Source organism: Rutidosis leptorrhynchoides, chromosome 11 (assembly GCF_046630445.1).
Source record: "Rutidosis leptorrhynchoides isolate AG116_Rl617_1_P2 chromosome 11, CSIRO_AGI_Rlap_v1, whole genome shotgun sequence".
Classification (NCBI taxonomy): domain Eukaryota; kingdom Viridiplantae; phylum Streptophyta; class Magnoliopsida; order Asterales; family Asteraceae; genus Rutidosis; species Rutidosis leptorrhynchoides.
In genome coordinates this window covers 191,794,390-191,866,478 of record NC_092343.1, presented here as the reverse complement: position 1 = coordinate 191,866,478, position 72,089 = coordinate 191,794,390, and the positions used below count along the sequence as shown (strand labels likewise).

The following is a 72,089-nucleotide window of genomic DNA, read 5'->3' as shown; positions in this document are numbered from 1 at the left end:
TTACACTAAGTAGAATTACATTGTAAACTTTATGCTTATCATTTGTATCTTTAAGTTTACTTTGTGAGATACTTCCTTAGGGGGTCAAGGAAGTTAAATAGTTCTTGTGATAGGAAACACCATCTTACTTAGTGATTCAACTTCCTTAAAGGAATCTAGGAAGTTGATTATTTCCATTGGAAATAATACTTGTCCAAGGTGAAGACAAGTTTGATCTAAGTAAGGTTGGTGTGACCTATTGAAGAACTATGAGAGATTGAGTTAGTAGAATTGATCTTATGATAAGAACATCTTCTTATCTAGTGATCCTTCTTCCTTAAAGGTGTGTTAAGAAGTTGTTTCCATTAGGAAATTGATGCTTGTCCAAGGTGAAGACGAGTGTGATCTAGGAATAGTGTGAGTGTGGCTTATTGAAGATTATTTGGTGTAAACGGATCTCTACTGGATTTGGAGAAATGCTTAGTGAAGCTAACTCCCGATTAATGAATCAGGGAGTGGATTAAGGAGGATTAGTTAACATCCTCACGAACGACTATAAATCCCCGTGTTTGTGCACTTACATTCATTACATACTTGCATTAATAAACACGAACACTTCCACACTTAAAACTTATGTTTTGATTCTAAAAGATTTCGAAAAAGTTTTAAGAAACCATTAATTAACTATTCACCCCCTTTAGTTACTTACAAACTTATTTCGGGGGACTTTTAGTATAAAGGGTGAGTCTTAACATAATTGTTGCTTTATTATCCCATCTAAAAACTGCTATTTTCAAATATGTTGTTTTATCACAGTGATTTTTAAGGATGTGATGGTGAACATGTGGTATTAGGTTAACCATTGAGAAAAAAATGGGTACGTATTTTGGCGCGGCATCCTACAGACTGCAGCCATGGAGACTCATGTTCTGTTGCTTGATTTCAGAAATGCATCTGAGCCTTATTTTTTATTTTGATATGTTTACAAATTCCCGGCTCCTGCTCCCTCTGATTGCTTCTGATTAATCTGCTCCGTCGGCTATGAAAATATTGTCCCGGTAAGCCAGTTCAAATGTGGAAGGTACATTATTTTGCCGATTTAATTTCATTTATCTTTTGATAAGTTATCGTGACACCGCTATTTTTTTTATAAATACGATCAAAAAATCATAATTGGGCACACGTTATCCGCAGAATGTAGAGAAAAATTATACAACATTTTGACAACAAATTTAGACGTTTTTGCATGGCAACCGTCTGATATGACCGGTGTTCCAAGGGAAGTTGCTTAGCATACGTTAAACGTGAATCCCAACATACATCATGTTTGTCAGAAGAAGCGAGGCATGGCGCCAGAAAGAAGCAAATTCCTCCGTGATGAAGTACGCAGTTTGGTGGATGCTCGAATCTTACGAGAGGTCAAATATCAGACTTGGGTGGCCAATCCAGTCATGGTTAGGAAGCCGGAAAATTCATGGCGGATGTGTGTGGATTTCAAGGATATCAATAAAGCATGTCCAAAGGATAATTATCCTTTACCTGAAATTGATTGGAAGGTTGAATCATTGACAGGATATCGATTCAAATGTTTCTTAGATGCAGCTAAGGGGTATCATCAAATACCTATGGCCTTAAAAGATGAAGACAAAATAGCTTTTCACACGACGGAAGGCATATTCTGTTACATGAAAATGCCTTTTGGTTTGAAGAATGCAGGTGCAACATATCAACGACTTATTGATATGGCGTTTAAGGATCAAATTGGACGTAATTTAGAAGCTTATGTTGATGACATTGTCATCAAAAGTCATACTGAAGAAAAGATGTTACGAGATATACAGGAGACTTTTGCATCTCTACGAAAAATCAATATGAAATTAAATCCCAAGAAGTGCACGTTTGGTGTGGAAGAGGGAAAATTCTTAAGTCATATTGTCACCGAACGTGGTATTAAAGCTAATCCTAAGAAAATTTAAGCAATTGAAGACATGAAGTCGCCAACTAGCAAGAAAGATGTTCAACGGTTGCATGGATGTCTAGCAGCATTAACAAGATTCTTGTCCAGAGCAGCTGAAAAGTCGCTTCCATTCATGCAGGTGTTAAAAGGCTGTTTAAATAAAAAAGATTTTGTATGGATGGTGGAAGCCGAAAATGCATTCCAAGAGGTCAAGCAGTTGCTAAAAACGTTGCCTACATTAACAGCACCAAAAGAAGGGGAAACCTTAATTTTGTACTTAGCTGTCTCAAAAGAAGCGATAAGTTCTGTCTTAATCGCAGAACGGAACGGCGTGCAAATGCCCATATATTTTGTTAGCAAAGTGTTGCAGCTTAGTGAAACAAATTATCCACCACTTCACCGCATGGTTTATGCCCTTGTGCATACTGCACGGCGTTTACGAAGATATTTTCAAGGTCATCCAATCTTAGTGTTAACAGATCAGCCGTTGAAGCAAATACTCCGGCGTCCGGAATCATCTGGTCGTTTAGCAAAATGGGCCATCTAGTTGGGGGAGTATGAAATCAATTTTGCTCCCTGGAATGCAGTTAAAGGACAAATTTTGGCAGATTTCCTCTTGGAAACAAATGAAAAAGTAGAGTATGACAGCAAAATGACACCACAACAGCATGTGTGGGAGTTACACACTGATGGAGCATCCAGTGAAGAGGGAACAGGTGCAGGACTAGTTTTAACAAGTCCAGACGGAGAAGAGTATACTTATGCATTGAAATTTTGTTTTTATGCTTCAAAGAATGAAGCAGAATATGAGGCAATACTCTCCGGCCTCCGCATAGCGGCATAAATGGGCATAACAAATTTACGAGCATATGTTGATTCTCAAATCGTTGCCCAGCAGGTTAATGGAACATTTGATGCAAGGGATACATCCATGAGGCAATATGTAAAGTTGGTGGAGGCAATTTCTAAGAAATTTGATAACCTTGAAGTCGTGCAAATTCCTCGAAATAAGAATAAAAAGGCTGATGTCTTGAGCAAATTAGCTACTTTAACCTTTGATCATTTGCACAAACGAGTGTTGGTTGAAGAGCTTAAGGAGAAATCAATACATGAAAAACCAATTATGGCAATAGTTGAAGGTGCTAAGGAAACTTGGATGACTCCATATTTGAGATATTTGCATGACGAATGGTTACCTGTTGATAAGGCAGAAGCAAGAAGAATAAGAGTGACAGCACCAATGAATGAAATTGTTAATGGTGTCCTTTATAAAAAATCTTACAATGGTCCGTTGTTAAGATGTTTAACCGAAGATGAAGCATTAAAGGTGGTCAAAGAAATGCATGAAGGAGTTTGTTCTCAACACTCCGGCTTCCGTACTGTGGCATCACGGATCATGCGACAAGGGTATTTTTGGCCTTCCCTTTATCGAGATGTTGCAGAAATCATAAAAACATGCGAGAATTGTCAGAGGCATGGTACAATTCAGCGTCTCCCAATGAAACAACCCAACCCGTATTCCATACGATAATTTTTTTTATACAATACACATTTACGCGTCAATTAAATATGTAAACCATTCCACAAGTTCCATTTAAACGTACAACCATTTAAATGTTTACAAAAGGCTCGAAGGCCATTAGTTAAGTTTAGTACAAGTTTGACCCACTACAATAATAGTTTATAATCCAAACGACACTCGAGCATAGTTTGGGGCTAAACTACCCAAAACGTTAGGCCACTTCAAAAGCTATCCCAAAAGCACCCCATGTCAACACAAACGGGAGACAACTAATCCAACCGTATGCCCTTACCCTTGTCCAAGCCGGAACCTATAAAAATGGTAAACAATGAGAGGGTAAGCAATGCTTAGTGAATGCAATAGTTATACATACATATATATAACCCATCTATTTGCAATCACAAATACCAAATACGTTGCACGAACATGTAACTCACATAGCAAGTCAATCATACCCGAAATACCAACAAGTCATACATTGACACCAAATCTCATTAGCATATACTCAACACCATGTATATATATAATGCTAAACGATCACAATATAATATGGTTAACCATGACGCTATGGTGCTACCGGCACGTGGTTCACACCATACGCATTTGAGTCTCACTCTTTTATAGTGCTACTGGCACATGGTTCACACTTTAACGCTACCGGCACGTAGTTCACGCCTCACTTTATAGTGCTACTGGCACGTGGTTCACACTCGATGCTACTGGCACGTGGTTCACATCCTATATCCGTCACATACATGTTATGGCACTACCGGCACATGGTTCATACCATAACATTCACAAATAAATATGCTATATACATGAACGTATAATTATTCCACTCACCTTGTCACAAAGATGATGATTTAGCACTTCCAAGCTTCAACGCAATGTACCTAAATCATTAAGTGCACATTCAATTTCACAACTAGTGGGATTAACCACAATACTCCCACTTGAGCATTTAATGACCCAATTTGCATTAAATGACTCAACTACTCACAACCGCCCATAAATGGCCAAGACTCGACTTTAATCACTAAGACTAGTGAATTAAAGTCTATTAACTTCAATTAACACAAAACTTAGGGCAATCCATACCCATTTCATCTAATTAGGTCAACTAGTACATTTTGACCCATTTTATATTTCTTAAATTCACAATCAAGTCAAACTTACCCATTTACACTTCTTTCATAAATCTTAAAGTGCATTAGTGACTAACAACACCATTTGGCACTTACAACTCCAAATCACAAGGCCAAAACCGTAGATTGTGGCTATTAGGGTTTCATTACAACAACATAACCCAAACTCACCCATTTTACTCTCAAATGGGTCATACAAATCTCTAGTAACCCAAACCCTAGCCTTTAACCAATTAAAACTTAAAACATAAAGTTAGAACTTACCAAGACTATCTTCTCGTAGCTAGTAACAAGGAGAACAACTTTAAATCTCGCTCCTAGGTTTGATTCACAAATCTCCAACTCCAAATCTCAAGATTAAACTAAGTGGGTTTTGTGTTTTGGAAGAGAAATTGGAAAGAAAATGGAAAAGGAAATGAAATAAATGAATATGTGGTGGAGAGTTAATGCTCCCATCAGATCCACATGTCAATTTACTATTTTGCCCCTTAAAATCCCTTAATTTGAGCTAAGTCCGACACCAGTTCAGCAGAACTATCGCGGCGCTACACATAAAGGGAAAATAGGCCCTCCTTAACCCACTTCCTGATCCTGGTTCGCTTGATATGCCGCGGCGCGGACCCATTTTCCGCGGCGCGGCGTTTGCCTGAGCCTGGTCACTTCGACCATTTAACACAAAACGATGGTTCAAACAACTGGCACACCTCATTCACACTTCCTATGCACACCTAGCTTCAACCTTAAGTCTCGCACGACTCAACTCCATCTCGACACATTATAAATACTCATACGCACGCATTCACGTATATAAATATAATTATACATTTACTCAAAAACTAACACTTTGGCTCATTTAATCACATAAACGAACATGTATAATCGTGCTAATAATTTAGTTTGTACCTTTAAATATGTACGGGAAAAACGGGATGTTACAACTCTCCCCCACTTGAATCGGAGCGCGTCCTCGCGATCCAAGCCGCATGACAAGAAGGAAGATAAACCAACACAAACTCTTCGGGCTCCCAAGTGAACTCGGAACCCTTACTACGACGCCATTGAACTTTAAAAGTCCTTACCTCTTTATGTCTCAATCTTTTAACCTTCTCATCAAGTATGGTAATCGGTTCCTCGATACACTCTAATTTATTATTTAGCTCAATCTCGTGTAATGTCATACCCCGTCCTAATCCATCTGGACGAAGTCCATATCGATTATAAACGATTCACAACAGTTGATTACATCACGAGGTACTTGACCTCTATATAATACATTTTACAAACATTGCATTCATTTTCGAAAAGACAATCTTTCGTTACATCGAAAGTTGACGACATGCATACCAAATCATAATATATCTAACTATAATTGTCTTAATAATAATCTTGATGAACTCAACGACTCGAATGCAACGTCTTTTGAAATATGTCATGAATGACTCCAAGTAATTTCTTTAAAATGAGCAATTGCACAGTGGAAGATTTCTTTAACACCTGAGAATAAACATGCTTTAAAGTGTCAACCAAAAGGTTGGTGAGTTCATTAGTTTAACATAAATAATCATTTCATAATTTTAATAGACCACAAGATTTCATATTTCCATTTCTCATAAATATACGTCCCGTGCATAGAGACAAAAATATCATTCATATGGATTGAACACCTGGTAACCGACATTCACAATATGCATATAAGAATATCCCCATCATTCTGGGATCCTCCATCGGACATGATATAAATTTTTAAGTACTAAAGCATCCGATACTTTGGATGGGGCTTGTTGGGCCCGATAGATCTATCTTTAGAGTTCGCGTCAATTAGGGTTTCTGTTCCCTAATTCTTAGATTACCAGACTTAATAAAAAGGGGCATATTCAATTTCTATCATTCAACAATATAATGTAGTTTCGATTACTTGTGTCTATTTCGTAAAACATTTATAAAAGCGCATGCATTCTCAGTCCCAAAAATATATATTACAAAAGCATTTAAAAAGGGAGTAATGAAACTCACCGTAATGTATTTTGTAGTAAAAATACATATAACTATATTGATCACTGAACAATGAAGGGTTTGCCTCGGATTCACGAACCTATATCATTTGTATATATATTAAAACATATAGTCGTAATCGAATAGGTATTTATATATATAATTTATTAATTATATCATTTTTATATTAAATATATATTTATATTTCGTGTATATCATTTTATATTAAATATATATATATATATATATATATATATATATATATATATATATATATATATATATATATATATATATATATATATATATAAAACATATATATATATATATATTAAATATATATATATCATTTTATATTAAATATATATATATATATATATATATGTCTCGTATATTCATTTCGTGTATATCGCTAATAATGTTGTTATGTTATATGTATTAAGTATATTTTTATATATGTATATATCATTCGTTTGTTAAAATAATAATTTTAGTAATACTATGATTATATTAATATTGATAAAAATAATAATAATCATAATACTTTATATTAAAAAAATAAGGTATTATTGTTAATAATTATATTAATACTAAATATAATGATATTTATAATAATAACTGTAAAATATTAATTTTTCAGTTAACGATACTTATAATAATGATTTTTAGTAATTACATATTAGTAATACTCATTATAATATAAATAATCATATTTATAATGATAATAATAATAATTATTATTATGATACTTATAAAGATATTTATAATACTGATAATAATTATAATACTAGTAATAATAATAATAATGCTTAGATTAATAATAAACTGAATAAATTAATAATAATGATAATAACAATATTAATAATACTTAATGATATTACAAATAATAATAACTATGATAATGATAATATTACTTATATTAATGATAATAATATTCATAATATTAATGATGGTAATAACAATAATTAGCATATCAATTACTAATAATAATAATAATAATAATAATAATAATAATAACAACAACAACAACAATAATAATAATAATAATAATAATAATAATAATAATAATAATAATAATAATAATAATAATAATAATAATAATAATAATAATAATAATAATAATGATAATGAAAATTGAGGCTACCTTTAAAAGAAATTGGCGCAAAAACAAATCTGCCCCTTCAGGGGCTCGAACCCTCGACCACAGGCTCACTCGACACCCACTCTAACCATTCCTCCGTTCATTATTTTTCTAATTTAAAACACCTTCCAATATAATTAACCCGAAAATTAAATGTTCTTCTTCTTCCTTTCCAATTCAGTCAACTGACCCCGAATCACCATAAGTATAACACTAGATAATAGTTTTGATTTAGGATGTTATAATGAATTAGAATCAATTAACAAATATGAATTGTTGGATTAATAAAACAAAAAAAAAATTTATACAGCTCCTGCCCGTCGCTGTTTTGGTTTAAAAAAAAAAATATTGATTTCAAATTAGTGATCATTTTAGACAAAGATTATAACACAAAGTAGGTTTCAATTCACACCTAAAAACTTTATAAATCAACAATTTAACCTTAATTGTAACAGACATCTCGAATTCGATGGAAAAATAAAGTTTGACTTTTTATTTAGAAAACTTTGACTTCAAAATTCTCACTTGATATTAGAGATTAAGATATGAAACTTTCCAGATAGTTGAAGCACGAGATTCCTAAAAATACTGCATTTTTCTTTTTTGAAATTGGATTCGAATTCGAGGATTGGCTAAAAAGGTGAATAACAGAGGTGTCATGAAGTTCTTTGGAACTTTTAATCTAATTTTTCTGTTTTATTCGAATTGCTGTGTGGAAGGGAGATATATAAAGATGATAGACAAATAATTAAAGTTATATAAGATGATTTGATCAATTTAGATTTACCTGTAAAAATCTGCAGTCAATAATTTAAATCGTGTAAAAGGAAAAAAAAAATTAAACAGATAGTGACTTGCAACTGAATTTGGCTGGATCTGTGAATTGGAAGTCGACAGATAACAAGTTGGACAGACAAAAACCAAAATCAAATACAGTTTGATTTGGATGTCAAACTGAATCATGCAATTTTATTTGATTTTTATGGTTTATATAAATAATACTAATAATTAATAAATCTATTAATAATAATAATAATAATTATTATTATATTAATAATAATAAATAATGATACAATAATTACTAGAAATTATAATAATTTCATTATTACTGACAATAATAAATTTTATTGATTTTTAATAATAGTATCTATAAATATAATAGTAATGATATTAATAATAATAATAATTTTAATAAAGGTAATAATAATAATCAATAATAATTACAATTGTAATCTTACTACCAATTATGACATGAAATAATAATATTAATAATAATCATAATGAGATAACAAATTAATTGTATCAAATTTCATATTTATGTATCTTACATAATAAAAACAATAACACTGATATTTTTATTAAATATATATTCTAATAATGGTAATGAGGGTAATAATAATATTAGTAAAGATAACAAATTAAATGCATTAAATTTTATATCCACATATTATCTATAACAATATAACTAATACTGATATTAATGAAAGTAATAATAATATTACTATAACAACTATATTTTTAACTTGCTTTATCATTTAATTAATAATATTATATTTTATATGAATACATATGTTGAATATTTAATATTCATACATATCATATATATTATCATATAATTATATTTGTAATTATTAATAAGAACCATATATTTTTACTCTTCTTAATAATACTTAATTATTCCATTTATTATTTTACATTTTTTAATTCAAGTGAATAAAGTATATTTTATTAACTCAAAATATAATATACACTTACATTTATACATACATATATATTTACAAACAATTCTTCGTGAATCCTCGAGAACAGTCGAAGGTCAATTGAATAAATGAAACAGTTCTAAATTATTGAGACTCAACCTAAAATATCTTGCTTATCGTATTGAAATCATATAAAGATTAGGTTTAAATTTGGTCGGAAATTCCCGGGTCACTACAGTACCTACCCGTTAAAGAAATTTCGTCCCAAAATTTGAGTGAGGTTGTCATGGCTAACAATAAAAATGTTTTCATGGCAAATATGAGTTGATAAATAGAATTTTATCACATGGTGTAACTTGAATAAAATAATTCAATTATTCGAAGCGTACGAGTGAAGCTATCACCAAAGAGTGAAATAGGAAAGTAAAGATTCATCTTAACTTTTGACGTATGGGGCTGAATTTAGAAAAATAAGATGCGTCTTAGCTTTTGACGTTGTTTTGCTTGAATTCCGGAATTCAAGGGATTTAAAGAAAATCTTCGAAATCTAAAAGATTTGATTCTTCGGCGAGTAAGGAAATTAAGATCTCTATAATTAATGCGGAAATCTGCCTTGATTTCTTTGTCTGGTATTTTTACTATAAATGAACTTCTTCCGTTCCATTACTTTCACCATTCTTATACTTTCTTCCTCTATTTCTACTTCTAAAATATTTTGGAAATGCTCCATCCAGTTCTGATTCTTGATATTTTCCTATTTATGTATTTGTCATCCTTCTTTTCAATCTTCCACCAGAAAATCTGTTTACTTCTACTATTGTCTTGGGGGATACTATTCTTACTTATACCGTGTGTTTATATTACTATTCGTATTAATATCCATGGTTTGTAACTTCTGTGTTGTTATTGGGTTTTATATCTTCCTTTATATTTCAATGTCCCTGCTTCTGTCTCCTATAATTATTGACATCCACAGTTAATGCGCTCTCTTATTTGCTGCGATTTATACTCCCTTTCTATTTCGGAGCTTCATGCTTTTGTTTACTTTTCGCAAGTAATGGTCCAGAATTCATAGGTATGGAGTTTCGAATTATCATAATATACAAGGTAGAAAGGAAAGGTAGTAGCACGATTTGTTTTGTCAAATTACCTGAATCACTGAGAATAGAACTATCAAGAATATATTTTCTTGATATGTTTAGAAGTTAAGCAGAATGAAAGAGTTATGTAACATGGCACATGATGACGTTATAATCTGTGAATCATCCTGTTCCATTTAGAAACTCAGCATGACTTACTGTAATATAATCACGTTGATCAAGTGTCATTATATTATACTAATTCATGCATCAGTTCCCAACATTACTTCAATAACATTCATATTTTAAGCTCGAAAGTTTACAGAATATAGAAACTAACAGTTTCTATATGATGTAACACTGATATCAGGAAGAGATTAATGATTTCAGATAAGAATAGTTATGAAAATATCTCTAGAAGTATGGAGGATATTTATAATGAAAGATATGATGATATCTTGGAATTTCTAATATCGATGGATGATGAAGAAGATTTATCCGTAAGGGTTTAGATTCGGAAGCAAGGTATTCGCTAAAGATTTCATCAGAAACAGAATCATTTGGATTCTTTGAAGTCAAACTTATTCTTTGTGATTTGTCCACGACTTCCTTTATAGTTTCGCATAATATGCTTTTCAGTACTAAATTTTCTATTGAATGTTTCCAATATAATGATACACAGGAAGCACGAAGAGGTATATAATTTTGGACGAGAATATTTATGAAAATATCCTCAGAAATATCGAAGATATTGATGATGATATTTTAGAATTTCTAAGTTTGAAGGTTGATGAAGAAAAATTTTCCGCAAGATTTTAACATGACTTCGGAGCAAGATATTCTCTAAAGATTTTAACGGATCCAGAATTACCTGGATTCTTTAAATATAGGGTATGGTCCTTGTATTTATCCTTGGTCTCCTTAGTGGTTAGCTCAATCCGTTTTCCAGTTCCAACTTTTCTGAGCTTTTCCAACATACTATTCTTTATCATCAAACTTCTGATGATTAAGGTCGTTTATGGTTGTCAACGGTTTCCGCTACATCATTCAGCTTTTTCAAAATTCAGAGTGTTGATTTGTAGACTGAGTGTTTTTCAGAATTTCAGAATGAAAGATCATAATTTTAAGAGATAAATGTTATACATATAACTGTTGATGTAGATATGCTGTGAGTTTTCAAAGTACTGATTGCTGATTCCCGATAGTTGGTATGGCAGTTCTCGTTACAAGATGCAGATGAGTATATGATAAGAATTCAATAGATAAATATAGTGATTTATCGGAGAGATTTAAGCCAAGGAGCAACGAGGTTGTTGGTACGTCTACTGATAATATGGTGGGAGATAAAAGGTTCCCCGGTAACAACAAAAGAGCACGCATATATATCAAGATTATAATAAGGTTAATCCGAATGAAAATCGAAGTTGACTTGCTGGAGCTGTGACAAAATTGACTAATTTTGGAAAAGGATTGCAAAGTTATTTTCGGTAATAACAACGCCAAAAGAGCTAGCACCGATACGTGTTAAACGTTTACTCAGGTTCCGAGTGTTTTTAAGTGTATAACTATATGTATCAATATCTTCTTATGTAGATGAAGTGCGGTTGGTTCATCTTCTCGATTGAGGTGTTTTCAAGAATCACAAAAGGCTTGAATGCAGATTGTAATCGTCGAGATACAATGAGGTTTAAGATGAAATCAAGTGGAAAACTTGAAGATTTGTTTAGTTTCATATGTTATAATTAATATTTTAATTCATTTTAATTGTCCAATGTTGGTAGTCCTCGTTTGATAGTCCACAGTTAGCAATTTAACAATTCATATATAATTTAATATATAATATTTGAATTTATTAATACGTATCGTGACCCGTATTCATCTCAGACTCGATCACAACTCAATCTATATATATTATTGTAGAATCAACCTCAACCATGTATAGAGAACTCGATCATTACTGCATATAGAGTGTCTATGGTGATTCCAAATAATATATATAGATGCATCTATATGATATGTCAAAACCTTGTATACGTGTCCCGATATTTAAAGTGCGTAAAATAAATAACAGAAAATAAATGACGATAAATAAAGTGCGTAAAGTAAATAACAGAAATTAAATGACGATAAATAAAATTGCGAGAATTTAAATTGCGATAAATAAATTGTGATAAATAAAATGTAATATGGAATTAACAGTTAGCTAGGAACAGTTAGCTAGGATTTTGTTAGCGTGATTTCTTAACAAAATTTCATATTGTCAATTAGTCTGTTTCTAATCAATTTTTATTGTGTCCATTATTTCTTCATTATGCCACTTGTTGGATTCTGATAGGTCAAAATCCAAATATAAAATTGAATGAAAATGGTTATTTTGTGGTGAACGGATTCGTATAGTTGTGGTTGTAAGTAGGATAGTAAATAACAGTTGAATCAGATTCGTAGAATGTACAGTGTAACTTATTAATGCGAAATCTAAATATTCCTCAGGTATTACCTACCCGTTAAAATATTTTCACCATTAACAGTTTGTACAATAAAAATTTTAATTACAATCTTTATGAAAACATATATACATATATATTTTCTTCAGACGTAATCATGGATTTAATAAGTCAATGTGATATTAAACTCATCAGATTTACAGCTAGAATTAGAGTACATAATCTCTAAAACATTAGAGATTACATAATCATCATGAGGGACGAAGATAGTTTATGTAGAATGATTCGTAGAACGATGATTATACTTGAAGTATAGATTACGATGCTGAGGCATGGATTGTTGATGGTATTGGTGCTGTTACTAATGGTACTGTTGGTGCTGGTGATGTTGCTGAAGCTGGTAGATTTTGCACCATATTCTCCAAATCGATTACTCGAGCGCGAAGTTCGTTGACTTCTTTTATTAATCCTGGATGATTGTCGGTCGGAACGAGCGGATGAATAAGATTTAGAATTGTGGATGGAATATAATCGTAGCGAGGTACTCTGGAAATGAGTGTGAAAATGGTGTTTCAGATAGGTTCGCCAGTAAGTGCTTCAGGTTCTTCGCCAAGAGGGCAATTTGGTGGATGGAAAGGGTCCCCTTCTTCTCGTCTCCATTGGTTAAGTCGACTACAAACCCATCAGATGAATTGGGGATGACTGATTGGTTGGTTCATTCCGGTGACGCTATTTCAGGAGCTTAGGTGAACATCCATGTCAGAATAGATGTCGGAGTTACTATCTATCGAAATCTGAGGATTCGAACTGGTTGAGGGATTCATCTCGTACGATCGGATGAAAGATTTTCGATAAGAAATAGATTATAGGATGTAGATTAGTACCCTGCAATACATAATTTACATATGCATATATAATACTAAAATCCCATAAGTTATGAAAGAATCTACAGAAGCTGTCAGGCAAAGGTAACAATAATAGATACGCTAAGATATGAGTTTATCTATACACTTTCTATGCAATAGAGGCAGTAAGACATGTCTAGACTAAGAATGATAAGTAGGTAATTTCCTAAGGATGATAAGCAGATGATTTTCGACACAAAATGATAAGCAAAACTTTTTGACATGCAGACAAGGTCGAAGTCCAGACTTACTAATGCATCCTAACGACTTATCAGTTAGACACGCTAATGCAGACCTGGTTCGCTAAGACCATCACTCTGATACCAACTGTCATACCCCGTCCTAATCCATCCGGGCGAAGTCCATATCGATTATAAATGATTCACAACAGTTGATTACATCGCGAGGTACTTGACCTCTATATGATACATTTTACAAACATTACATTCGTTTTCGAAAAGACAATCTTTCGTTACATCGAAAGTTGACGACATGCATACCAATTCATAATATATCTAACTATAATTGTCTTAATAATAATCTTGATGAACTCAACGACTCGAATGCAACGTCTTTTGAAATATGTCATGAATGACTCCAAGTAATTTCTTTAAAATGAGCAATTGCACAGCGGCAGATTTCTTTAACACCTGAGAATAAACATGCTTTAAAGTGTCAACCAAAAGGTTGGTGAGTTCATTAGTTTAACATAAATAATCATTTCATAATTTTAATAGACCACAAGATTTCATATTTCCATTTCTCATAAATATACGTCCCGTGCATAGAGACAAAAATATCATTCATATGGATTGAACACCTGGTAACCGACATTCACAATATGCATATAAGAATATCCCCATCATTCCGGGATCCTCCATCGGACATGATATAAATTTTGAAGTACTAAAGCATCCGATACTTTGGATGGGGCTTGTTGGGCCCGATAGATCTATCTTTAGAGTTCGCGTCAATTAGGGTTTCTGTTCCCTAATTCTTAGATTACCAGACTTAATAAAAAGGGGCATATTCGATTTCGATCATTCAACCATATAATGTAGTTTCGATTACTTGTGTCTATTTTGTAAAACATTTATAAAAGCGCATGCATTCTCAGTCCCAAAAATATATATTGCAAAAGCATTTAAAAAGGGAGTAATGAAACTCACCGTAATGTATTTTGTAGTAAAAATACATATGACTATATTGATCACTGAACAATGAAGGGTTTGCCTCGGATTCACGAACCTATATCATTTGTATATATATTAAAACATATAGTCGTAATCGAATAGGTATTTATATATATAATTTATTAATTATATCATTTTTATATTAAATATATATATATATATATATATATATATATATATATATATATATATATATATATATATATATATATATATATACGTCTCATATATTCATTTCGTGTATATCACTAATAATGTTGTTATGTTATATGTATTAAGTATATTTTTATATATGTATATATCATTCGTTTGTTAAAATAATAATTTTAGTAATACTATGATTATATTAATATTGATAAAAATAATAATAATCATAATACTTTATATTAAAAAAAAAATAAGGTATTATTGTTAATAATTATATTAATACTAAATATAATGATATTTATAATAATAACTGTAAAATATTAATTTTTCAGTTAACGATACTTATAATAATGATTTTTAGTAATTACATATTAGTAATACTCATTATAATATAAATAATCATATTTATAATGATAATAATAATAATAATTATTATGATACTTATAAAGATATTTATAATATTGATAATAATTATAATACTAGTAATAATAATAATAATAATAATAATAATGCTTAGATTAATAATAAACTGAATAACTTAATAATAATGATAATAACAATATTAATAATACTTAATGATATTACAAATAATAATAACTATGATAATGATAATATTACTTATATTAATGATAATAATATTCATAATATTAATGATGGTAATAACAATAATTAGCATATCAATTACTAATAATAATAATAATAATAATAATAATAATAACAATAATAATAATAATAATAATAATAATAATAATATTAATAATAATTAAAATGAAAATTGAAGCTACCTTTAAAAGAAATTGGCCCAAAAACAAATCTGCCCCTTCAGGGGCTCGAACCCTCGACCACAGGCTCACTCGACACCCACTCTAACCATTCCTCCGTTCATTATTTTTCTGATTTAAAACACCTTCCAATATAATTAACCCGAAAATTAAATGTTCTTCTTCTTCCTTTCCAATTCAGTCAACTGACCCCGAATCACCATAAGTATAACACTAGATAATAGTTTTGATTTAGGATGTTATAATGAATTAGAATCAATTAACAAATATGAATTGTTGGATTAATAAAAAAAAAAATTTTATACAGCTCCTGCCCGTCGCTGTTTTGGTTTAAAAAAAAAATATTGATTTCAAATTAGTGATCATTTTAGACAAAGATTATAACACAAAGTAGGTTTCAAATCACACCTAAAAACTTTATAAATCAACAATTTAACCTTAATTGTAACAAACATCTCGAATTCGATGGAAAAACAAAGTTTGACTTTTTATTTAGAAAACTTTGACTTCAAAATTCTCACTTGATATTAGAGATTAAGATATGAAACTTTCCAGATAGTTAAAGCACGAGATTCCTAAAAATACTGCGTTTTTCTTTTTTGAAATTGGATTCGAATTCGAGGATTGGCTAAAAAGGTGAATAACAGAGGTGTCGTGAAGTTCTTTGGAACTTTTAATCTAATTTTTCTCTTTTATTCGAATTGCAGTATGGAAGTGAGATATATAAAGATGATAGACAAATAATTAAAGTTATATAAGATGATTTGATCAATTTAGATTTACCTGTAAAAATCTGCAGTCAATAATTTAAATCGTGTAAAAGGAAAAAAAAATATTAAACAGATAGTGACTTGCAACTAAATTTGGCTGGATCTGTGAATTGGAAGTCGACAGATAACAAGTTGGACAGACAAAAACCAAAATCAAATACAGTTTGATTTGGATGTCAAACTGAATCATGCAATTTTATTTGATTTTTATGGTTTATATAAATAATACTAATAAATAATAAATCTATTAATAATAATAATAATAATAATAATTATATTAATAATAATAAATAATGATACAATAATTACTAGAAATTATAATAATTTCATTATTACTGATAATAATAAATTTTATTGATTTTTAATAATAGTATCTATAAATATAATAGTAATGATATTAATAATAATAATAATTTTAATAAAGGTAATAATAATAATCAATAATAATTACAATTGTAATCTTACTACCAATTATGACATGAAATAATAATATTAATAATAATCATAATGAGATAACAAATTAATTGTATCAAATTTCATATTTATGTATCTTACATAATAATAATAATAACACTGATATTTTTATTAAATATATATTCTAATAATGGTAATGAGGGTAATAATAATATTAGTAAAGATAACAAATTAAATGCATTAAATTTTCTATCCACATATTATCTATAACAATATAACTAATACTGATATTAATGAAAGTAATAATAATATTACTATAACAACTATATTTTTAACTTGCTTTATCATTTAAATAATAATATTATATTTTATATGAATACATATGTTGAATATTTAATATTCATACATATCATATATATTATCATATAATTATATTTGTAATTATTAATAAGAACCATATATTTTTACTCTTCTTAATAATACTTAATTATTCCATTTATTATTTTACATTTTTTAATTCAAGTGAATAAAGTATATTTTATTAACTCAAAATATTATATACACTTACATTTATACATACATATATATTTACAAACAATTGTTCGTGAATCCTCGAGAACAGTCGAAGGTCAATTGAATAAATGAAACAGTTCTAAATTATTGAGACTCAACCTAAAATACTTTGCTTATCGTATTGAAATCATATAAAGATTAGGTTTAAATTTGGTCGGAAATTCCCGGGTCACTACATGTAATGGCACCCAAGATGAATCATCCGCAAGACACTTACGGAGGTGGGAAACATGAAATGTATTATGGATCCCCGCAAGCTCTTCAGGTAATTCCACACGATACGCGACCTCACCAACACGAGCTAAAACCTTAAACGGCCCAATAAACCGAGGAGCTAACTTTCCTCGTTTCCGAAACCGAATAATACCCTTCCATGGTGAAACTTTGAGCATCACCATGTCACCTTCTTGAAATTCGATCGTTCGTCTACGTTTATCGGCATAAGATTTTTGCCTATCTTGAGCCTTTTTCAAATGCTCTCGAATCACATCAATCTTGCTATTCGTCTCTAAAACCAAATCGGTACTCCCGATTTCCTTTTGTCCCACTTCACCCCAACAAATTGGGTTCGACACCTACGCCCATAAAGCATCTCGTAAGGTGGCACCCAATACTAGTATGATAACTATTATTGTACGAGAATTCCACGAAAGGTAAGTGCTCGTCCCAACTACCACCAAAATCGATAATGCACGCGCGTAACATATCTTCCGAAGTTTGATTCGTACGTTCGGTTTGACCATCCGTTTGAGGATGATACGCCGTGCTCAATTTCAATTGTGTACCCATATCCTCATGAAACTTTTCCCAAAATCGAGATGTAAAACGAGTATCTCGATCCGAAACAATCGTTATAGGAACGCCGTGTCGAGAGATGACTTCCTTGATAAACAACTTTGCCAAGGTCTCCGACGATATCGCTTCCTTAATGGGAAGAAACAAAGCGCTTTTCGTCAATCGATCTACTATAACCCAAATCGAATCAAATTGGGTTCTCGCCGTTTTAGGTAACTTTGTGATGAAATCCATGCTAATGTGCTCCCATTTCCATTTCGGGATTTCTAACGGTTGTAACTTACCATACGGCTTTTGGTGCTCGACCTTAACTTGCAAACACGTGACGCATTGCTCAACATACTTCACAACATCACATTTCATGCCCGGCCACCAATAATCTTTCCTTAAATCAAGATACATTTTCGTCGTGCCCGGATGAATGGAATATTTTGACTTATGTGCTTCATCGAGTAGCACTTGTCGGTAATCACCCATCTTAGGCACCCACACTCTTCCTCAAAAGGACAACAAACCACGCGAGCCCATAGTAATGAACTCCGATTGTCCCACAATTCGTTCCACATGCTTGTTGTGAACGTAAGCCTCTATTTGAATCACACCGAGTTTTTCAAGAAAATCGTTAGTAATAATCATACGTAACAAACCCAATCGTAACGCCGGGTGATGACTCTTTCGACTTAACGCATCCGCGACCACATTCGCCTTGCCCGGATGATAAAGTATTTCACAATCATAATCTTTCACCACATTCATCCACCTACGTTGACGATAATTCAAATCTCGTTGATTAAAGAGGTGTTTCAAACTCTTATGATCCGAATAAATCGTACACTTGACACCATACAAGTAATGGCGCCAAATTTTCAATGCATGCACAACCGCCGCTAACTCAAGATCATGAGTCGGATATCTCGTCTCGTGTTCCTTTAATTGTCGAGAGGCATAAGCGATGACTTTACCTCTTTGCATTAGAACACACCCGAGTCCATTTAACGAAGCATCACAATAAACCGTCATGTCTTCCACTCCATCCGGCAACACTAACACCGGAGCTTGACATAACTTCTCCTTTAACAATTGAAAGGCAACTTCTTGCTCGTTCTCCCAAACAAACCTCGCGTTCTTCCTCGTCAATTTCGTCAATAAAGAAGCGATCTTAGAAAAGTCTTGGATAAACCGACGATAATAACCGGCCAATCCGAGAAAACTTCGGACCTCCGTAGGCGTAGTCGGTTGTCTCCAACTCTTCACCGTCTCTATCTTCCCCGGATCCACTTGAATGCCGTCTTTGTTCACAATGTGACCAAGGAATTGAACCTCCCTTAGCCAAAATTCACATTTGGAGAACTTAGCATACAACTTCTCTTTTCGTAACGTCTTCAATACTTCACATAAATGACGTTCATGCTCGTTCATACTTTTCGAGTAGACTAGTATGTCGTTAATGAACACAATTACCGACTTGTCCAATATAGGTTGGCACACTCGGTTCATAAGATCCATGAATGCCGCCGGTGCATTCGTAAGACCAAAAGGCATAACTACGAACTCAAAATGCCCATAACGTGTTCGAAAAGCCGTTTTCTCAATATCTTCCTCACGGACCCGCATTTGGTGATAGCCGGACCGTAGGTCGATCTTAGAGAAATACGTCGCACCTTGGAGTTGATCAAACAAATCGTCGATCCTTGGCAGTGGATAACGATTCTTGATTGTAACTTTATTCAACTCCCTGTAGTCGATGCACATCCGCATACTACCATCCTTCTTTTTCACGAATAAAACCGGAGCGCCCCACGGAGAAGCACTCGGTCGAATAAAACCCTTCTCAAGCAACTCTTGGGTTTGATTTAACAACTCTTGCATTTCCGTTGGTGCTAAACGATAAGGAGTTTTAGCAATGGGAGTAGCTCCCGGAACCAACTCAATACGAAATTCAACTTGTCTTTTCGCCGGAACACCCGGTAACTCGTCCGGAAAAACGTCTTCGAATTCACTAACCACCGGAATTTCACGAATAGGTGGCGGCTCATCACGAGTATCAACAACATGGGCAAGAAAAGCCAAGCCACCACTAACAAGAAAACGACGTGCCCGTGCAAAAGAACATATCGGCACAAGTCTTCTTCGTCTATCACCATGAATAATCAACTCTCCCCCACTTGGGGTCTTCACACGTATAAACTTTTCATGGCATGCAATATCGGCTCTATTTAGATCGAGCCAATCCATACCAACAACGATATCAAAATCGCCCAAAGTCATAGGGATGAGATCAATTTTAAAGTTTTCGGCACCAAAAACGACATCACAATTCTTACACACATCAACCACTAGCACCGTCTTGCCGTCCGCTATTTCGACTTCTACCGGATGACTTAACTTAGCTAACGGTCAATCAAGTTTAGGCACAAATTTTAGAGACACAAACGACAAATTTGCACCGCTATCAAAAAGAATCCTTGCCGGATTAGAATTAACCAAGAAGGTACCTGAGACAACTTCATTGGATTGCTTGGCTTCGTCGTTAATCATCAAATAGTTTCGACCTCGAGCCGTACCCGCCGCCTTCTCTAGCCTTTTAACATTATCGTTGTTCAAATCGGGACACTCCGACTTTCGGTGTCCTTCTTTACCACAGTTATAGCAAGTAAATTTGTTCGGGCCATTGGTACAATCACGGGCCATGTGTCCCCTTTGTTTACAATTAAAACACGTGGGCCCGAAACCTCCGGAAGCACCCTTCTTCACACTATTTAAGCTTTCGGAGCCTTTCTTGTTCTTTTTATTTGAAAAGTTCGAATGACTCGAACCTTCAAACTTTCTTTTAGAAAAAGTGAAATCACTCTTCCTCGGAACCTCCGGTTCAAAACCCCGAGCCAACTCGAATAGCTCTTCAAAAGTCTTAGACATTCCCCGACTAATCTTACCCTTTAACTCATTGTTCAAGGTACGGTAGAAATCTTTCATTAGCTTGTGATCGTCACCAACATATTCCGGGCAAAAGCGAGTCTTTGCCAAAAAGGTAGACTTGAGAGTAACCAAGTCCATTGAACCTTGTTGCAAATGATGCAACTCGTCCCGGATTCTATCAAGGTCGGAAGAAGTTCGGTATTCTTGAAAAAATTCCTTCTTAAACTCCTCCCATGTCAAGCTCATACATTGCTCTTCACCATACAAATTGATTTTATCGTCCCACCACAACTTGCCTTCTTCACGTAACATGCTAGGCCCATACCTCGTCTTCTTCTCGGGAGGACATTCCGCGGTACGAAAAGCTCCCTCGATATCAGAAATCTAACAAGTGCTTTTCAATGGATCCCTTACCCCATTAAACATCGGAGGTTGAGTATCCTTGAAATTTTTGTAGTGGAAATCCCGCCTTCCACCCCCACCATTACCTTCACCCCCTTCGCCTTGAGGATAAATGTTTCTAGCCTCTAAAGCCTCCTCTATTGTGGCTTTCATTCGATCATTGATTATTTCAGTCACTTGTCCATCGACCGACTCTTGGAAGACCTTTCAGACATCATCAAGAAAATCCTTCTTTAACTTTTTAAAGATGGCCTCAACCTTGGCCCTGAGTTCAACATCCTCACTCGTACCACCATTATCATTATCGTGTTCGTTTCTCGTCTTCATTCTATAAAACATAAAAGATTAAACAAAGGACGAAAAGGCATAACATGTAAGTATATACATGTACACCACACTACTCCATCTCGCTCGACAATCATCGTACGTTACTTGTTTGACACGATTTGCACCCTTAACAACGGTAGCTAATCGTTGTTACGCAAGCACGTCGCATTAACTTGCTAGTACAACGTCCGTCTTGCTTGATGATTGCTAAACACAATACAAAACAATTAGCACAAGGTTAGTTCACATAAACCAAAGCACTAACAATTCCCGATTAGACCCAAAGTCCTACAAGTCCCGCATAAAGCGCTTACACAATAAAGTCCAAGTCTAGGCACGTATCTCAAGTCGCCTAAATCCCTTCGACCATGCTCTGATAGCACTTGAAACAACCCAACCCGTATTCCATACGATAAAATTTTTTTTTATACAATACACATTTACGCGCCAATTAAATATGTAAACCATTCCACAAGTTCCATTTAAACATACAACCATTTAAATGTTTACAAAAGGCTCGAAGGCCATTAATTAAGTTTAGTACAAGTTTGACCCACTACAATAATAGTTTATAATCCAAACGACACTCGAGCATAGTTTGGGGCTAAACTACCCAAAACGTTAGGCCACTTCAAAAGCTATCCCAAAAGCACCCCCTGTCAACACAAACGGGAGACAACTAATCCAACCGTATGCCCTTACCCTTATCCAAGCTGGAACCTATAAAAATGGTAAACAACTAGAGGGTAAGCAATGCTTAGTAAATGCAATAGTTATACATACATATATATAACCCATCTATTTGCAATCATAAATACCAAATACCTCGCACGAACATGTAACTCACATAGGAAGTCAATCATACCCGAAATACCAACAAGTCGTACATTGACACCAAATCTCATTAGCATATACTCAACACCATGTATATATATAATGCTAAATGATCACAATACAATATGGTTAACCATGACGCTATGGTGCTACCGGCACGTGGTTCACACCATACGCATTTGAGTCTCACTCTTTTATAGTGCTACCGGCACATGGTTCACACTTTGACGCTACCGACACATGGTTCACGCCTCACTTTATAGTGCTACCGGCACGTGGTTCACACTCGATGCTACCGGCACGTGGTTCACATCCTATATCCATCACATACATGTTATGGCACTACCGGCACATGGTTCATACCATAACATTCACAAATAAACATGCCATATACATGAACGTATAATTATTCCACTCACCTTGTCACAAGGATGATGATTTAGCACTTCCAAGCTTCAACGCAATGTACCTAAATCATTAAGTGCACATTCAATTTCATAACTAGTGGGATTAACCACAATACTCCCACTTGAGCATTTAATGACCCAATTTGCATTAAATGACTCAACTACTCACAACCGCCCATAAATGGTCAAGACTCGACTTTAATCACTAAGACTAGTGAATTAAAGTCTATTAACTTCAATTAACATAAAAGTTAGGGCAATCCATACCCATTTCATCTAATTAGGTCAACTAGTACATTTTGACCCATTTTATATTTCTTAGATTCACAATCAAGTCAAACTTACCCATTTACACTTCTTTCATAAATCTTAAAGTGCATTAGTGACTAACAACACCTTTTGGCACTTACAACTCCAAATCACAAGGCCAAAACCCTAGATTGTGGCTATTAGGGTTTCATTACAACAACATAACCCAAACTCACCCATTTTACCCTCAAATGGGTCATATAAATCTCTAGTAACCCAAACCCTAGCCTTTAACTAATTAAAACTTAAAACATAAAGTTAGAACTTACCAAGACTATCTTCTCGTAGCTAGTAACAAGGAGAACAACTTTAAATCTCGCTCCTAGGTTTAATTCATAAATCTCCAACTCCAAATCTCAAGATTAAACTAAGTGGGTTTTGTGTTTTGGGAGAGAAATTGGAAAGAAAATGGAAAAGGAAATGAAATAAATGAATATGTGGTGGAGAGTTAATGCTCCCATCAGATCCACATGTCAATTTACCATTTTGCCCCTTAAAATCCCTTAATTTGAGCTAAGTCCGACACCAGTTCAGCAGAACTGTCGAGGTGCGGATTTAATCGTCGCGGCGCGACACATAAAGGGAAAATAGGCCCTCCTTAACCCACTTCCTGATCCTGGTTCGCTTGATATGCAGCGGCGCGGACCCATTTTCCGCGGCGCGGCGTTTGCCTGAGCCTGGTCACTTCGACCATTTAACACAAAACGATGGTTCAAACAACTAGCACACCTCATTCACACTTCCTATGCACGCCTAGCTTCAACCTTAAGTCTCGCACGACTCAACTCCATCTCGACACATTATAAATACTCATACGCACGCATTCACGTATATAAATATAATTATACATTTACTCAAAAACTAACACTTTGGCTCATTTAATCACATAAACGAACATGTATAATCGTGCTAATAATTTAGTTTGTACCTTTAAATATGTACGGGAAAACGGGATGTTACACCCAAAGTATGACTGGATACCGGTGTCATCCGCTTGGCCATTCTGTAAGTGGGCTATCGATATTGTGGGGCCATTCAATAGAAGCACTGGTAATGCTAAGTTCTTGGTGGTAGCAATTGATTTTTTCACAAAATGGGTTGAAGCAAAGGCTTTAGCAAAAATCACAGGAGAAAATGTCAAGAAATTTGTCTGGCATGATATCGTATGTCGTTATGGAGTGCCAAATGAAATAGTCAGCGATAACGGCAAGCAATTTGCATAAAATCCATTCCGGAGTTGGTGTGAAGAGTTGGGCATAAAGCAAAACTTTACATCTGTTGCTCATCCTCAAGCGACGGACAAGTGGAGGTTACCAACAAGGAAATCATTGCTGGCATTAAGGCACGGTTGGGTCTGAGTCAAACTGGATGGGTGGACGAGCTGCCAAATGTATTGTGGGCACACCGGACAACGCCAAAGCGGAGCACGGGGGAAACACCTTTCAGTCTAGTGTATGGTACAGAGGCAGTAATACCGGCCGAAATATGTGTACCAACGCAACGCATTATGGCATTTGATGTTGAGGCTAATTCTGAAGCATTAAGGGAGAATCTCAACTTGTTGGAGGAAAGAAGGTTGATGGCTGCCATCCGGCAAGCAGATCACAAGCATAAAATGGCAAAATATTACAACAAGAAAGTGCAGCATGTGCAGTTTGAAGTAGGTGATCTGGTGCTACGTGATAATGAGGCAAACAGGCAAATCAAATTTGGAAAGCTAGCCCCAAAATGGGAAGGACCTTATAAGGTCACAAAAGTAAATCAGAATGGATCATACATGCTTGCTGCGCCTTCCGGCGAGCAATACGAAAGAGCTTGGAATGCAATGAATTTAAAGAAATTTTACGCGTAGCACTATATGCATGGACAGCTTGATCAACTGTCAAATGCATGAGATATAGTCATAAATGTAAAAATTTCTTTAAGAATATGAATAATAGCAATTATTCTTATGGCAATATTTTTCATAAATTTTATCCGGTCAAGGATTTTTTAGCCCAGGTGTCACATAGCTGTACGTATCAAAAGGTACATACTTAATCATTTATACATTTATAACTCGTTAGCTTATGCGTAAATGTATGAATATATGTGTAGATATATATATACATATATGTATACTTGATAATGTGAAGACCCTTCCTAATCCATCCGGACGAAGTCCATATCGATTACAAACAATTCACAACAGTTGATTACATCGCGAGGAACTTGACCTCTATATGATACATTTTACAAACATTGCATCCGTTTTTGAAAAGTCAAACTTTCTTTACAACAAAATTTGACAGCATGCATACCATTTCATAATACATCCAACTATAATTGACTTAATAATAATCTTGATAAACTCAACGACTCGAATGTAACATCTTTCAAAATATGTCATGAATGACTCCAAGTAATATCTCTAAAATGAGCAAATGCACGGCGGAAGATTTCTTTCATACCTGAGAATAAACATGCTTTCAAGTGTCAACCAAAAGGTTGGTGAGTTCATTAGTTAAACATAAATAATCATTTCCATCATTTTAATAGACCACAAGAATTTCATTTCCAGTTCTCATAAATATACGTCCCATGCATAGAGACAAAAATAATCATTCATATGGATTGAACACATGGTAACCGACATTCACAATATGCATATAAGAATATCCCCATCATTCCGGGATCCTCCTTCGGACATGATATAAATTTCGAAGTACTAAAGCATCCGGTACTTTGGATGGAGCTTGTTGGGCCTGATAGATCTATCTTTAGAGTTCGCGTCAATTAGGGTGTCTGTTCCCTAATTCTTAGATTACCAGACTTAATAAAAAAAAGGGCATATTTGGTTTAATAATTCAACCATAGAATGTAATTTTGATTACTTGTGTCAATTTCGTAGAGGTTGAGACATAAAGAGGTAAGGACCTTTAAAGTCCAATGGCGTCGAAGTAAAGGTTCCGAATTTACTTGGGAGCCCGAAGAGTTCGTATTGGTTTATCTTCCAGCTTGTCATGTGGCTTGGATCGCGAGGACGCGCTCCAATTCAAGTGGGGGAGAGTTGTAACATCCCGTTTTTCTCGTACGTATCGAAAGGTACATACTTAATCATTTGTATGTTTATAACTCGTTAGCTTATGCGTAAATGTATGAATATATGTGTAGATATATATATACATATATGTATACTTGATAATGTGTGCATATATACGTTTAAACATGGGTTTTGTTAGCGTTAAGTCTTGTGAGACTATTGTTGAAGGCTAGGTGAAAATAGGAAGCGGGTTTGGAAGGTACAAATTAAATAAAATCAAAAAAATTGCTTAAAATGGTCGAGCTGTCCAGATGCAGCTTTAAGCCGCGCCGCGACAAATGGGTCCGCGCCGCCGCATAACAAGCAAACCTGGATCAGAAAGTGGGTTAAGAAGGGTCAAATTTCCCTTTATGTGTCGCGCCGCGACGAATTGGGCCGCGCCGCGGCAGTCCTGCTGGACAGAATCCGGACTTAGCTCTTTTTAAGAGATTTTGAGGGGAAATTTGGTAATTTGACGTCTAGATCAGATTGGAGCATTAAATCTGCACCAATTGTTCATTTAATTCATTTCCTTTTTCTATTTTCTTTCATTTTCTCTCCGAAAACTTAAAACCCATTTGAATTAAAAGTGAGATTTGAGAGTGAAGGATTTAGGGTTGATCTTTGGAGCAAGAATTAAAGTTGTTGCTTGTGTCTCTAGCTACGCGTTGATAGTCTCGGTAAGTTCTAACTCTAAGTTTTGAGTTTTAATTGGTTAATGGCTAGGGTTTTGGTTACTAGAGACTTGTATGACCCTTTTGGGGGTAAAATGGGTGAATTTGGGTTATGTAGTGGTAATGAAACCCTAATAGCCATAATCTAGGGTTTTGGTCTTGTGATTTGGGGTTGTAAGTGTCAAATGGTGTTGCTAGTCACTAATACACTTTTAGATTATGAAATAAGTGTTAATGGGTAAGTTTGGCTTGATTGTGAGGCTAAGTAATTTAAAATGGGTCAAAATGTACTAGTTGACCTAGTTTGGGTGAAATGGGTATGAATTACCCTAAGTTTGTGTTAATTGAAATTAGTAGACTTTAATGCACTAGCTTTAGTGATTAAAGTCGGGTCTTGGCCATTTAAGGGCGGTTTTGGTGTGGTTGAGTCATTTAATGCAAATTGGGTCATTAAATGCTCAAGTATGTGTAATGTGGTTAATTCCACTAGTTGGTGTATTGAAATTGTACTTAATGTATTAGGTACATTGCTTTGAAGTTCGGAAGTGCATAGTCATCATCCTTGTGTCAAGTTGAGTGGAATAATTATGCATGTACATATATAATGTATTTATTTGTGTAGTATGAATGTGGCATTGTCGCGGTGTTTAAGACACCACATTCTAAGTAACGAGTGATATTGTCGCGGTGTTTAAGACACCACTCATTAGTTTGATTGACATGTGGTATTGTCGTGGTGTTTAAGACACCACATTGTCATGCGAGTGGAATTGTCGCGGTGTTCAAGACACCACTCATTGTTTTGATTGACATGTGGAATCGTCGCGGTTGTCAAGACGCCACATTGTCATGAGGGTGAGTTAGTCGCGGTGTTCAAGACATCACCCGGGGGATTAGTGAATACGCGGTGTTTAAGTAACACTAATGGATGTTATGAACTCCAACGGGCTTTCATGTACTGTTCCCTTGTATGATTGGTTAACCATGGTTGTGTGAATGTGTATTTAGCATATTACATTGCGAACTATATGCTACTATTGACGCTAGCTTCTTGTGAATTGCGGATCTTGGTTTATGCTTAATGTTTGCATAGTTGTCGAATTGCTAGCTTGTGTACGGTATTGTGTAAGTGATGCAAGTAAGTAGGTTATATATGAACATGTATAATTATTGCATTCACTAAGCGTTAGCTTACCCCTCCCGTTGTTTATCTTTTTAGTCGCAGGTGCGGATAAGGGCAAAGGGGTTATCGGGCATTAGGTGGCCCTTGATGATGTTTTGTTGAAGCTTGGAAGTTGGCCTAACGTTTTGGGTAGTTTAGTCCCAAACCATGCTCAAGTGTCGTTTGGATTATAAACTATCATTTGTAGTGGGTCAAACTTGTATTAAACTTAATTAATGGCCTTCGTGCCTTTTGTAAACATTTAAATTGTTGTACGTTTAAATGAACTTTGTGGAATGGTTTACACGTTTAATTGGCGCGTAAATGTGAATTATTTAAAAAAAAAATTTATCGTATGGAATACGGGTTGGGTTGTTTCAGAACGATAGCCTTTCGGTGGTAGAAGTGCAATCATACTCAAAATGGTTGTATCGATAGTGAGACATGTAGAACTCACTAAAGCATCGAAGCGATGAAACGAATCTACAAAAAATATCATGACACAACTAATATACAAAAAATGCAGAGCAAAACGGATAACGGACCATGGCGTCCAGCAAAACATTTAAAGGCGAAAATAATTCATATTTACAAGTTTCACAAAGATTTTACAAGCATATTTACAAGCATAACGGTTGCAAAGTACAATATCAATATCTTGTGCATTGTTCACTCCAGAAATATTACTAACTTGCAGCATCTTTCTAATAATTACAACCAAGTACCATATTAAACGTTATGCAAAGCATATGAATATAAACATAGTATTTTCAAGATCAGCAAACTTCATATTTTCTATCAGTGCACCAGCTGCATCAGCTTCTTTCATGGCGTTTTCATTAATCTTCGATGAAATAACAACAGGCATTGGATTTGGCAATTCTGGCAGTTTTCTTTTCATAAAGTTGAAAAAATTTAGTGGTTCAGCAGACTTCGCAAGACGGACGAACTCGCGTATCCTGTGAGACAGAGCTTGACAATTAAAGATACGCTCTACAAGGGCAGGGATCCCAGTTATCATCCGTCTTTCATTATCTTCTTTAGCTTTAAGCTGTTCTTTCAGCGCGTTATTCTGTTCAAGTATTTTTTTCGTTCTCCTTTACTAGTTCATCAATTTTGCTCAAGTGTTGCTTTTCTCTGAAGGATAATTCTTTGACTTGTTCCTTATATTCAGCCCTCTGTTTGTTGCTATTATCATAAAGCCTCTTCATCGTCTCATATTCCCTCTTTAAGGATGTAGCTACTTGTTCAATCTTGGCTAATTTCTCTTTTTCAGTAGATAATTCATTATTTGTGGTAATTTCATTGCTTTGCAACTCAGATAGGCGTTGAAGGTCATTTAACCTAGAAGAAATGTTAAGAATGATACTTTGTGCCTTAACCTTCTTCGCATCTGCATCAGATAGGCTGCTAAAAAATTGGGCTAATGAAGGACACACCATGGCGTTCAAAAATTTCATGAAATCCTGGTAAGGGTGTGGTGGTCCCTTTAAAAAGGAGGAAAGTATATTTGTATCAAGATTGGGAAGCGTAATTTATTGCTGAGAAGAACTAGTGCCAGCTCCTTGTTGAGCGGATGACGGAGGATTTTGACCAGTTCTTCTTCTCTTGGCGGAGGGCGGAAGAGTCACTAATGTAGTGTCTTGGTGTGATGCACTAGCTGTTGGAGATAAAGGGAAATTGTTACTTATAAAAGAGTTCCAATATGCTTCACAAGATTTCAAGGGTGGCATAATGTATAAAGAAGGGTCTGGATTATAAAATCCACTAGTACTGGGCCTAAAAGAAAACAAATACAGGTTGTGGTCTGGTGCTTTATTAAATTCAGTGTTAACATTCTCATTACCCGAGGCACGACGTTCCCTAGAAGTAACTCGGTTCATACCTATGTCTTCTACTTCTTCTTCTTCATCTTCCTCTTCCCTTACATCATCCTCTTCAGGAACGGGAGTATCGTCAATAATTTTTTGAGTGGTAAAGGTAAGTTGCGAGTAAGACGACGATCGCATGGCGGTAAGCGAAATAATTTCTGTAAAAGTTTATAAGTCACAGTGGTTAATTGGATAAATAAAGGGAAGCGTCTTATTAAGCATATATAGCAAAAGTAAGCACTTACTCTTTCTCCCAGCAAGAACACAGGCATAACCTTGTGTGATATCCCAATCCTGACTTACAGATGTCAACGAAAGCATGTGTTCTCCATATTTAACGTCGTTGATCTGTCCAGCTTTAATTCTCTTAAACAACATGTTTTCCTTTTTCTTTAGTCTTGAAAAGGTAACTGATACGGTATGCAAGTATTTATGCCAAACTCGGGCAGCTGAGTATTTATCATCAATTGCATCTTCATTTATAAAGATAAATGAAGCATGCCAATCATTGCTGGGATGATCAAGTGCAGGTCTCAGAAAACCATGAACTTTGTTAAAGGTAAACCAACCTTTTTCGTGGGATGCTATACGCACCAAATGGCAAAATATACGAATAGATGGCTCTATATTCCTTGCGTCGCAATACATTTCAAAAATAAGAATCTTTCGAATTGATGCTGGTTCGAATTGCCCAACGGCAACACCGTAGAACTTGCAAACTTCTAAAAAGAACGGCGTAAATGGCAGTCGTAGACAAAAGTTGAAAATTGAATGGCAATAAATAGCAACCTTGCCAGGGGGTGGTGAGCAGGCCCTGGCATTGAATGCAGGAATTGTTGGTTCAACACCAGCTAATCTAGGAAAACGTTGCAGTAGCTTGCCCAAATACTTCTCATTTACTATGCTATGAATAGCTGTAACATCCTTTAAGGCTGCCATTAAAGTTTTAATGAAACATGAAGTAAAGAGGGAATTGATGGTAAGAGATGAACACTGTAGAGGGAAGCTGTGAAAGTGAATGCTCGATTAGGGTTTAAGGTGGTTAAAAAGGGAAAAAGTTGTAACAGCTGTGTTTGGTGGTGATTTTGGGGGTTTTCATTTCAACCACACACGTGTATGGACATGATTAAAAAGCGAGTACATCGAAATGCCTTTTTACAGCTAGAGGCGCGTGGGGTATTGTAGCCATGCAAAAAGCAATCATCACAATGTCAGTAAATTTCGCCTATCATTTAATGCTTGTAATGTGCTTCCCGATGCAAAAAGGGAAACGTGAAGGCTTGTTTCAGAAGAGTTATCAAAATTTAACAACTTAATCATTTTTCAAAACGCTTAAGTCATTAAACTGGGGGGACTTAATGGTGTATCCTATCGTATACACGCATAAAAGGCATAATGATCGCATAAAATTACCATCATAAGCACTGAGAATAACGGTTTTATGAGACTGTCCGTCCAGCGTTCTCCGCTGTACAGGCTGCTCCGTCATGCATAAGCCCTGAAGGCCGCCTAGCGCGTAAGCCCTGGCCGGAGAACGCCACTTTCAGCGTAAGTTTCGGAACACAAGTAACAGAACGTATCATCATCTGACACGTGTCCCCGAACAATCTGGTGGATCTGACACTATAAATAGACCCCTTGGGGCGTCATTTTACACAGTTCAGACATTTTGACAAATTTGAGAGTTGAGACTTCACCTCTCTCTCTCTCTCTCGAACACTTTCTCTCACTAGAAGTCATCCGGCTAGCACTTTACGCTCTACGAACGACAGATTGATTAAGTCACCCCACAAGTTTCTACACTTGTGAACCGGATCTGCAGGGATTATTTCCCGAGAGCAAACATCAATCGGCAACACTCGCCCACCTAAAGCTAGATTACTTCGAGTATCGTGTTGACACACTAAGCCTTACCTCATAAGGAAATAAGTGTTAACAATAGGTAACAATTAATTTCTCAGTAAATTATATACTCCGTAATATATATGATGTGCTCACAACTGAATTTTTTTTCAATACCTACATATATTTCGATTCATAATCGTACTTAAAAACACAAAAACACAGTGGCATTAGACCCGGATTCATGCCTTTTATAATTATTGTTAGTTTCACTTATCTGACTTAGATGTACAAATACTATTGCATTCATATCTTTTTGTGATATTTGATAATTGTTTGTCTGAATAACATGTACTGTGAGGTAGCGATTTTTTCTTTTTGAGTCGTATTTGTCTTATAATGAGCCCATCGTTATATATTTTCTTCAAATATTCATGCATTTACTTCTTGCAGTTGGTATTACATTACAATGATCATGTAAATACCAATTACAGTCTTCAATTAACACCAATGTCTATTCTTTGAGTTCCAGTAAAAGTTCTCATCGATTTCATTTTTAGTAGAGTTTAATAGTTAACTAATTTTCTTAGAGATATAACAGATTACATTGGTCGCATTCCGGATGTTGAAGGGATTAAACAAAGCGGAACCACGAACGAAAACCAAAAAGACGGAACATTGTGAAACTTATTACTCGTCAATCTTATTGTCTCGCTCTTTACTTTATGAATTTATACTTTGAACATTCTTATTTGATACTACGATATAATGATGCGTCGCTGTGCTTTAAGACAAACAATTTTGTTCATGTCCTTTGTGTTGCAAGAAATGTGTATTGCAATGTTAGTACGTTAGCTACAAGTAAAGCTATATTATTAATGTAAACAGCTACCAATATCAAACATTTTAGGCTTATCAACCACCTTGAACCAACTACACAAAAAGCAATCGGGAACGCGCCCGCAGCAATGCGCAGATCATTCTGGTACTAGTTGAAGTTAAGAGATGTAATATAAAATATTAAACCATATGTAAACATATTGTAATGAACTCGGAACTTTGATCAACTTACAATCATGAAAATGTGATGTGAGAAAGGGATATTTTGGGTCTAATATTCTTATATTGGTGGTGACTAGCGAGGTGCAGGTGCGGCACTTACGGTAGTCTGGAGAGGGAGCTCGTCTCATCTGACTTTTTCGGGAAAAAATTTTTACACCAAAGAAAACAAAAATTTACTAAGACCACTTCCAACGGTAACCGTACTCACCAACCCTCAAACCAATTTACCGAGGGCGCTAATGGCAATCCCTACGCACTGGGCCACCCTCCGATGCCACAACCCATTTCGCCCTCGTTTATTTCTTCCCATAGCATATTTGAGGACGGACGATACTTCAATTTGTGTGCCCTTTTCGTTTGAAAAACTCTCTGCTTGCTAAAATGTCGTATTAAACAAGGGTGTGTTGTTTAGAAATTAATGGGTTTTTGTTGCAGGGTATTGAAATGTTGAAGATGAATTGATGATGTGTACCATATATTATGTATATTGTACAAGTGTGATAACTTTTGACTTGGGCATTTGTGCCTATTAATTTGCATAGCCAAAAAAGGACTATTATATCCGTAAAAGATTGCCTTTCATTATATTTTAATATTTTTAAAATATTTGCTTTAAGTGCTATAATATTTTAAAAAATTAAAATTAGTTAAAAACAATATAATATATGTAGTTGATAATTAATAATAATAATACTAATAATAAAAATTCCCTGAGGAAGAATGTTATGGTTGGCAATAGTGTGTTATGAGAATGTCGTGATAGGAAGTGGTGAGGAAGTAGAGAGAGAAACCTGATGTGGCACTGAGGTGACAGTGATGAAGTATGTTATGGTTGGGAGTGATTAAAAAAATACTCTCTCCGTCTTACTATAAGTGTCCACATTTGACTTTCAAAGTCTTTTGTTGTCAACTTTGACTGAACATATCTTTATTTGTGTTATATAATATTTGATAAAATTTATATGAACGAATTGAGTTTTTAAACGTGATTATATATATATATATATATATATATATATATATATATATATATATATATATATATATATATATATATATATATATAAAAGTTTCATCAAATAATAAATAACACAAATAAAAATATTTACGGTCAAAGTTCACGAAGAAAGACTTTGAAAGTCAATAGTGGACACTTGTAGTGGGACGGAGGGAGTAAGATTTTTTTTAGTATTTACCCCTTCTGTCACTAATTTACCCCCTCTGTAGTTGAGTTCAAGTTCCGCCACTGGCGAGCTGATATCTTATATATAATGATATATATAAAAGTTATATTTTTCTTATAATTTTAGTGGTCGACTATTATTCGATAACAATGTCTCGGTTTCTAAATATACGTTATTGAATATTACAGAGTAATTATAAAGTGGGGTGGTGTGGTTAAATTGATGCATATATTTTATATTTTCATAACCGTCCCAAGAAGTTCGGTTAATTAAATAATGTTAACCAAACCTGCAATTATTTGTTCGGTTGATTAATTCGGTTAGATTTTAACAGTTAATACGATTATGGTTTGATTAATTTAGTTTTTTTTTTGTTCACCCGTAAGTTTTATTGAATAAATTAAAATAATAAGAGTTGTAATCCCTTGAATCCAATAATTTGCTAGAAATTCAACGTATCAATTAGAGCGGCACATGTGGCGCGACAACCACATGTGATTGGAAAAAAAAAATTCAAAATTTTTTTTTTTTGAAAATTTTTTTTTTAATTTTTTTTTTGAATTTTTTTTTTTAAATTTAGAATTTCAAATCCAATCACACATGATTGTAAAACCCAATCGCATGTGATTGTAAAACCCAATCACATGTGGTTCTGCATGTCAAATCCAATCACATGTGATTGAAAAGAAAATTCAATTAAAAAAAAAATTAACCGGAAACAGACTTTAATTCGGTGATTTGATCAAGTTTGTTAGAGTTTCGTGATCATATCTTCAAAATTTCAGATTTTAATTCGGTGATTTGATCAAGTTTTGATCAAAAACTTGGTGTTTAAAGGTTTTAGCACAAACTTACTAAAATTCGTCATTTAAAAAAAAAAAATTCAATCACATATGATTGGATTTGACATGCAGAATCACATGTGATTGAGTTTTACAATCACATATGTGATTTACTGACAGTCAAATCTAATAACATGTGATTGAAAAAAAATTCTGAATTTTTTTTTTCGAAAAAAGAATTTTCGGAAAAAAATTAAAAAAAATAATTTTTTTTCAATCACAATTATTAAGCTACTTGTCACAATCTAATTGATCTTTTAGATCTTTTAAAAGGTTGATTTAATTTGAATATTTCTCAAAATAATAAATCTTATATGTGTGATTCGATGACAGCTCACCCCAAACAGCTCACATATGAAAAGTAGTCGTTGACTTGACCACTTCACATCTATCTATCTATCTATTCTATAAGATAGATTGCTCGAAGAAGGAAAAAAAAGATTTAAACCTACTTTTCATATACAGCAATGGTGATTCTCACAGAAATTAAGGAAGCATCTTCATCAAATAATAATAATCATAATCATCATCAAAAGTATGATGTATTTCTAAGCTTTCGAGGTGAAAATACCCGTCTTAGCTTCACAGATCACCTCTACAAATCTCTCGTGAATGCTAATCTGACAACCTTCTTGGACGATAAAGAAATTGATACCGGGTTATTCTTGGAACCTGAATTGGAGAGTGCAATAAGTGCATCCAGGGCTTCTATTATTGTGTTGTCCGAGGATTATGCATCATCTACATGGTGCCTTAATGAACTTGTATCAATTTTAAATCAGCATAGGAACAACAACCAAATTGTAATCCCCATTTTCTATCACGTTGATCCATCAGATGTCAGGAAGCAACAAAATAGTTTTGGAGATGCAATCGGAAAACATATAAAGAACATGAATGAAGAGTCAGATGCTACCTTAAAAGGTCAATGGGCTGATAATATAAATCTGTGGAAGGTTGCACTCACCGAAGTTGCTAATTTAAAAGGAGAGGATGTCAACGGCAGGTACACCTATCTTTATCCACACTTGATTAGGGATAATAGCTTATTGTCATTTGCATTTAATAATTAATATACATTTATACTTTATATATATTTGCGGGTAAGTCAAATGGGTCTCGATGAATAGCGGATCGAATTTTACCTTTGACGATAGCCATATGTAAGAATTTACAATTTAGGTGCCTATCTATCACGAGACATATACCCGGGGTGTTTTTTATCCTATTGTAATCCCTATAATACTTGACCATACATAACATACCTCTCCTCAGTTTCTCTAGTCTTCAATTTATTTGTAAGTAATTAAAGGTAAAAATGAACATTTGTCACACTCTTTACTAAATTAATAATGCAAAAATTACATTGGAAAGTTTTGAGAATTGTGTTTTAAAAAATCTGAGTGAAATAAATTTACAGGCCAGAGACAGAGTTTATAGACGTAATTGTCAAGGACGTGTACCGTAGATTGGGTGCATCCAGTAGGAGTACTCTGCCACTACTTATTGGGATGCATGAATCCCTTGAATTTGTCACTCTTTGGTTACAAGATGAATCCTCACATACTGCTGACATTCTCACCATTTTGGGTATGGGTGGGATCGGGAAGACATCTTTGGCCAGATATGTCTATGATTTGCATAGTCGCGAATTTATCACAAGGAGCTTTGTTGAAGATATTAGTAGGAAATGTGGCCAGAGTAGTAATGCAGTACTCGGTTTACAAGAACAGATTTGTTGCGAGATTTCAAAAGCAAGTCAAGTTCAAGTTCATGGTGTTGCTGAGTACACTTCCAGAATTGAGAATTTATTATCCTTTAAAAAGGTGTTTCTAGTTCTTGATGATATTGATAGTCTCGACCAGTTAGATGCATTACTTGGTAACAGAGGTTTACATCCAGGAAGCAAAATCATTATAACAACTAGGAATGCATCGTTGACAGAGAGTTGTGCACTTTTCAAAACAAAAGTTAAACCCAAACATACGAAGCACTTACTAAAAGGATTATTCCAAGATGCATCGTTAAAGCTTTTATGTCATCATGCATTCAGCAGTAATTATGCCATGGAAGGTTATAAAGAGGTTTCAAGTAAGTTTGTGGAGTATTGCGAAGGACATCCATTGGCACTTACACTTTTAGGTAAGTCTCTTCACAATAGAGATGTAACGTATTGGGAGGATTCTATACAAGTTCTAAAGAAAGAATTTGGTTCCCCAATAAACAATGTCTTAAGAATGAGCTATGAGTCTCTGCCATCCGAAAATGATAAGGAATTGTTTAAGCATATTGCTTGTTTTTTTGTTGGAAAAGATAGAGAGTTTACTGAAACAGTACTCAATGCATGCGAAATAAACACAAGATCAGGGATAACGAATCTCATCGACAGATTTCTTCTTAGTATTGGACATAACAATACGTTGATGATGCATCAATTGATTCAAGAATTAGGAAGAGATGTAGTATATAAAGAATCACCTGGGATGCCATGGAAGCGTAGTAGAATATGGTGTCATGAGGACTCATTCAAAGTGTTGAAAGATAAAAAGGTAACAGGCCATTTGTACTCCTCAGTTATTTTGCACACGTGTTTAATTTAACATGGTTTTGTATATATGCATATACATATATCTACAAGAAAGTTAACAATTTATGACACCTTTTATATATCAAGGGTCATAAATTACCCTTTTAATTTAACATGTTTTTGTTTTTCTTCATAGGGTAAAGGACATATCAAGGGTCTCACCCTTGACATGGAAATGCTTGATATGAAGTTACGTAAATCATTTGAGTTGGAAACAGATGCGTTGAGTAAAATGGATAATCTAATATTATTGCAGCTCAATTATGTGCAGATTAATGGGTCATTTGAGAATTTTCCAGAAGAATTAAGATGGTTGTGCATGCATGGGTTCCCTTTGAAATTTTTACCTTCAGAATTACCCTTGGAAAATCTAGTTGTTCTTGACTTGTACTCCAGCAGTATTGAATCATTTGGAATGTCAAATGCGAACGAGCAAAAACTTGACCGTAAAAAGGTACAAATTAAAAGCATCTACAACTATACATTTTCATTTTTGACTTTTGTCCATGTTAAGCTAGTTTAATTACAACACTAATAAATCTTAACCTATATAAATTTTAACAGTTGTTTGGATCAAGCTCAAAAGAAAGCCAAGTGTTAAGACTTGGAAAGTTAAAGATTCTCGATCTAAGTTTCTGTTATCAACTTCAACGTGTAGGTGGCTTTTCAAAACTCCCTGCACTTGAGAAGTTACTGCTGGCAAATTGTGTATGCTTGACTGAGATTTCTGAATCAATCGAGCGAAGTGTTGAGCTTGTCCTCATTGATTTAAGTAACTGCAGTAGCCTTAAAAAGCTTCCTAGATCCCTAGCAAAGTTAAGTCAGGTCAAATCACTATTTTTAGATAATTGCAATTTCCGTGAACCTTCGGTTGATATGAGGGACAACAACATTAGCAGATACTTGCAACCCTCTTCGTCTGCCATTTTCTGGGCGACTTCTTTCTCAAACTCATTAGTACACTTGTCCCTTATAAACAATAAGCTGTCCAACGAGTCATTTCCGTTAGAATTCAGTAGCCTATCCATGTTAAAGGAATTATATTTAGATGGTAATCTAATTGTTTCAATGCCCAATTGTGTGAGAAGCCTTCCTCGGCTTCAGACACTTAGTATGAGTGAGTGTGCAATGCTGAACACAGTTGAATATCCTCCACGTACACTAACAACGATGATAATCACTTCTTACGCATCTCGAACCAAGTATAGGAACCCTCTATCAAATATAATATTTGATCCACAAACTTCCTCACTAGAATTCAAGATCCATGCGGAGTTAATGGGAAATTCGTCATTTGTATTGGAAGGCATAATCAAGATTCAACCGTTAACAGATGTTCAAGACATGGTGTCACGTAGTTTGGGATGGACTGGTTTAGAGTTCATAGAAGAACTGCACATGAAGACTAGGCGTGCTGTAGATATGGGGCTTGGAGAGAGACATCAAGCCCAGGTTTCATCTAATATATTTTAAATCGATTAAAATTATATATATAATGGGATAAGTAAAAAATGGGAAGAGAAGAAGCAACGTAATATCATTCATCACCAGCGTAATGTTAATTAACATTCGTCACATTGCTTCCCCTCTTCACCCTTTTTTGCTTCTTCCCATATATATATATATATATATATATATATATATATATATATATATATATATATATATATATATACACACACACACACACATACGTACATACAAACATTCTATTGATAAATGTTGGTCACGATCCTTACATTAACTTGAGCATTTACTTCTTCTTTTTCTCTATTTATTTGTTTTCACGCTTTGCAGTTACGTTCTTCACCAAGCTCCAGATATTAAGTAACCTTTTTTTTTCTAATTAAAGCATATCAACTAGGGATAAGTTTTATGAGTTACAAAAAGAGTCGATGTTAACATATCCTGTCAATATAAATAGATCGATGGTTTAATACATAATGTTATCACATGTTTGTACACTCTATTGTTCTAGTTTGAATTTATATATCTTAAGCTAACAAAGCTTTAATTGCACTCAACAGATGTACTATGAATTTGGAATATTTAGCACATTTTATGGAGCGGCATCGATGCCAAATTGGATTAGTCATGGAAGTTTAGGGTCATCAATATCATTCACCATCCCATCAATTTCTAAAAAGATTAAAGGATTGAATTTCTGCTATATTATGTCCTTACAGGTAATGGAACACAATGATTTAAAAATTATCATAATTAGCAATATAACAAAGAATCGCACTTGGATATACAAACACTATATTGGGAGCGTACAACTAGCGGCGGATACACGTATGTTATTCTTAAGCCATTGGATGTTTGGGGAAAACGATATGGAATACGGGGACCAAGTTATTATTTCCACCGAAGCTTCCTACTATCATTCTACGTTTGAAAATATTAGGGAGTGTGGCGTGAGTTTTGTATATAAAGACGAGACGATGGAAAAAGAGGAAGAATCTGGGTTGGATTATTACAAGTCATGGAATTATATCCTTGCTGGTGATCTTTCTACTTTTAAAACAACTACAGGAGAATACATCCTATACCACCGGCGCTTTTTCGATAGATCTAAATACATACAAGAATTTTTTCTTCCCTGCCTTGCACATGGAACCACCTGCTATAAAGGTACATTTCATATTTATTAAACATTCGTAATTCGTATTGTATTTTCTTGCGTACTATATATACTTCTTCTTTGTCCACTTTAAAATTCACAGTTTTATGAAACTTCATTACCTTCAATTTTAACCATTAAAATATTACCTTCCTTTCTATCCATGCCACTATAGTCTTTCTTACGTAGTTGAAAATCAAAAGTGACACTTGATTTGAACACAAATAGAAATATGGACCTTTATTATGAGACGAGACGGATGTATTTTTTAAGAACATAACATTTCTATGATGATAACTAATGATACGCCTTCCGGTATCGGAGTATGCTAGGCGAAAGCCATAAAATAGCATATAGGAAGCTCATTTATTTGGACAGGCAACGGTACCTGCTAAACATAGAAGACGATATCACACGGAAACAACGCATAAACCCGTTAGGTTGTGGTGACACGTAGGTCTTACACACACGGCACTGTGCACACAAACGATAGATGTATCACGTAAACCCCACACGTCATCCCTAAAAGGCTCGACCCAAATCTCAATGTTGACCAGCGCATCAAATGATGACACGGCCAATCTAAATTCAAACCCTAGTACTTGTTTATAAAAGTACCTTGTACTATTCATTTGAGTGAGGTTATAAAAATAACTAGTTGGACGACCTGACTTTGCGCCGGTTCTTCACCCTTGATTACCATTAGTTACATAGTTAATTATTGAGAAAGTAATTATTTATCATTTTTTTTTTCGTTTTGTCGAGGAACGACCAAAAATAGTTATGTGATTGATTTGTAATAAGCGTGAAAGTAATTATTCATCATTTTTTGTTTTACTTTTCGTCTTGTCGAGAGAAAAGACCCAAATGCTCAATCAATAAAGTGAGACGTACATCAACGATTGGTACAAACTATTTAATAAAATAGAAAAACTATTTATATTATATATATATATATATATATATATATATATATATATATATATATATATATATATATATATATATATAATAATAATAATAATAATAACAATAAAACAGTAATTAAAAAATGAGTTACATAGTTAATTTATAATAAGAAAAAAAGTTAAACAATAATAAAGTGAAAAATTATGTGATTGGTTTAATAATAATAATAATAATAATAATATTAACAAAAATAATGAATAGTTATTAGATAGTAAAAATTATATGGTCGATTTAAAATGGATGAGAAGTGTGTGAAAAGTTTGTGGTAAGTTTATAAAAGCTACAAAGTTAACTATTATAGAGGTTGTGGTTGAATTATAAAAAAATAAAAAGTTTGGTGTGCATTTGTGAAGCTTGTTAATAAAACAGTTATTAAAAAATGAGTTACGTAGTTAATTTATAATAAACAAAAATGTTATACAATTATAAAGTGAAAAATTATGTAATTGGTTTAATAATAATAGTAATGATAATGATAATGATAATGATAATGATAATGATAATGATAATGATAATAATAGTAATAATAATAATAAAAATAATGAGTAGTTATTAGATAGTAAAAAGTATGTGGTCGATTTATAATGGATGAGAAGTGTAATGGTCAAATTATAAATGCGAAAAGTTTGTGGTAAGTTTATAAAAGAAATAAAGGTAACTATTATAGAGGTGTAGTTGAATTAAAAAAAAAAAAAAAAAGTAAAAAGTGTGGGGTGCATTTGTGAATCTTGAGAACTTCACTATTCATTTTGACTATGTCTTTTAGATATATAGATTAATAACTAGTTGGATATAACGTAGTTAATTCTATAATAATAAATTGTAAAAATGCAACCAATAATCAAAAACGATGATTTAATATATATATTTTTTTATAATTCAATATATATGTCCAATGATAAAAACTTAAAATATTAAAGTAAAAGTAAAATTATTAGTTATTTTGAAATTAAACACTATTAGTTATGGATAGAAATTCATATATCAAAATTTTTTTTTTTTTTTTTTTTTTTTTTTTTTTTTTTTTTTTTTTTTTTTTTTTGTGTGTGTGTGTCAAAAAACATGAAATTAGATAAATAAGGTCAAACTCATTAATTCTATTTTAGTAAAGGGGTTAATAATGATCACTCTTTGAAACAATAAGTTAGGCCAAAAAACAATACACGGTATGTTTGTATTTTTAAAGAGGAATATAGGCCCAAGATAATTTGTAGGAAGTCACCACTAGAAAATACATTTTTTGTGGCGAGATTTCTCGCCGCAATAAATCGGAGATCTCGCAGCCTAAGGTTTAAAGCGGCAATCTGTCGCCGCAGAACACCTCGTCACCGTAAGTTCGCCGTCTTAAATATTTTGCGACGAGTTTTAGCGGCGAACCAAAGTGGGGCCCACTTTTATTATAGAAAAAGGAAAAAGAAAATGGAAACTCTTTTCTGCGGCGAGTCTTTTGCGGCGACCTGTTGGCGCCAAACTTTCCTGGAAAAAATATCATGCTTTTTTGGCGGAGAGCTTTAGCGGCTAGGGTATTTATTGTGGAAACTAGAAGTTGAGAATATGTATTTGTTGTGTAGAATTGACAATATCTTGTGGTTTATATAGTTGGAAAAAGCCGGTAAAACTATTATTATTTATTATATTTATTAAATTATATTCTATGCCTGACAAAGTCGTTGCAATTTTTTTTTTAAACGTACAAAAAATTGAAATGCTTCAATAGGAGGTAGTCACGTCTCAAGCACGCCTATCACCTTCTCCATGCATCATTTTAGCATGCCGGAAAATTTGGCCATCAGTACGCTTCGGTGGCGCGTTGGATTAAATCCAGACTCTAGCATGCGTGTGTTGGGTGGCGTGTTCCTCATATTTCGATGGCGAATCGAATCTAATGGCAAATCTATGTACAGACACGTAGGGTTACGAGACACCACTAGTTTAAAATTTTTTAGTAGAAAATACTCATTAAATTGAATATATAGGACACCACCAAATTTAAATGAAAAATCCCATAAAATTTTCAAATTTATAGTTTTTCTTATCAGGTGTATAGAATAATACTAAATTTAACTACACACACCCAATATATTTGTCGAATTCTTAGTATTATTAAGGTAAAAAACACTCAAATAACATACACATAATTAGTACCCGGAAAAAATTTCAGGACCTCATTGAGTTATAATCTTGAATCGTCACTAATTATATTCTTTTTAAATAGCAATTTATTCCGGCTAAAATATACTTTAAATATTGTTTTGGTCTTATTTCATTAGAATCAGTCCCTCCGTTTAGACCTTTCTCAATAAGGAAATTGGATGCAGTTGGAGACGCACTTGAGGTTAATTTACTGCTTGAAACCCACAACCTTCTCTCATTCACAGGAATAATTAAAAGCCACACATAACCAGATGTCTTTTCATGTATTTTGTTGGTTTCAGGTTGTTACGGATGTAACTGTAACGAATGTAGTGGATGTAACTGATGTAGCGGATGTCGCGGATAGAGTTCATAGAATGCATGGAAATTTGATCAAGTTGAAAAGATACGCGAGGTACGATGATATATTGATATTTATTTTCTCTTCCCGCCTAAAGCTATTGCTATTGCGTCTTTACATTAACTAATGACAAAATAATGTGATTATTTATTTATTATTTATTCATTTTGGGTAAGCGAAGAAACCCTTTTATGAACGAGCACATTGGCATAGCGCGAGACCTTGTACCGGGTGAATTGCGCATTATGCACACCCTCTAGTCACACTCATTTTTTGAATAATTTGGCATAGCCAGGAATTGAACCCGGGTGATGTGTTTCATTTGTCAACTCAGTGCCACTCAAGCAAGCCTGCGTGGTTAATTATTTATTTATTTTATTCTTTGAACAATAAGAATATACTAGTACCGTCCCATTATAGATATTCACTTACTTTTAGAACACAGTTTTAGGTAATCGCACTAACATCATAATCCCCCAATTAAAAATCTTTTTTTTCTTTTCATAATAACCTATTCTTATTGGTTGAAATACAAAGTGAACACTTAAATGAGACATTTCAAAATAGTAATGTGTACAATTGTAGTGAAACAAAATGAGTATTAAAAATCCTAAACTAGCAAGACACTAGAAGCAAAACCAAAAGGATTACCAAAATCGTTTAAGCCGAGACTTTGTCATATTATTAAGTATTAACACAAATTTCTTATGATCGTAGGGGTTGCAATTTAGAAAGCCACATATACTTAACATTACTTCAAAGTTTGCACAAACATTTTTATTTCTCAATTTAAAAAAAAAAAAAAAAAATGTTTTAGACACACTTTGCGAGCCTGCAAATTTTAAGGGAACTACCCGATTTAAGGGTAACTCGAAGCCATCGTGAACCTTTGTGGCTATAAGGAGATTAATTTTTCAGCTATGTGAATTCGAAATCATACCTCTACTAACGTAAGAAATATCATACTGTTATTAAAAATGCTAATAAAAATTGTCATTTGAAATCCAAGTTTGGATGTTACACCAACCAAAACTACATTTTGTATATAAAAAAAAAATAAAACTAACATTCTGGTTTTTGTATCCTTCAGGCGTATGCTCTCCAGAATTAAAAATCGCTTGGTGAACGCATTTTGTTCATCGTCACAGATAAGGTAATTGTTGAAGGTATGAAGAATTTGATCAAAGGAACAAGAATTCGGGTATGAGTTAGTAAAAAAGTTGTAAGAATTTTGTTGCCTTATTTAATTCTTTTAGGAGGAAGCATTAGAATGAAAAAGGAAACAAAATAAAATTAAATTGGAAGACAAGTCAAGCTTGAAAGACAAATCAATCTTGGAACACAAGTTTATTCGGGGAACAAGGAGTTGATTATACTATGGAATGTTTCTTGTACTTGAAGACCACGTTAAACTTGTGCAATAAGGTTTTAGGCTTAATGTTTGCGTTATAAATTGTAACCCCTAGTCTTATTGTAATGAGTGCAGAATAATAAAGAAAAATCTCTGGTTTGCGGCGTGCATTAAACCCTTCATCTCGCCAATGGAGTTGGGATATAACCGTTTTAAATTCTTGTGTCGTTTATCGTTTATACAAAAGTTCATCCTTTTGTTGTTCGTGGGTGTTGTGATTGACGATACTACAATCACATATTCTTGTTTACCGAATTCCTAACAGTAATTTGTGTTAACGTGATATTATATCATTATATTATTTATCAACCTTTTCTAATCTTTTGCTAAGAAAACCCTACTTCCCCATTATTCAGTTTCTTTAACTTACGTCTCCATATATTTTTAAAGATTAAATATTCATTTTTATAGTGGTTTTTTGTCTGAGACATTTCTTCTGTACCACTTTCCAAGTAATAAGTGATTCAACTCCCCAGCTTTAATTTTAGCAATTATTTCCCTCATTAAGGATTTGTAGTTATCTGTATCATGACCATATGCTTCATGAAAATCACACCCATGATCACTTTTGGTCCTTCTCGCTCTTCCATGGGTGCAGGAGGGTTGAAAGTTTTATTGATTGGTTCAGTAAACAGGATTGCTTTCGATGTTTTTGTCAAAGCCATAATCAACGGATGTCTCTCCAGCAGCCTGCAATTGTGATAATAGTTATTTGGATGATTGTTGCCTCGCCAACCTTGATATTGACCTTGGTAACTATTATCATATCTGCGTTGATGCCATTCCGGATACCGTCCTCCGTTGTGCTGTTTGTAATTCCTTTCAAACCTCTGTTGTCCCATTTATCTAGCCCTTAAGTGCTTTTGTGCTATTATCAATGCTTGATGCAAGGTTTTAGGTACATCGTACCGTAGTGCATGGATGAGGCTTGAAAAATGACGTTGATCTAAACAAAGTTTAAAACCGGATACTGTAACAACCCTGCTATTTCCGTTAAGCTTCGTTAACTGACCGTTAAGTTATTTAACGAAACTTACTTGAATTTTGTGTATTTAATCAAATTAAGTGCATACTTGGTTCTTTGAGGACTACTATAGTTAATATGAGAATATATTAATCAGAAAACTTATTTCATGTTTTGAAATACAAAGAAAACGATACGGTTTTGAAAACTGCAACAGAGGTCCCGTGAGACTGCGTGACGATCGATTTTTAATAAAATAATTATTTTTTTAATAATTATTAGCTTAATGAAAAACTTATTTAATTTATTAAGTAGTTAATGAATTAAACCCGGTGGATTGTGTTTCAACGACCGTTTAACGTTCCGGGGACCCGGTACGGTTAACGTCACTAGAAACGGACCACGTGCATGCAAGAAAATAGTAAAACGAGCCCATGGACTCCTCCATGGACCCAATTCAGCCGACAATCCCTAGCCCACCATCTAATTAAATTATTCATGGCCCAATTGCTTGTTGCCCAAGTATATGTAATTAGGAAAGCCCAAACTAGATAATTTCCAAATAATAAAAAGATTTTTGCAAACCCTTCTCCTCCCTCACCCCATCCACGACTAAAATCAGCCCCAAACACCATCATCATCATCATCGATCACTTCATCCTCATCAATCACCATCAAAAATTGCTTGTTTGCTTGAACCTTCAACACAAAAGTGCTTCATTTGATCGTCCTCTACGCATTGATATAAACAATTTGATCTCTAGAGGTATAAAATCACTAACCCTAATTTTCTAGATCTGATTTTGTTCAATTACATGGTGTACAAGAGTCTAATGCTCAATTGATTGCAATTATAGTCGTTGTTAGTCGCTAATTTGCGCGGTTGTTGTATGTTGTGTGAACCACGAATTTATTGATCATGAATCTGATTATACGAGTTTATGCAATGATTATATAATGTATCTAGATGGATAGATCTCGAAAAATTAATAATTTTGGACTTTGGATTTGCATGATTTCGTTACGGATGCTTAAGTTATGAACGATTGAAGTTTTGTTAGGGTTTTATATGCAATACGAATTTTCTGGTAATTGTGCTTTATGAATTAGCCATTGAAATGATAACTATTGAATTCCTTGTTAAAAATCACACAAGATGGACTTTTGACTCATGTTAAAAGGTTACGTATAGCTCTAGATATGATAAAACGAATATTGATGACTCGTATTGAGCTGAAATTGTTTTCGTATGCACGCTAAATGATCTCACATGAACTAGAAATTGTTTGTGACTTTGTTCTTCTGATATGTTGTTATTTATATGTTTCTAAGTATATTTCATTTGCATGCTAGCTTCTGAAAACGTGGTTTGCTATGTGTTATGTGCCTCGCCAAATGACGTGTCTGATTGTTGTTCAAAAACAGGAGGTCTGATTTTAATGAATTAACTATACAAATTGGCTAGTTTTTGGTTATTTTATCACTGAAAATTTTGGGTGTCTAGAGTCATATCCAAATGGCCGTTCGTTAAAAGCTATTTTATAAATTAAATAAGAATTTTTCTAAAACTGTTGCGCGAGCAGAAACTGATTTGGTAAACTTTAAATAGACCCTTTCTGAAACCCGACTTGTAGACATCGTATGAGGCCCTGGCCAAGATTTTTGGAAATGTTTATGATTCTAGTTGTGATCTGGAGTTGGCCATATTACCATGAATTATGTGCTAAGTATTACGTGCGTTGTTTGCAACTTGTGTATGAATTTGATGCTTAACGATAAAACTGTAAATGCGTACTTGACAAACTGTGAGCTAAAATATGTTAGTTGGCTTAGGATTGACATGTTGACCAAGATTGCATGACCAACTGAGATGATTGACTTTAGTTGACCACTTTGACTGAGTTGACTTTTGGTTTGACTTTTATTGAATTGCTTGGACTAGTTGACTTTAGCTTGCTTATTGAGTCAGTCTGAGCACTAGGACTATGCGTACACTATGGGTTGACATAGTGTGACCTACTTATTTACTTAAGATAATCTATTTGACTAGGTTGCGTTTTTCGGTCATGATCGTCCGACTACCGTACGGTTTTACTAAGAAGTTTTACTGTGCTTTTGCAAAGGTGAGTCTACAGTCCCATTTTCTTTAACATTTTTGGGATGAGATACATGCTGCTTTGAAACTGTTTCTTTAACTATTTTTACAACTTTTTTTACAACTGCTTTACATATTAGGCACGAGTAACTTAAACGAATATACATATGACTTCAGATCAAAAATCCCTTAGCTTGATTATATTAATTACTTTAAGTAAGCTCGACTTATAGGGACGGTACCGTTAGGTTTGACAAACCTCGTCTCAATGTACGGGGTGCTTATTCTGTTGTAACTTGTACACCTGATCAGTGTATGCTTAGAACGGGTAAAAGGAAGACGTGTAGCGCTTTAGCTATCCGCGGGTTAAAGTCTTATAATCAAGTGCTCATGATAAATGTATACTTTTACGAAGCTTTTCAGAAATCTCGTGGCCTAACTTACGATGAATGTTACTTAAACTTGGTACTTACAAACTTGAAACTAGACATGGTAATGTCTACAAGCAGTCGAAACAAAAAGAGCTTTTTGATGTCACACACCGTTGAAACTTGATATCTCTGATTAAAAACAGTTTAATACTTGAGATTTGCTGTATGCAAACTTTTGAGATTAAACCTTGATGGTTTATACTGATAAATGTTTACTGATTTCTAAATACTGATTTTCGGATACCGATTACTGGTAAACGATTTTGAGAACTGATTTTCGTCAAATGATTTATGGAAACTATTTTATGAAACATACGATGAACTATTACTTAAACATGTAGATTCACTCAACTTTATGTTGACCCATTCTGCATGTTTTATCTCAGGTATTAATTGCTTCCGCTGTAGAACTTTGCTGTTACATAGAATTCAAGCAAAGTACTGGGACCAGAGTTAACATTCCGTTAATGGATTTTGACGGGGTGTTATAGTTGGTATCAGAGCTTTGGCTATAGGGAACATTAATGTGTCTAACGGTAGGGCGCATTAATGTGTCTAGTCTATAGCCATATACATGGAATGACTGTTATACGCCATTCTTGCACTGTTTGCTCTACTATGCTACACGTAGGGCTACATATTATATATCAGATGCATATACACATCTATACCCGTAATGATATGGACTTGGACTAGATATATGATGTTACGAATCACATATGTACACACGACGCGAGACTTAATTAAATTAAGTTGACTATGCTATCTTGAACTTATGGAGTAATGTCAAATGAAAATATGAGATAGAGTAATGTAATGACCGGGATTACATTACCGTAACTCATATAGAAGTTCTGACATAGCAAAATAAGGAATTGAGAGAAAGTCAAGTAGGTTACTGTAGCGACCCCGACAAATCGTCAAGTGACGGCGTCGGCTACGTGGGTCCCATTACCTGATTATAAGTCTTTAAGATAACGTTTGACCAAAATATATCGCCTTCATTTCAAAATAAAGATTGTTTTCAAAGTTTACAAGAATTGTTCAACCAAAAGTTAAGTTACAACGTTATAAGTACGATTGAAATCTAGGCGACACGGTTTAAAGTAAAGTCAAAAGACGCTCCATGAAATGCATGTATACTCGACATCGGATGCAAGTATCAATTAGTGAGCGGAAGCATGTATCACATATCGTGCAAGACCTGAGAAAAACATAGAAATCTGTCAACGAAAACGTTGGTGAAATCATAGGTTTAAGTAAGTAGTGAGTAAAAGTAAAGTAAGCCGAACCACAAGGTTTGCAAAGTTGAAATAATAGTAATACATTCTAAAAGTTAATATTCACGAGCACCCAATTATCAAAGCTTAACATTCCATCCATTGTATACCCCATCCATAGTGCTAGAACAAACACTGATTCTCGAAAATATATTTCATCCGTAGACGGTAGCGAACCGTCAAAGATGAGGGTTGTCAACCCATATGGCCATATAACATAAGTTCTCGCTTACACCCGGCAAGTGTAACTAATGATAATCGAATTGAGGATTTTTGTTCTAAACTCGTATGTAGAATGTTTGTTTTCCCGTTCTTGTGTTCACTTAGTTCAAAAGAATCGTTTATGTTTTCTCATCCCAAATATAAGTTCAAAAAGAGTAAAAGTGGGACTATGATCTCACCTTGAGTGCAAGAGTTAATAAAGTACTTCAACAAGTAGACGCGTGCAAAGACAAAGCTAGTCTTGACCTAAACATATAGGTTGTATCAATAACGGTAAACACAAACGGTCAAAGATGTTCAATTAGTCCTATGGCTCGTTACGACTCGATTAATATAGCATGTGAATCAATTAGTCAAGTTTCATGCACGATACAAGTAACTAAGCATGTTAGAACGATCGTATAATTGTTTGGTTTTTAGTCAAACTTGGTCAAAGTCAAGGTCAACGGGGTCGGGTCGGGTATCCGACAATTTTCCCATGATGAGAAATCATTTATGAGCAGAATGGCCAAGTTTCATGTTAATCGGAGTTACGGTTAAGCGGGAAACATTTTGTGAAAGGAAAAATAAAAACAAAAATGAGCTGGGCATATGCGCGGCGCGCAATGGGTTGCGCGGCGCGTACCCAAGTGTAAATCCTGGTCAGAACTTAACCACGAAGGCAAACATCTGGAATTTCTAATTCTGCGCGGTGCGCGGGTATATGCGCGGCGCGCAATACCTGGGAAACATGCAGTTTGCAGAAAAATGGTCCAAGTCACGAACCAAAACTCAAATTAACATATTTTATGAACCGAAAACATCCAAAATGCATACTATATATCGTTGGAAAGGTAATTTGACAAGGAAAACAACTAAACATGTTTCATTAAACAAAAACATCAATTTCAATAACCGATTTTCCGTCAAGTGATCATTAAGAATCCATTTTCAAAGTTTCAAGTTCATCAAATGCATTTTAAGTTTCGGGAATCCAATTCACACATGTGATATGCCGTTTTGAAGGTGATCAAACGCACATTGTAACAAAATTCTTATCTACAATATTTCATAGCATTTGGTGCATCAAAAGTTCATCTAAAGCTTATCAAACCCTAATCCAAGTTCACAAAATCACTAATCATGTTCTTGGAGTTTCCTTAATCAACCTATACATCAAAACGAAGCTAATGATACTAGTAACACTTTTAAAACATGCACTTTAACAATCTAACAACATTTGATCATCCAAAATCAAGGATTTAGCAAGTAATTTTCATATTGAACTAGTTACACCAAAAACAACGAATCGAGCATACAAATTACATACACGACATCACAATGAGCCATAGACACTAATTAACAACTTTATAACTCAAAAATCTCAAGAACACATAAAATTAGTGATTTTAGAAAGTTACCCAAATGAGATGAAGTTGGTATCAAATTGAAGAGGATGAAGAGAGGATTCCAAATATGTATTTTGTTTAGTTGTAAGCTTCCTTGATTGAATTTGGATGATGAATTTATGAATTGGGTTTTGAGAGGATTTGTGGAAGTATTAAAGAAAAAATGGAAAAGAAAAAGATAAATGAATGGATGAGGGAGGTTTGACCTCTTTGACCTAGTCAAAGGTTTGGTCCCTTGGCAAGTTTGGTCCCTCTAGTTTCAAAGCGGGTGCGGGAAATAACCAAACGAATATTTTAAAACGCTCGAGTAAACGGGTGACGTTATAATTAAATAACGAGGATATTATGAACGTTAGTTAACGAAAGATACCAAATTAAATGACGAAAGATATTATAAAAAAAAAAGACGGTGTTAAAATAAATTTAACGGAAAAACGCGGGATGTTACATTATCCACACCTCAAAATAAATTTCGTCCCGAAATTTAGTTGGAAGTAATAGTCGATGTCTCTTACTCGAGACCTAGTGTAGTAACTCTACGAATGATTGAAGGTACTTTCTTGGACATTCCACGAATCCGGATAGTCGGGGTGTTACGTTGTATTAGGGCTTGGTTTTACGATCCACAAGTTCAGCCGGTTTTTCCTATGAGGAGGAGTTTGTCATCAATAGTTGGTGCATCTAGAAGGATTGCACGTTCCTGTTCCGCAGGACACGTTTCTAACTTTGTTACACGAAATGTAAGGTAAACGGAAACTTAATTGAGTCGGAAGTTCTAAACGGTAGGAAGCGGTTCCAATACGCCCCAAGGTTTCAAAAGGTTCAATATTGCGGCTATAGCCTTTCTCGATTTCCTAAAATGGATTTTACCTTTCCAAGGTGCGGTTTCTCAATATTACGCGATTACACACTGGGATTTATGAGGTTTTCATCTAAGTTTGGTATAACTCTTCTGGCGACAATGGGTTGTCTCGAGCCCTTCTCGGACTTGAACGATCTCAATTGTTGTTTTTTTTTTTTTTTTTTTTTGATGGAGTTCAGATTTCGGTGGTTGATGCTTTGGTTAAATGAACAGGGGTATGACATTAGCGGTCACATAGGGTTTCGGAAAGTGCGTGTGAACACACGAGTGGTATCTACTGTTGTAAGAGTGATCTACTAAAGGTGACAATACGAGTTTGTGACATGTCTTTCCAAGACGTAAATCGTTCGTTTGCTCGGTTCGTCGGTTTGTGGGTGGTACGCGGTACTCATGTCTAAACGGGTCTCCAAGGTTTCTTGTAAAACTAGAAGTGAAACGAGTATTTCGATACGGAATAATTGACAAAGATACACCGTGTTGGAATAGAATCTCTTAAGATACGTTTGAACAAGTTAGTTAGGGTTCGAAAAATGTTCGTTAGGACTATTCACCCTCGTGGCGAATACTTAGGTAATATGAGGAATTTCTTTAAACGGAAATGCGAGCGATAAAGATAGGAGTGAAATGAGGACTTAGAATAGGATGAGCTTGCATCTCGAAGTTGCCATAACGTGCCTCTAGTTGTCAAAAGTTGAAGTCTGAAAGAGAAACGAGGTAGTACACGTAGTTGTATAGTTCGGGGTTGAATAATAGTTGACCGATTATCAGAAACACAAGGGCGTTAAGTCAAAGAAGAGTGAAGTATCGTTGGATTGTGTGTTATCTTAAATTCCAGTAATATCAGACGGTGACGGTGAAATAGCAGAGGTATGTAGTGTGGTACGTGATGACGAGAAGTTTGATCGGATCCACAATTTAGTATTCGAATTCTTCGTGTAAAATAACGAATTTTAGTTATGTTGATTTTTTTTGAGTCGAGAGAGTATGCCTTTCGGCGTTCAAATAGAAATATTTCCATGTTCGAGTTCCATCTGTTGCTATACTATTTTAACTAGAAATGTTGGTGTGAAGAATCACGCTCAAGGTTCGAACACGGAGAGGTTTAGAGTTTTCCTTAGTGAGTTAACGAGTTTAAAAGTCGTGTGACACCGTGTGATACCATTCTGTAACACCCCAGCTTAACATGACCACAATATTGTCCGCTTTGCCCGCAGGCGCACGGCTTTTTTCTTGGCGATAACACACGAGAAAAGTCAGAAATTAATCTTCGGTAACAACCGGTGAGATCTAATATTTTTACGAATATAAGTCTGAGTTGGGAGAGTTTCCTGATTACATGTGGCTTGATTTCGAGATTGATTGTAATGCCTTGACCATTAATCATCATGGTCTAGAAAATTGGACTTCGTTCAACAGAAATTCTCACTCGGAGAATTTGGTATAGAGTTGCTCTTTTCTCAAAAGTTCGAGCTTAAGATGGTGATGTTGTTCGTTTTCCTTCTTTACTTGAATAAGTTAAGATGTCATCTATAAATACGATAGCAGATTAGTCTATATGAATTTGCATACGCGGTTTAGGAGGTTCATGAATACGGACGGAGTCCTAAATAAATCAAACGGCACTAAGAGAGATTTACAACTAACGTTGCGAGTTCGGAAATGGCTTAGGAGACATCGTCTCCCTTAACCCCCAATTGATGATAACCGGAACGGAGGTCGATTTGGAACAAACGGGATTCGTGCAAATAATCATGAGGTCATGGATGCGAGGGAGAGGGTATCGGTTTCCAACCGAAAATTTCTTAGTTCACAATAATCTATACATAAATGTAGGGCAACAATTTCTCCTTAATGAATAGGTTTTGAGTTCCTTAGTTCTATTGGTGTCGAGTTCAATTTCTTAACGTATATCCTCCGATAATATTTATAGGCACACAATATTTTTCCGTTGGTCGCTTAAATCGTCTAAGTAGTATCTGGGGGAAAGAGGTGGAATATAAAGAGCACGAGTCAAATCCTTGGTTATAAAACGTCTAACGGTACTCGAATCGAATAAGTATGAAATATACGGTTTGTTGTGAAGAAACGTACCCGTGACTAGTCCATCATCGTCTCGGGCATCCTAGGTGTCGATGTTGTAAGTTCAACGGCGCGCGTTGGTTTTTGCTTTATTCTTTGGGCATTCATTCCTAAAATGACCCGATTGGCCACATTTGTAGCAAATACTCGGCTTTGGTGCGTCGGGCCCCTTTTGAGTGACGGGGGCGGTACTTCCACAATATTTGGCAATATGACCACTACCTTGGCACCGATGGCAAATTAGCTTGTCACATTCACCAAAATGATGCTTGTGGCATTTGTTGCAAAAAGGTCGTTTTCCGGCATACCCTTTCTTGTCGCCGGGGAAAAAGGGCTCTTTGGTGAAGTTGTTATTGTTGCGGTTGCTTGATTGGGAGGCTTCCCATTTTCTTTTGTTGTTACTCTTGTGGTTCTCGATCATTGGTGCCGGTGCTTCCATTTCATTCGCCGTTTCTAAAGTTTGGCGGGCCTTGGTTAAAGCCTCTTGTAGGTTAGTGGGTTGGGATGCCATTACCCCGTGTTGAATGCTCTTAGGGAGGCCATCCATGTAAAGTTCGACTCTTAGGGATTCGGGAGTCATGAGATTTGGACACATTGAGACTAGTTCGGTAAACCGTTGATTATAAGCTCCGAGGTCATTCCCGACCGTTCTTAAATTCCTTAGCCCTTGCTCGAGCCTTCGAGTCTCATCGCGCGGGAAGTATTCGGTGATCATTCTTTCTCTTAATTCGGTCCAAGAGAGTGTAAGGGCTTCATCGATACCCACTGATTGTACATACGTGTTCCACCATGAGAGAGCGATACCGGTAAGAGTGAGGGTGGAAAACTTGACCTTATCTTGGTCCTGACAACCGCTTATGCTAAAAACGGATTCTGTTTGTTCAAACCATCGGGTGAGAGTAACCGGTCCCCCGGTTCCATCGAAAGTGGGAGGATTGTACTTCATGAAGTTCTTGTAGGAGCAACCTTCGATTGAATTACCGGCTCCATGATTGTTGTTGTTAGAAAAGTGATCGGCCACGGCCGTACCCACGGCGGTGGTTATCATTCGTTGAAGAGCTTGTTCTAGGGTTTCGAGAGGGGTATTGTGTTGACCTTGGTGAGCCATTGTTCCTTCATGACACAAGAATATCGTTGGTTAGTATTTTCAACAATACTAACCGTGGCATGGAATAAGGATAGAGAGAAAATTTTCCTTGACTCGCCTTAAATTCTCTATGTCATAATGTCGAAACGTCCATGTGAATCACCGTAATATAATCCCGGAAATTATATTACCCTGATTCTCATGTGCATTTAACATTACTTCATAAAGTCAAGGTGGCGCATCAACAAAATTTATCAACGTAAGATCAAGATCGAATACGAGTTAGATATGATAGAAGAGTTCGAGTATAAATGCACAATTAGTCAAATAATTCCTACTTCAGTCTATATGCCGGTTGTAGTCTAGATTCACCTATGTACCCTATGACTCGGGGTGGACACAAATGAACTCTAAATCCCTACAACCAAGGCTCTGATACCACTTGTAGCGACCCCGACAAATCGTCAAGTGACGGCGTCGGCTACGTGGGTCCCATTACCTGATTATAAGTCTTTAAGATAACGTTTGACCAAAATATATCGCCTTCATTTCAAAATAAAGATTGTTTTCAAAGTTTACAAGAATTGTTCAACCAAAAGTTAAGTTACAACTTTATAAGTACGATTGAAATCTAGGCGACACGGTTTAAAGTAAAGTCAAAAGACGCTCCATGAAATGCATGTATACTCGACATCGGATGCAAGTATCAATTAGTGAGCGGAAGCATGTATCACATATCGTGCAAGACCTGAGAAAAACATAGAAATCTGTCAACGAAAACGTTGGTGAAATCATAAGTTTAAGTAAGTAGTGAGTAAAAGTAAAGTAAGCCGAACCACAAGGTTTGCAAAGTTGAAATAATAGTAATACATTCTAAAAGTTAATATTCACGAGCACCCAATTATCAAAGCTTAACATTCCATCCATTGTATACCCCATCCATAGTGCTAGAACAAACACTGATTCTCGAAAATATATTTCATCCGTAGACGGTAGCGAACCGTCAAAGATGAGGGTTGTCAACCCATATGGCCATATAACATAAGTTCTCGCTTACACCCGGCAAGTGTAACTAATGATAATCGAATTGAGGATTTTTGTTCTAAACTCGTATGTAGAATGTTTGTTTTCCCGTTCTTGTGTTCACTTAGTTCAAAAAAATCGTTTATGTTTTCTCATCCCAAATATAAGTTCAAAAAGAGTAAAAGTGGGACTATGATCTCACCTTGAGTGCAAGAGTTAATAAAGTACTTCAACAAGTAGACGCGTGCAAAGACAAAGCTAGTCTTGACCTAAACATATAGGTTGTATCAATAACGGTAAACACAAACGGTCAAAGATGTTCAATTAGTCCTATGGCTCGTTACGACTCGATTAATATAGGATGTGAATCAATTAGTCAAGTTTCATGCACGATACAAGTAACTAAGCATGTTAGAACGATCGTATAATTGTTTGGTTAAGTTTGACTAAAAGTCAAACTTGGTCAAAGTCAAGGTCAACGGGGTCGGGTCGGGTATCCGACAATTTTCCCATGATGAGAAATCATTTATGAGCAGAATGGCCAAGTTTCATGTTAATCGGAGTTACGGTTAAGCGGGAAACATTTTGTGAAAGGAAAAATAAAAACAAAAATGAGCTGGGCATATGCGCGGCGCGCAATGGGTTGCGCGGCGCGCACCCAAGTGTAAATCCTGGTCAGAACTTAACTACGAAGGCAAACATCTGGAATTTCTAATTCTGCGCGGCGCGCGGGTATATGCGCGGCGCGCAATACCTGGGAAACATGCAGTTTGCAGAAAAATGGTCCAAGTCACGAACCAAAACTCAAATTAACATATTTTATGAACCGAAAACATCCAAAATGCATACTATATATCGTTGGAAAGGTAATTTGACAAGGAAAACAACTAAACACGTTTCATCAAACAAAAACATCAATTTCAATAACCGATTTTCCGTCAAGTGATCATTAAGAATCCATTTTCAAAGTTTCAAGTTCATCAAATGCATTTTAAGTTTCGGGAATCCAATTCACACATGTGATATGCCGTTTTGAAGGTGATCAAACACACATTGTAACAAAATTCTTATCTATAATATTTCATAGCATTTGGTGCATCAAAAGTTCATCTAAAGCTTATCAAACCCTAATCCAAGTTCACAAAATCACTAATCATGTTCTTGGAGTTTCCTTAATCAACCTATACATCAAAACGAAGCTAATGATATTAGTAACACTTTTAAAACATGCACTTTAACAATCTAACAACATTTGATCATCCAAAATCAAGGATTTAGCAAGTAATTTTCATATTGAACTAGTTACACCAAAAACAACGAATCGAGCATACAAATTACATACACGACATCACAATGAGCCATAGACACTAATTAACAACTTTATAACTCAAAAATCTCAAGAACACATAAAATTAGTGATTTTAGAAAGTTACCCAAATGAGATGAAGTTGGTATCAAATTGAAGAGGATGAAGAGAGGATTCCAAATATGTATTTTGTTTAGTTGTAAGCTTCCTTGATTGAATTTGGATGATGAATTTATGAATTGGGTTTTGAGAGGATTTGTGGAAGTATTAAAGAAAAAATGGAAAAGAAAAAGATAAATGAATGGATGAGGGAGGTTTGACCTCTTTGACCTAGTCAAAGGTTTGGTCCCTTGGCAAGTTTGGTCCCTCTAGTTTCAAAGCGGGTGCGGGAAATAACCAAACGAATATTTTAAAACGCTCGAGTAAACGGGTGACGTTATAATTAAATAACGAGGATATTATGAACGTTAGTTAATGAAAGATACCAAATTAAATGACGAAAGATATTATAAAAAAAAAGACGGTGTTAAAATAAATTTAACGGAAAAACGCGGGATGTTACAGTTACTTGGATAAATACCGTTTAGAGCATAAGCCGTATAATCTCAACTATTAGTAGAAAATTTACAATGTGCGAATTAATTGTTATTATAACCTATAAGAAGCGTTTAATCACGTCATAACTCGTCACTACCTGACACAGTCCGTCACCACCGATCAATACTCGGCACTACAAAGACTGCTTGGACATACTCCTCATACCACTACTCCTTACTGCTTATCGTTGCTAACTACTACTCAAAGCCGCCCCTCACTGCTGGTCACGACAGATCAATACTCCTTACTGCTTGTCATTACTGGTTACTACTTAATGCTACCAATTACTGCTTACCACTACTGAGTACTACTCATCACCACTAGCACCTCCACGATTTACTACTAGCTACTATGCATCACAACTCATTTCTGATACATCGTTAGAGAATGAATTCCTGGTAACAGCCTACGTAATCCGTAATAGATATTGTCTGCTTGACTTCTGACTTACCTACCATTCAGCCATCCGTAGTTTCACGATTTTGCCTTCCAATACGAGTTTACCGAAAGAGTTATTCACACCTCCCCTCATAAAGGGTATTCCGTTATTCTCCCCCATTGATGTGGGACAAGTCTGATAATTTACCCTACTCTCAACCACAACTTCAATGAAGTTCATCACGAGTACTTTCTTACTCAACAATCATAATGTTTATTTCCTACTGACACTGGTGCTAATTGAAACTTTATCGCTAGAGAATTCTGTCACAACATTTGGAATCCAATATCTTCCTTAGGCAACGTGAACTCTATAGAAATATCAACGGGGAATAAAACACATCAATATTGATGTCATTTTAGTTTAAGGAGGTCCAGTTTTAAACGTCTCTCGCCCGTCGTAAACGTCTCTCGCCCGAAACTCACCCCAAACTTTAATCGACATTTGCTCCTAATCCTTTGAAAATTAGAAGCTAAGACCTATACCATTAAGCTCATAACAACTTTCCGGACCGAACAGTACTTTTTTCAACGATTAGCAAGCCATTACAATAGAAATCTACTTGAGTGATGTCTGGAGTTAAATTATTTTACTTGGAATACCATATTTCTTTATTTGACCTTGTGGTTGGAATGGATTGATTAACTGACGACAAGACTGAGGCTGATGTGACCAGAAGACTATTCAAATTCCTTTTACCGAAGACGAATCAATGATGGTGTACGGAGAGATGATCAGTACACCGTTGCGTTACATTAATTGTTTGAAGGTCTAGAAGTACATGAGATAAAGATGTCTCGCAATTCTGGCACACGTGAGCAAAGTTGAATCAGCAGTTAAGAGACCCGAAGATGTCCCAACCGTTAGAAGTTTTTCTCAAGGTCCTTCCGAAAGAATTACCTGGTATTCCACTTCACCGGGAAGATGAATTTTAGATTGATCTAGTGCCAGGAGCGGCCTCAGTAGCTCGCGCACCGTATAGACTTACACCCCCAGGGCTACAATAATTGTTAGCTATGAATGCCAAGCTTAAGAGTTTAGAGTTTGAGCTCCAGTTCTTTTTGTAAAGAAGAAGGATGGATCTATGAGACTTTGTATCGATTATAGGGAACTGAATAAGCTGACTATCAAGAACAGATATCTGTTATTGAGGATCGATGATTTGTTTGATCAGTTGCAAGGATCAAGATGTTACTCTAATATTGATCTAAGGTCAGGTTACCATCAGATGAGATTAAAAGAGACTGATATACCGAAGACAACGTTTAGAACGCGCTACGGACATCATGAATTTACAGTAATGCCATTTGGATTGACGAACGCACTGGTAGTGTTCATGGATCTCATGAACCGTGTGTGTAAGCCATATCTGGACAAGTTTGTTATTGTGTTCATTGATGATATTCTGGTATATTCAAAGAATGAGAAGGAACATGAGCAACATCTCTGTTTGATACTCGAGATGCTCAGGAAAGAGCAGCTGTATGCGAAGATTTCGAAGTGTGACTTTTGGTTACAAGAAGTTCAATTTTGGGGTCATATTGTAGGAATCAATGAGATCCAAGTTGATCATGCAAAGGTAGAAACGGTCAAGAAGTGGGAGACTCCTAAGTCGCCAATAAAGATTTGGCAATACTTAGGTCTCGCCAGTTATTATAGGAGATTCATTGAGAAATTTTCTACTATTGCCCGACCGTTGACAACAATGACTCACAAGGGTAAAAAGTATGAGTGAACTGAGCAACATGAGTCTGCATTTCAGTTGTTAAAATAGAAATTGACTACTGCTCTGATTTTGTCTTTACCAGAAGAGAATGAAGATTTCATGATTTACTGTGATGCTTCATGACAGGGTTTTGGTTGTGTGTTGATGCAACGGAAGAAAGTGATTGCCTATAGATCACGACAATTGAAGATACATGAACAAAATTACACGACACATGATTTGGAACTTGGTGTTGTGGTCTTTGCACTGAAGATGTGGAGACACTACTTGTATGGTACTAAGTTTACTATTTTCACTGATCACAAGAGCTTACAACATATCTTCTATCAGAAACAGCTCAACATGAGGCAGAGACGTTGGGTAGAACTACTGAATGATTATGACTGCGAGATTCGCTATCATCCTGACAAGGCTAATGTTGTTGCAGATGCCTTGAGTAGGAAAGAGAAGGCTAAACCTCTTCGAGTTAGAGCGCTGATCATGACTGTCCAAACGAACCTTACTTCTCAGATACGCGATGCACAACTTGAGGCATTGAAAGAAGGGACCATTGTTACTGAGTCACTTAGAGGACTGGATAGGAAATTTGGTATTCAATGAAATGTCCCGTTCTTATTGATTAAAAACGTTCCATATTAATTGATTTCGTTGCGAGGTTTTGACCTCTATATGAGACGTTTTTCAAAGACTGCATTCATTTTAAAACAAACCATAACCTTTATTTCATAAATAAAGGTTTAAAAGCTTTACGTAGATTATCAAATAATGATAATCTAAAATATCCTGTTTACACACGACCATTACATAATGGTTTACAATACAAATATGTTACATCAAAATCAGTTTCTTGAATGCAGTTTTTACACAATATCATACAAACATGGACTCCAAATCTTGTCCTTATTTTAATATGCAACAGCGGAAGCTCTTAGTATTCACCTGAGAATAAACATGCTTTAAACGTCAACAAAAATGTTGGTGAGTTATAGGTTTAACCTATATATATCAAATCGTAACAATAGACCACAAGATTTCATATTTCAATACACATCCCATACATAGAGATAAAAATCATTCATATGGTGAACACCTGGTAACCGAAATTAACAAGATGCATATATTAGAATATCCCCATCATTCTGGGACACCCTTCGGATATGATATAAATTTCGAAGAACTAAAGCATCCGGTACTTTGGATGGGGTTTGTTAGGATCAATAGATCTATCTTTAGGATTCACGTCAATTAGGGTGTCTGTTCCCTAATTCTTAGATTACCAGACTTAATAAAAAGGGGCATATTCGATTTCGATAATTCAATCATAGAATGTAGTTTCACGTACTTGTGTCTATTTTGTAAATCATTTATAAAACCTTTATGTATTCTCATCCCAAAAATATTAGATTTTAAAAGTGGGACACTAACTCACCTTCACAGATTTTTACTTCGTCGGGAAGTAAGACTTGGCCACTGGTTGATTCACGAACCTATAACAATATATACATATATATCAAAGTATGTTCAAAATATATTGACAACACTTTTAATATATTTTGATGTTTTAAGTTTATTAAGTCAGCTGTCCTCGTTAGTAACCTACAACTAGTTGTCCACAGTTAGATGTACAGAAATAAATCGATAAATATTATCTTGAATCAATCCACAACCCAGTGTATACGTATCTCAGTATTGATCACAACTCTAACTATATATATTTTGGAATCAACCTCAACCCTGTATAGCTAACTCCAACATTCACATATAGAGTGTCTATGGTTGTTCCGAAATATATATAGATGTGTCGACATGATAGGTCGAAACATTGTATACGTGTCTATGGTATCTCAAGATTACATAATATACAATACAAGTTGATTAAGTTATGGTTGGAATAGATTTGTTACCAATTTTCACGTAGCTAAAATGAGAAAAATTATCCAATCTTGTTTTACCCATAACTTCTTCATTTTAAATCCGTTTTGAGTGAATCAAATTGCTATGGTTCATATTGAATTCTATTTTATGAATCTAAACAAAAAAAGTATAGGTTTATAGTCGGAAAAATAAGTTACAAGTCGTTTTTGTAAAGGTAGTCATTTCAGTCGAAAGAACGACGTCTAGATGACCATTTTAGAAAACATACTTCCACTTTGAGTTTAACCATAATTTTTGGATATAGTTTCATGTTCATAATAAAAATCATTTTCCCAGAATAACAACTTTTAAATCAAAGTTTATCATAGTTTTTAATTAACTAACCCAAAACAGCCCGCGGTATTACTACGACGGCGTAAATCCGGTTTTACGGTATTTTTCGTGTTTCCAGGTTTTAAATCATTAAGTTAGCATATCATATAGATATAGAACATGTGTTTAGTTGATTTTAAAAGTCAATTAAGAAGGATTAACTTTTATTTGCGAACAAGTTTAGAATTAACTAAACTATGTTCTAGTGATTACAAGTTTAAACCTTCGAATAAGATAGCTTTATATGTATGAATCGAATGATGTTATGAACATCATTACTACCTCAAGTTCCTTGGATAAAACTACTGGAAATGAAAAAAATAGATCTAGCTTCAAAGGATCCTTGGATGGCTTGAAAGTTCTTGAAGCAGAATCATGACACGAAAACAATTTCAAGTAAGATTTTCACTCGAAATAAGATTGTTATAGTTATAGAAATTGAATTAAAGTTTGAATATGATTATTACCTTGTATTAGAAAGATAACCTACTGTAAGTAACAAAGGTTTCTTGATCTTGGATGATTACTTGGAATGGATTTAGAAAACTTGGAAGTAAACTTGCAATCTTGGAAGTATTCTTGATTTTATGAAACTAGAACTTTTGGAATTTATGAAGAACACTTAGAACTTGAAGATAGAACTTGAGAGAGATCAATTAGATGAAGAAAATTGAAGAATGAAAGTATTTGTAGGTGTTTTTGGTCGTTGGTGTATGGATTAGATATAAAGGATATGTAATTTTATTTTCATGTAAATAAGTCATGAATGATTACTCATATTTTTGTAATTTTATGAGATATTTCATGCTAGTTGCCAAATTATGGTTCACACATGTGTTAGGTGACTCACATGGGCTGCTAAGAGCTAATAATTGGAGTGTATATACCAATAGTACATACATCTAAAAGCTGTGTATTGTACGAGTACGAATACGGGTGCATACGAGTAGAATTGTTGATGAAACTGAACGAGGATGTAATTGTAAGCATTTTTGTTAAGTAGAAGTATTTTGATAAGTGTCTTGAAGTCTTTCAAAAGTGTATTAATACATATTAAAACACTACATGTATATACATTTTAACTGAGTCGTTAAGTTATCGTTAGTCGTTACATGTAAATGTTGTTTTGAAACCTTTAGGTTAACGATCTTGTTGAATGTTGTTAACCCATTGTTTATTATAAAAAATGAGATGTTAAATTGTTAAATTATCATGATATTATGATATATAATATATCTTAGTATGATGTATATACAGTTAAATGTCGTTACAACGATAATCGTTACATATATGTCTCGTTTCGAAATCATTAAGTTAGTAGTCTTATTTTTACATATGTATTTCATTGTTAATACACTTAATAATATATTTACTTATCATTTAACATAATTAACCAAGTGTATCAATATCTTAATATGATTCATATGTATCTAGTAAGACGTTGTTATAACGATAATCATTATATATATCGTTTTCGAGTTTCTTAAATTAATAGTCTCATTTTTATGTATATAACTCATTGTTAAAATACCTAATGAGATACATACTTATAATAAAATCACGTTAACTATATATATAACCATATATATGTCATCGTATAGTTTTTACAAGTTTTAATGTTCGTGAATCACCGGTCAACTTGGGTGGTCAATTGTCTATATGAAACCTATTTCAATTAATCAAGTCTTAACAAGTTTGATTGCTTAACATGTTGGAAACACTTAATCATGTAAATAACAATTTCATTTAATATATATATAAACATGGAAAAGTTCGGGTCACTACAGTACCTACCCGTTAAATAAATTTCGTCCCGAAATTTTAAGCAGTTGGAGGTGTTGACGTATCTTCTGGAAATAAATGCGGGTATTTCTTCTTCATCTGATCTTCATGCTCCCAGGTGAAATCGGGTCCTCTACGAGCATTCCATCGAACCTTAACAATTGGTATCTTGTTTTGTTTAAGTCTCTTAACCTCACGATCCATTATTTTGACGGGTTCTTCAATGAATTGAAGTTTTTCATTGATTTGGATTTCATCCAATGGAATAGTGAGATCTTCTTTAGCAAAACATTTCTTCAAATTTGAGACATGGAAAGTGTTATGTACAGCCGCGAGTTGTTGAGGTAGCTCCAGTTGGTAAGCTACTGGTCCGACACGATCTATAATCTTGAATGGTCCAATGTACCTTGGATTTAGTTTCCCCCGTTTACCAAATCGAACAACTCCTTTCCAAGGTGAAACCTTAAGCATGACCATTTCTCCAATTTCAAACTCTATATCTTTTCTTTTACTGTCCGCGTAGCTCTTTTGTCGACTCTGGGCGGTTTTCAATCTTTGTTGAATTTGGATGATTTTCTCGGTAGTTCTTGTATTATCTCCGGACCCATAATCTGTCTATCCCCCACTTCACTCCAACAAATCGGAGACCTACACTTTCTACCATAAAGTGCTTCAAACGGCGCCATCTCAATGCTTGAATGGTAGCTGTTGTTGTAGGAAAATTCTGCTAACGGTAGATGTCGATCCCAACTGTTTCCGAAATCAATAACACATGCTCGTAGCATGTCTTCAAGCGTTTATATCGTCCTTTCGCTCTGTCCATTAGTTTGTGGATGATAGGCAGTACTCATGTCTAGACGAGTTCCTAATGCTTGCTGTAATGTCTGCCAGAATCTTGAAATAAATCTGCCATCCCTATCAGAGATAATAGAGATTGGTATTCCATGTCTAGAGACGACTTCCTTCAAATACAGTCGTGCTAACTTCTCCATCTTGTCATCTTCTCTTATTGGCAGGAAGTGTGCTGATTTGGTGAGACGATCAACTATTACCCAAATAGTATCAAAACCACTTGCAGTCCTTGGCAATTTAGTGATGAAATCCATGGTAATGTTTTCCCATTTCCATTCCGGGATTTCGGGTTGTTGAAGTAGACCTGATGGTTTCTGATGCTCAGCTTTGACCTTAGAACACGTCAAACATTCTCCTACGTATTTAGCAATATCGGCTTTCATACCTGGCCACCAAAAATGTTTCTTAAGATCCTTGTACATCTTCCCCGTTCCAGGATGTATTGAGTATCTGGTTTTATGAGCTTCTCTAAGTACCATTTCTCTCATATCTCCAAATTTTGGTACCCAAATTCTTTCAGCCCTATACAGGGTTCCGTCTTCCCGAATATTAAGATGCTTCTCCGATCCTTTGGGTATTTCATCCTTTAAATTTCCCTCTTTTAAAACTCCTTGTTGCACCTCCTTTATTTGAGTAGTAAGGTTAGTGTGAATCATTATATTCATAGATTTTACTCGAATGGGTTCTCTGTCCTTTCTGCTCAAGGCGTCGGCTACCACATTTGCCTTCCCCGGGTGGTAACGAATCTCAAAGTCGTAATCATTCAACAATTCAATCCACCTACGCTGCCTCATATTCAGTTGTTTCTGATTAAATATGTGTTGAAGACTTTTGTGGTCGGTATATATAATACTTTTGACCCCATATAAGTAGTGCCTCCAAGTCTTTAATGCAAAAACAACCGCGCCTAATTCTAAATCAGGCGTCGTATAATTTTGCTCGTGAATCTTCAATTGTCTAGACGCATAAGCAATCACCTTCGTTCGTTGCATTAATACACAATCGAGACCTTGCTTTGATGCGTCAAAATAAATCACAAAATCATCATTCCCTTCAGGCAATGACAATATAGGTGCCGTAGTTAGCTTTTTCTTCAATAACTGAAACGCTTTCTCTTGTTCATCCTTCCATTCAAATTTCTTCCCTTTATGCGTTAATGCAGTCAAGGGTTTTGATATTCTGGAAAAGTCTTGGATGAACCTTCTATAGTAACCAGCTAGTCCTAAAAACTGGCGTATGTGTTTCGGAGTTTTTGGGGTTTCCCACTTTTCAACAGTTTCTATCTTTGCCGGATCCACCTTAATACCTTTTTTGTTCACTATGTGACCGAGGAATTGAACTTCTTCCAACCAAAATGCACACTTTGAAAATTTAGTGTACAATTCTTCCTTCCTCAATATTTCTAACACCTTTCTCAAATGTTCACCGTGTTCTTGGTCATTCTTTGAGTAAATAAGTATGTCATCAATGAAAATAATGACAAACTTGTCAAGGTATGGTCCACACACTCGGTTCATAAGGTCCATGAACACAGCTGGTGCATTAGTTAAACCAAACGGCATGACCATAAACTCGTAATGACCGTAACGTGTTCTGAAAGCAGTCTTTGGAATATCATCTTCTTTCACACGCATTTGATGATACCCGGAATGTAAGTCAATCTTTGAATAAACAGACGAGCCTTGTAGTTGATCAAATAAGTCGTCGATTCTCGATAGTGGGTAGCGGTTCTTGATGGTAAGTTTGTTCAACTCTCGGTAGTCGATACACAACCTGAATGTACCATCTTTCTTCTTGACAAACAAAACAGGAGCTCCTCACGGTGATGTGCTTGGTCGAATAAAACCACGCTCTAAAAGTTCTTGTAATTGGCTTTGCAGTTCTTTCATCTCGCTGGGTGCGAGTCTGTAAGGAGCACGAGCTATTGGTGCAGCTCCTGGTACAAGATCTATTTGAAATTCAACGGATTGATGTGGGGGTAATCCCGGTAATTCTTTCGGAAATACATCGGGAAATTCTTTTGCGACGGGAACATCATTGATGCTCTTTTATTCAGTTTGTACTTTCTCGACGTGTGCTAGAATAGCATAGCAACCTTTTCTTATTAGTTTTTGTGCCTTCAAATTACTAATAAGATGTAGCTTTGTGTTTCCATTTTCTCCGTACACCATTAAGGGTTTTCCTTTTTCTCGTATAATGCGAATTGCATTTTTGTAACAAACGATCTCTGCTTTCACTTCTTTCAACCAGTCCATACCGATTATCACATCAAAACTCCCTAACTCTACTGGTATCAAGTCAATGTTAAATGTTTCGCTAACCAGTTTAATTTCTCGATTCCGACATATATTATCTGCTGAAATTAATTTACCATTTGCTAATTCGAGTAAAAATTTACTATCCAACAGCGTCAATGGACAACTTAATTTAGCACAAAATCTCTACTCATATAGCTTCTATCCGCACCCGAATCAAATAAAACGTAAGCAGATTTATTGTCAATAAGAAACGTACCCGTAACAAGCTCCGAGTCTTCCTGTGCCTCTGCCGCATTAATATTGAAAACTCTTCCGCGGCCTTGTCCATTCGTGTTCTTCTGGTTCGGGCAATTTCTAATAATGTGGCCCGGTTTTCCACATTTATAACAAACTACATTGGCATAACTTGCTCCGACACTACTTGCTCCGCCATTACTCGTTCCGACACCATTTGTTCCTTTCGTTCTGTTAACCCCTGGTCCGTAGACCTCACACTTCGCCGCGCTATGACCATTTCTTTTACACTTGTTGCAAAATTTGGTGCAGAACCCCAAGTGATACTTTTCACACCTTTGGCATAGCTGCTTCTGATTGTTGTTGTTGTTGCGGTTGTTATTGTTATTAGGACGATTGTTGTAGTTGCTGTCGTTGTTGTTGTTGTTGTTGTTGTTGTTGTTGTTGTTGTTGTTGTTGTTGTTGTTGTTGTTGTTGGGCCATTTGTTGTAGTTGCGATTGATGTTGCGATTGTTGGGATAATTGTTGCGATTATTATTGTAATTGCTGTTGTTGTTGTATTGGTGATTCTTATCACCGTTTTCCTCCCACTTTCTTTTGACTTGCTTCACATTGGCCTCTTCAGCCGTCTGTTCTTTAATTCTTTCCTCAATCTGGTTCACTAGTTTGTGAGCCATTCTACATGCCTGTTGTATGGAGGCGGGCTCGTGTGAACTTATATCTTCTTGGATTCTTTCCGGTAATCCTTTCACAAACGCGTCGATCTTCTCTTCCTCATCTTCGAACACTCCCGGACATAATAGGCACAATTCTGTGAATCGTCTTTCATACGTGGTAATATCAAATCCTTGGGTTTGTAACCCTCTAAGTTCTGTCTTGAGCTTATTGACCTCGGTTCTGGGACGGTACTTCTCGTTCATCAAGTGCTTGAATGCTGACCACGGTAGTGCGTACGCATCATCTTGTCCCACTTGCTCTAGATAGGTATTCCACCATGTTAACGCAGAACCTGTGAAGGTATGCGTAGCGTACTTCACTTTGTCCTCTTTAGTACACTTACTTATGGCAAACACCGATTCGACCTTCTCGGTCCACCGTTTCAATCCGATCGGTCCTTCGGTTCTATCAAATTCCAAAGGTTTGCAGGCAGTGAATTCTTTGTAGATGCATCCTACACGATTTCCTGTACTGCTAGATCCAAGGTTATTGTTGGTATGTAGCGCAGCCTGTACTGCGGCTATGTTTGAAGCTAGAAAAGTACGGAATTTCTCTTCATTCATATTCACGGTGTGTCGAGTAGTTGGTGCCATTTCCTTCAAAATAGTCAAATGGAACAAGTTAATCATACAGAATATTAAGAGTAGTTAATAGTATTTCGTAGCATAATATGAACTCATTTATAAAAGCTTTTTCTTCATATTAGCGTTTTATAAGTTTAAATTCGGGTATTACCTACCCGTTAAGTTCATACTTAGTAGCTAATATACAATTCAACTACTATAATTCTATATGAAAAACTGATTATAATAATATTTCGCGTTCAAACTTTTATACAATATTTTGCAAAATTACAATACCTCTTATTTTACATAAAGCATGAAATATAGCACACAATAACTTTGATACAAGATAGTTGTGAAGATAATTCTAGCTAGTACACAAGTCGTTCAGCAAAGGCAATAAAGACACGTAATTCATACGTCCAGAAACAAGTCATGCATTCTGGTTTTACTAAGACTACTTCCCATCCTTGGTCTTGTGGAACATAACCGTTATGGCCGTTGATAAGACAGCCTGTTGTAACGTCGTCAAAGGGATGAGGGTTAAGTAATGACCAGCAGTCTCGTAATAACCTAAAAATCTCATTTATTACCCCAATTACCGACTCCGTCACTTGTGGGAACGTTTTGTTTAATAGTCGTAGCCCGATGTTCTTTTTCTCACTTTGGTGAGAAGCGAACATTACTAACCCGTAAGCATAGCATGCTTCTTTATGTTGCATGTTAGCCGCTTTTTCTAAATCATGAAGTCCTATATTCGGATACATTGAGTCAAAATAATTTCTTAACCCGTTGCGTAAAATAGCATTTGGGTTCCCCGCAATATATGCGTCAAAGTAAACACATCGTAACTTATGGGTTTCCCAATGTGATATCCCCCATCTTTCAAACGAAAGTCTCTTATAAACCAAGACATTCTTGGAACGTTCTTCGAATGTCTTACAAACTGATTTCGCCGTAAATAGTTGTGCCGAAGAATTCTGACCGACTCTATACAAGATTTCATCAATCATGTCTCCGGGTAGGTCTCTTAAAATATTGGGTTGTCTATCCATTTTGTGTTTTTATACTGTAAAATAGACAAGAGTTAGATTCATAAAAAAAAATACTTATTAATACAAGCAATTTTTACATATATCATAAAGCATAAGCACACTATATTACATATATTACACCACACGAATACAACTATCTTATTCCGACTCGCTCATTTCTTCTTCTTCGGTTTTGGTTCGTTTTGCCAAGTTTCTAGGGATATATGATGTTCCCCTAATACGAGCTGTCGTTTTCCACAACGGTTTAGAAAAACCTGGTGGTTTAGAGGTTCCCGGGTCATTGTTACAACTTAAGGGCTTCGGGGGTTGACGATACATATAAAGTTCATCGGGGTTGAAATTAGATTTCTCTATTTTTATGCCCTTTCCCTTATTATTTTCTTTTGCCTTTTTAAATTCAGTTGGGGTAATTTCTATAACATCATCGGAATTCTCGTCGGAATCCGATTCATCGGAGAATTGGTAATCCTCCCAATATTTTGCTTCCTTGGCGGAAACACCATTGATCGTAATTAACCTTGGTCGGTTGGTTGAGGATTTTCTTTTACTTAACCGTTTTATTATTTCCCCCACCGGTTCTATTTTCTCCTCCGGTTCCTCCTCTTCTGGTTCTGATTCTTCTTCCGGTTATGATTCTTCTTCCGGTTCTTCTTCGGGAACTTGTGAATCAGTCCAATATATATTCGACTCTTCGTTATTATTAGGTGAGTCAATGGGATTTGTGCTAGAGGTAGACATCTATCACACAATATCAAACATGTTAAGAGATTAATATATCACATAATATATACATGTTAATAATATATAGTTTCTAACAAAAATGTTAAGCAATCATTTTTAAAGAAAACACGGTCGAAGTCCAGACTCACTAATGCATCCTAACAAACTCGATAAGACACACTAATGCAAATTTTCTGGTTCTCTAAGACCAACGCTCGGATACCAACTGAAATGTCCCGTTCTTATTGATTAAAAACATTCCATATTAATTGATTTCGTTGCGAGGTTTTGACCTCTATATGAGACGTTTTTCAAAGACTGCATTCATTTTTAAAACAAACTATAACCTTTATTTCATAAATAAAGGTTTAAAAGCTTTACGTAGATTATCAAATAATGATAATCTAAAATATCCTGTTTACACACGACCATTACATAATGGTTTACAATACAAATATGTTACATCGAAATCAGTTTCTTGAATGCAGTTTTTACACAATATCATACAAACATGGACTCCAAATCTTGTCCTTATTTTAATATGCAACAGCGGAAGCTCTTAGTATTCACCTGGGAATAAACATGCTTTAAACGTCAACAAAAATGTTGGTGAGTTATAGGTTTAACCTATATATATCAAATCGTAA

At 34.9% G+C, this 72,089-nt stretch overlaps 1 protein-coding gene across 6 annotated transcripts; it reads left to right on the top strand.

The window, feature by feature from the left end:
• Positions 1-35,893: 35,893 nt before the first annotated feature.
• LOC139876243 (disease resistance protein RUN1-like) lies at positions 35,894-45,772 on the top strand. Of its 6 annotated transcripts, none has more exons than XM_071863536.1 (9): positions 35,894-36,437; positions 36,852-37,980; positions 38,290-38,472; positions 38,583-39,470; positions 40,046-40,652; positions 43,881-43,945; positions 44,046-44,158; positions 45,195-45,257; positions 45,361-45,772. In XM_071863536.1, the coding sequence occupies exons 1-9, from the start codon at positions 35,899-35,901 to the stop codon at positions 45,371-45,373; spliced, it is 3,600 nt and encodes a 1,199-aa protein (XP_071719637.1). In that variant the 5' UTR covers positions 35,894-35,898; the 3' UTR covers positions 45,374-45,772. The 6 variants fall into 6 exon arrangements, 5 of the variants coding, with proteins under 5 accessions (XP_071719637.1, XP_071719636.1, XP_071719638.1 ...); XM_071863535.1 differs by having other exon boundaries at positions 38,275-38,472; XM_071863537.1 differs by having other exon boundaries at positions 38,155-38,472; positions 40,205-40,652.
• Positions 45,773-72,089: the final 26,317 nt, after the last annotated feature.

Excerpts from the sequence above, each read along its gene's own strand:
- LOC139876243 (XM_071863533.1), top strand. The coding sequence starts at position 35,899 with ATGGTGATTCTCACAGAAATTAAGGAAGCATCTTCATCAAATAATAAT. Across the intron at positions 36,438-36,851 it reads GGAGAGGATGTCAACGGCAG|GCCAGAGACAGAGTTTATAG; the intron begins GTACACCTATCT and ends ATAAATTTACAG. Across the intron at positions 37,981-38,154 it reads AAGTGTTGAAAGATAAAAAG|GGTAAAGGACATATCAAGGG; the intron begins GTAACAGGCCAT and ends TTTTCTTCATAG.